This window comes from Rousettus aegyptiacus, unplaced genomic scaffold (genome assembly GCF_014176215.1).
Source record: "Rousettus aegyptiacus isolate mRouAeg1 unplaced genomic scaffold, mRouAeg1.p scaffold_m13_p_17, whole genome shotgun sequence".
Lineage (NCBI taxonomy): Eukaryota > Metazoa > Chordata > Mammalia > Chiroptera > Pteropodidae > Rousettus > Rousettus aegyptiacus.
This window is the reverse complement of record NW_023416292.1, coordinates 3204830-3274134: the sequence shown is the minus strand read 5'-3', so window position 1 is coordinate 3274134 and position 69305 is coordinate 3204830. Positions and strand designations below refer to the sequence as shown.

At 53.2% G+C, this 69305-nt stretch overlaps 2 protein-coding genes across 13 annotated transcripts in view; both read right to left on the bottom strand.

Moving 5' to 3' along the window:
* Nucleotides 1-21140, bottom strand: part of MFSD4A (major facilitator superfamily domain containing 4A) — a 29405-nt gene extending 8265 nt beyond the window's left edge. Inside the window, exons 1-7 of one of the 3 annotated variants that reach the window (XM_016140665.2) lie at nt 20856-21140; nt 10600-10798; nt 9705-9965; nt 6490-6658; nt 5936-6051; nt 4713-4886; nt 59-206 (exon numbers count right to left, since the gene is read on the bottom strand). In XM_016140665.2, the coding sequence (XP_015996151.2) occupies nt 59-206; nt 4713-4886; nt 5936-6051; nt 6490-6658; nt 9705-9965; nt 10600-10798; nt 20856-21085 (1297 nt within the window). In that variant the 5' untranslated portion in view covers nt 21086-21140. The remainder of the gene's footprint in view (nt 1-58; nt 207-4712; nt 4887-5935; nt 6052-6489; nt 6659-9704; nt 9966-10599; nt 10799-20855) is intronic. The other 2 variants (XM_016140669.2, XM_016140677.2) reach the window with 2 other exon arrangements.
* Nucleotides 21141-39411: 18271 nt separating this feature from the next.
* CDK18 (cyclin dependent kinase 18) lies at nt 39412-65525 on the bottom strand. Of its 10 annotated transcripts, none has more exons than XM_016140645.2 (17): nt 65266-65525; nt 56087-56146; nt 49388-49536; nt 49078-49217; nt 48352-48477; nt 47463-47580; nt 46524-46638; nt 46241-46335; nt 45945-46007; nt 45204-45327; nt 44986-45106; nt 44119-44216; nt 43787-43892; nt 43622-43664; nt 42880-42970; nt 42438-42515; nt 39412-41785 (listed from the first exon to the last, which is right to left on the bottom strand). In XM_016140645.2, exons 3-17 carry the CDS (start codon nt 49391-49393, stop codon nt 41751-41753), a joined length of 1359 nt encoding a protein of 452 aa, XP_015996131.2. In that variant the 5' UTR covers nt 49394-49536; nt 56087-56146; nt 65266-65525; the 3' UTR covers nt 39412-41750. The 10 variants fall into 10 exon arrangements, with proteins under 10 accessions (XP_015996131.2, XP_036090315.1, XP_036090313.1 ...); XM_036234422.1 differs by having other exon boundaries at nt 47463-47574; XM_036234420.1 differs by having other exon boundaries at nt 47463-47519; nt 54353-56146; nt 65266-65520.
* Nucleotides 65526-69305: the final 3780 nt, after the last annotated feature.

The following is a 69305-nucleotide window of genomic DNA, read 5'->3' as shown; positions in this document are numbered from 1 at the left end:
ACATCCCGGGAAGATGGGGCCTGGGGAAGGAAGCGGCGCCCAGCCCCTGCGCACTCACCTTTGTACTGCAGAATGTCCTCTGTGTAGGCGAGCATGCTGGGGAAGGTGCTACTGAGGAACAGGCCCAGACTGGCTGTCCCCACGAACAGGAAGATGACATTGTAGGAGAAAGCAAGAAGCACCAGGTATGTCACCACCACACCGACCTGTCACAGCAGTGATGGAGGTGATCAGAAGCTGGGAAAAGCCAGGTGTCCATTGAGAAAGCAAAAACCAGGAGGCAGCCTCCCGACGGACGGACGTGGACAGTAGGCCCCAGGAGCAGCCCTGTGGCCACTGTGCCACCCTGTGGAGTATGTGGGGACTGCATCTTCCCTAGTCTGCTGCTGGCCAACGAGGCTCTGAGAATGTAAAATGGCTGGGTGAGCCCACCCAGCCCACTACGCCAATGGCCTACCATACCCGGTTAAGAGGCGCATGGTGAGGGAACATTTCCTGTCCCCAAGGTCTTCTGTATAAGCACAGAGTTCCGTCATCACCAGCTCTCTGCCCCGCCGGCTCAGAGGTCAGCGTCCTTCACTGTTGTGAAGTGGAGCTGCTTTTCTTTCCCTAACAGCCTGAGTTCACAGAGGACGCCCCGGGGAGCAGAGAGAAGGGGTGGGCGCTGCAGGGTCCCAGGCTCTGGGGATCCAGGCAGACCTCCCAGGAGAGGGTCAGTGGCTGTGGCAGGCCAGCGTGACATTCCCTCCTCCCCCCCATTCCACTCAGGTTCCACAGGCAGATTGTAACCCGTGGCTAAGACCCCTGTGATGGGTAAAGGGACCAGAAATCTTTCTAGTTCAGTATTTTCTTAAAATAACCCTTTTTCTAAATGCTTTAAAATATATTTTTGTTGATATTGAATAATTTCTGTGCGAAAAGCTTCTGGGAAGAAACCACGCAGTGGAGGCGGAAGACCGGGGTGTAAGTACCAGCTCCGCCTTTGACCATTTCTGGGGCCACGAAGCAGCTGATCTCTCTGATTCTTAGCTTCCTAATCTGCGAAGCGGTCACCAAAGATACCCCGAAGAGTGGTGGGGAGGCGACAGCAACGAAGGGGCTTTTCACGCATGAAGCTATATGAAAACGTCAGCCCTGGCCTCTGTGTGTGGGCTCTTCTAAATGTCTCAGGAGATAAGGGTCTTCTACGGAAACCCATAGCTTTCAGGTAAAAAGCTCCTGGGTGAGTACATCTGTTTCTAGAAAAAACAAGATAAAGTTACAGAGAGCCGGAAAGTATGGAAGAAACCCGGTAACCAAATCCCAGTCCTGCCTGCTTGGCAGACGAGGAACGGAGCGTGAAGGAGCAGGGGCTCCCACACTCACAGGCACACCTGGAGGGTCCGCTCCAATTGGAAAAACAAAGCCAGTGGTTGCAGCCCTTGGGTCCCTCGCCCTTTACTCTCTTGTCACCAGCCCCTGGGCCTGAGGTGCCAGAATCCCACATGGAGGCTCAGAGTCCTTACTGAGAAACACTTGCCGCCATGGAGAGGGATTTGCCACCGACAATGGCGGAAGGAAACACATTCTCTTCACAATGGCGAGGTGACACGAAAGGCTTCTTTCATGCAGTAAAAGCACCAAAGCAATGGACCTATCTATGGTTGCAAATAAAACACATTTCTTGGTGTAGAAAACGGTCCCACAGCTCCATCTGCTCTTTCTTCCTCCTCAGCTCCATTTCTAAACGTCGGCATGTCCTGGTGCTTCTTCGTCTGCATTTCCCATTAGTCCAGCTCCACGATTTCAAATATCTCTATGCCGGGACTCTTAAATCTGTCCCTCCAGCCATCACCTGTGTTCAGAACGCCAGACTTGCCCTTTGATATGTCACTGGACAACTAACCACGTGGCCCAAAGGGAACTTCTCCGTTCCTCCCCCCACATCAGTTAGCAATGTCCCATCCCCTCCTGGCTCGGGCCTGTGGCTACGGCAGAGTCTTTGATTCCTTGTTCCCTCACCTCCCACATTGTGGCCAAAGGCAAGTCCTGTCAACTCTACCTCAAGAACTGTCTTTAGAATCTTTGTATCTCCAAGTCCGTCCCGACCACCCTCATCTAGCCGCCACCTCCATGCCTGGACTGCAGCAGTGGCATCTCGCTGTCTCCCTGCAGGACCGGCCTCCTTACAACCCATTCTTCCACAGAACAGCTGGGGTGTGCTTTTAGAATGCAGAGCAGATCACATCCTTTCCTGCTTAAAACCTTCCAAAGGGCTTCCTCCTCCTTTGAATGAAATCCTCTGCTCCCCACCCCAGCCCTGCCCACCGTGCCCCCTGGCCAAGTTCACTCCCACCTCCTCAGGACCTTTCAGCCAACAGTGCCTTCTGCCAGATCACTCACCCCTCTGCTCTTAAGGGGCTGGTGCCTCCTTGAGAGTCAACTCTCAACTTAGGCCTGGGGCGGAACCAGTACCCTAAGGCAGAGTCTCCCCTCCTGCCATCTGCTGCCCCACTTGCAAACCACACATATTTCCAGACAAGCCTTAAAGACGCACTCTGAAAATCTCCAGACTTGGGTAAGTTTTAAAACACCTAACTCTCTTATTTTAGCCTGGGTGACAGAGACTGATTATGCCCAACTGCCAATCAGCTCTCCTCCCACTCAGTGGGTGTGGCCCCTCCTCACCCAGTGGCGGTGGTGTAGACAGACGGTGCACACCGTGTAGACACACCCTGATTCCCAGCCTGCCTCCCACCTGCTCACGCCTCCCATCACCCTGCCCTTCCCGGCAGCACACGCTCCTCCCCCCAAGCTTACTGTAAGCTCCCTGAAGGCAGAGAGAGACCTCTTTCTAAGAAACTTGGCACTTCTGCAGTTCCCTGCAGGAGAGCTCATTAGTGGTTGCTGATGCGCAGGAGAAGCCTAAGAGCTGGGTGACAGTTCATTTAAAAATGAGAAGAATACTGGGAGGTGACTACGTGGCAGCTGCAGCATTGTGAACTTGCTCAGCTGCAGGCCCAACAGGGTGCCCACCAAAAGCACCCGAACTGCTTTAAAAACAACCCAGACGCCCAGATTCCTCTCCACAAGCGAGTCCGAATCTCTGGGGCAGGGGCCTGGAACCTATATTTTCCAAGAGCACCTCCAGTGGGTCTAATGTATTTGGGAATCCCTTACCCCAGGAAAGTGTTTTCTCAAACCTGTTTGATGACATGAACCCCCTGAGGTGTTTGTTAAATATGGAGATTGCTAGGCCCCTCCTCCGACATTCAGATTCATGAAGTCTGGGCCCTGGGAATCTCATTTTGCTTTTTAGAAACCATCACTCCAGGGGGGTTGTTACCATTAGTGCCTAACTCCTGTGGATGCTTCAGACTTTCTTCTCTCCAATCCAATTTCCCACCCCACTCTCCTCTCTCTGAGCAGCTGGCCTCTGTCCTATAGGAGCTGGCCACCAGTAGTGCCTGTACCCCCACTGTTCCCCACTTTCTCCTTCCCTGCTCCAAGCTCCACGGAACTGGGACCTCCCTCCTCCCTGAGCCTCACATCTCCTTCCTGGCTGTTCTTCATCCCTTCACCCGTCTCCCAGGGCCTTCTTCACTCAGCTCCTCTCAGACAGTGGTATCTTCACAGACCCCTCCTTACAGGCATGATCCCTTTCTCCTCTGCCTGCAAACAGGCTCATGCCACCCGACTCCTGACAAACAAAACTCTCTTTAACCCAGAAATATTTACAGTACTCCTGCCTCCACTTCCCACCTCCTGCTCACCCTCGGCCTCTTGAGGCTGGCTTCTACCCACCTGCCCTTGCATTGACCTTGAATAGATATTTCTTTTTTGAAGGTCATAAATGAATACAAGGCCAAATCCAAGGGCCTTTCTTGGGGCTCATGATCTTTGGTCTGTGTAGCCTTGATATTATTTACCAACCCCTTCTTTGCTAAAACTCAACCCAAAGAAGGACTTTCTGACAACATATCGGGCTACTTGGAAAGGCAGTGAGTTTCCAGTCACCGGAGGTTTTTAAACAGATCGCGTACCCCTCCTCTATAAAGGGATGTTATAGAGGTGATTGAAGCCCTGGTGGGAGGTTGGGCTAGATAACCTTTCTGGTATCTAATCTGGACCCCTTTGCCACAGGTGGTAATGTGGACACACCTCAAGTCTCAACCCATCTCTCAGCCCCAGACCTCCTGCCTCCTGGGCAGATCAGTTCCTTGAAGGCAGCCCACATGGTACTTGAGAATCACCTAGGATAGTTTCAAAATGCAAATTCCTAGGCTCCAGCCCAGACAGGGTGATTCTGAAGGCCAGGAATCCCTGGCCTCCACTGGCCACGAGGCTCTGACCAGCTGGCACCAAGGTGAACACAGGGGGCCACGGCCAGCACCTGCTTCGCTGGTACTCTTGGAAGGTTATCAGCTGGGATCTGCTCCACACCCAGCAGGAATCACCTTCTACAGCCCTTTCCTTTTATAGGTACAAAATCAGAGACCCAAAGAGAGAAAGGGACTTTTCCAAGATCACAAGGGGAGGCTCCACTTCCTGGATTGCCATCCCTTCCCCACCAGCATCTCTCTCCTGTCCACTCCTTTCCTCCCTCTTCTCCTACAGTCCCACCCCACTGGCAGAGTCCCGAGCAAGAGACGTGAGCAAAAGTCCTGGGCAGTGGTAGGGCCAGTGGTGAATGGTTCTCCTGGGTCTCCAAGGAGTAAAAGGAGGCCACTTACCACATTGATGAAAACCATGGTCGCTGGCTTCACTTTGGAGGAGATGGGAATGGAGACCAGCTGACCCAAGGTGATGAAGCCCCAGAAGAGGCTAGGGAGATAACCGGCCACCTTGTGTCCCATAGACAATGGCTTTTCCACTGCATAGCTGTACACAAAGGTGGAATATGCCCCCTGTGGAGAGACAGGCCCCACTGAGCACACCTGAAACACAGCCAGACCACAACCCTGGGAAAGGAAGCCCCAGCTAGGCAGGCATGGTGTAAGCGAGGGAGGATTGGTCCTGCTCCCAGAGGCTTGACGAAGGGCGGGCTTGGGGCCAAGATCACACACACACACAAGCCCAAGCTGAGAACGGAACCTCGGGTGCCACAGTTCCCTGACTGCACCTGTGGACGCCTAGAGGCCCCAGGGGGCCGTCTCTCTGCAGGGCACCCACGGGTCTAGGTACGCAAGTACTGCGGCCCCCTTCACCAGAGCAGGGTTCCACTACATGTCTTTTTTGTGAGGATTCCACAGAAAATTTTTTGTTGAAGGAAGTTTGCAGCTAAAAAATTAAAACACAAAAAAGGTATGCACAAGCATTTCATTTTACAGATGAGAGGGTAGAGAGAAGTGACTTGCTCAAGGTCACATTGAGAGCTGGAAGTCAACCAGTATTGTCACGAGTACTTTCCACTAGGTCATCAAAGTTTTTAGGGCCTCCTCTTTGGAGAGTTCCTCATATGGCAATCAGTTAATCAGCTATTCAAAACTGTCCTAATCTAATCCTGGAAAAAGGCATTAAATAGTGTAACAGAGGTCACCACTGGACTGAATAGCTGGGCCCAGATCCTGCCTGTAGCTTGTTTATGACATGGCTTGAGAAGCCCACGTGTGGAATGTATTCCAGGAAGCAGAGTGCCCTAGAGAACAGGTCCTCGGCATGACCTCTACTTGGGGGAATAGGGCTCTGCCCCTTTAAAAAAAATGTGGGTAGCCTGCACTCAGTAACAAACCTATAGGCCTCTATCCGCAGAGTTAACAAAAATATAAACAACTGGGGCTGTGAATGATTCTGGAGACAGTCTCTCCCTGGACTTTAGTTTAAATCTGGGGATCGACTGTACTATAGGTGAGGTCTCCAGGAAACCTTGATGCCCCTCTCTTTCTCTTGCCATTCTCAGACTTGAGTCTTGGAGTGGAGGGTCCCCCAAGAAGGTGCACTTTGAGGGCAAGCTCACCGTCATCCCATCGGTCATGAATAGGACCAGGGCAGCTGTGATGTGGATGGCGAAGAAGGAATAAGGGGCTCCCCTGAAGTTCTTTCTCTGGCAGCAGCTGAACAGGTCCTCGTGTGCTGGATGAGGTACAAGACCAAGGGTGAGTCTCAGTTTCTGCTCCCCGCCTCTGTGTGCCCAGGGAGAGTGGCTGGCAGTCAGAGGAACCCTGGCAGAATGGGGGACCACTCACTGCCTCTTACTTTCTCTAGCCTCAGCCATCTGTTGGGACCAGACCCTGTCCATCTCACAGTCCTGATGGAAGCAAGGCTCAGGGAGGTAAGTAACTTGCCCAAGGTCACACAGCCAGAGTTAGGCAGAATGGAGATCCGAGCCCGAAGTCTGCCTTCCTCATTCTCTTGGCCAAGTTACTTCATCTCCTGCCTCACGAGGCCATCAGTGCCGAGGTTCTTTTCCAATTATTATCACCTGTGATCAATGGTCACCCTCTGGGGGAGGGGTTACCAGGGGAGCCTCAGTGTGGGGCTGTGAGCATGAAAGTTCATTAGAGCCCCCACCTGGGTACGGCTGGCTCTTTGGGGGCAGCGAGGAAGCGTCTTCCTTTTCAGGAGGCTGTGTCTCCAGGGCGAGCTCATCTGCAGACAGGAGCAGGGGCCGCCTTTGAGGGCAGCAGGTCAGCAGCCGCTCTTTGGACAGCAGATACAGCACAGCCATGGGCACTGGGAGCTGGGGGTGGACAGAGGGTCAGGAGAGCCCAGTTCCCGTCGGGCTCCCCCTTCCCATGCTTGCCCTACTCCATATGCCTACAAGGTTGAACAACACGTCTGCACAGTCCTGGGAAAAGACAGCTCTCTTCCAGGGGTGCCCACCTAAGAGGCGTCCCTAGCTATGGCAGCCTTGACCCAGGGCAGGCTGCATGTAATTACTGCCCACCCTAAACCACATCCGTTTTCCTAAAAAGACAGGTCCTTGTCGCATGCAAAGCTTGACTCACACTGGGCTTCTGCTGGCACAGAAGTGCCAGAGATACACTCATTCCCAACATCTTTCCCCTGAACTGTGCTGGAGCAGCCCCTACACGCTCCGTTATGCTGGTAGATCACGTGTTGCTTTACGAAGAAGTTTTGATTTCGTTCATCACAGCTCTATAAAACTTGCTGGGGGTAATTATTATCCCCATTTTCAAGATGGGGCAAATGAGGTTTAAAGTTATCACATAGTCAGAACCTGTTACAAGAGACCTAAGTGGTAGGCTAGAGACCCAGTGAGAGTTATTGCTGCCACAGCTAACTTGGGGCAGAGGCACCCTGCCCCCACACCCGGGAATCCTGATTCTGCCCAGTGCCGTCTCCACCTCAGGGGTTGTCTGGGCGATGTTACACCTAGGAGGGTAGAGGCTATCCTCAGGGACTTAGTGTCTAATTGGGAAAACAGAGCTGTGGGCTCCTTTTGAATAAAAACTGCATGCTGAGCGCAACACACACGCACAGGCCCAAAGTTAAGTTCACTGCTATTTACATTAAGCCTCTTAGGTTTTATGAACTCCCCAGAGCAATGAGAAGTGTGTCTCCTGCTTCTGAGGTTGCCTAGAGAAGCCTCCACAGCCTCTCTCGGGTTCCCTGCCTCTGTCACCGCCAGGAGCTCCTCATGCAGCCTAGCCCTTGCTGCTGCAACTTCATCCAGTTCCTTCTGCTCAGGAAAGAGAGGAAGCTCTGGGAGCCGAGCAAGTTTCCCAGAGGCCGATGGGCTCCTCTGGGCTGGCAGGCGCAGCAGAAGCAGGCAGGTGGAGGTGGAAGTTAGCTGACTGCCAGTCCTTGTCTGGGGGGCTCCCTCAGCCTGGAGCCAGGCTGCCTCACCTGAGTACCACTCCTGTGCTGACAGCCCCCTGTGGGCACCTTGGGAGCCTCCCTCCACACTCAAAAAATAAGTCAAAGTCAGACTCTGCCTGGTAGAGTTAGAGGCACAAATTGGGCCCAAATTGGGGGAGACATAGCCCCTGCCCTCAGGAGTCCCTGGTCTGGAGAGGGAGATGAAGCCCTCTCTCCAGGCTGTTGGGGGAAACAGGAAACCCACACACAGAGGCCCATGGTGGCAGAATGCCTGAGTGAAGGCCAAGGGGAAACAGCTGTAATAGGGGCGAGATCACTCAGGTGGGGCTTTCCAGGGAGGTGGGCATGGGGAAGGACTTCACAGAGGATTGGCTGGCATTGCCGCAGGAACACACTCCATCTTTAGAAGCCCATCAGAGAAGGCGGGCTCCACCCTCAAAGTCAGGGAGTGCCAGGTGGGCCGTTGTGCACACAGGCATGTGCCCATAAGCTTGCATAACGTTATTCTCTTCTGTGATGGACTGTTTATCTTCTGACACAATCCAGTGGGAAAGGTCCGGAAATCCTGCAGCAAACAAAGTGCCTCCAGTCTGCACCTCGTGGGGCAAAAGAAAACAGACCTCGGGCTTATGCTGGACCATCCGGCTTCCTGGTCCTGGAGTCCCAGCCTCGATATTGTACTGACAATGCTCCTTCCCTTCGCAGGTGCCCCGTGGAGAGCAAAGCTGCGTTGTTTCCAAAATAATAATGGGCATGGCAGAAAAGAGAAGGAGCGGAGGGAAATGGGGAGTTCCTGAAACCCCCAGGGAAGATCTTGGTACAGGGAAAGGAGAGTTACAAAGAAGAAAGGAAAATGATTGGTGACCAGGGCAGCAAGTAGGGAGTTTGTGCTGGAAGTTGGGGATCCAGCCCGGCCAGCCTCTTGCTAACTCCTACCAGGGCCTTGAGCTAGTGACAGTATGACACCCTCTGCCCTGCTGCTCAGTGGGACTGGGTGCTACACGCACAACATCACTCTGGGTAGCTGTTGTCAGCCCAAACCCAGCCTGCCTGCTTCCAGAGGGGTGACAAGTGTGCTTAGTACAAGAGAAGCTCTAAGTCAGGGTGGCAAGCTACACAGTACACCATGCCACAGCCAACAAGCTAATGGCCCCCTGAAATACTCTCCCTCTCCAGCCCATTCTGGGCCCAAGCCGGGAGGCCAGGGCTGCTGGCAGTCCTTCCCAAGAAGGGGTGGGGGCTGGCGTGGGGTGAGTCTCCCCACCTCTCCCTCTGGCCTGAGCGCGGGCTAACGTGGAAAAATTCATCTTTGGGTTCCAGAGCACCAGAGGAAGTTTCCAGCCAGAGACCAAAGTCAGTGCTGACGTGGCAGGGGAGGATATGAGCTAGGGGTTCAGAGAGGCCTCAGTGTCTAGCCCTGTCTCTCTGCTCTACTCCCACCCAGGTAGCCTTGGCCTGCAGGGTCCCTCAGAGGTCTTCTCTATCTTTCGGCTTCCACGGGAGCCCCACTCACAGCAGGGCACAGGTGAATCCCACCAGCGATTAAATATCCCAGAGAGGAGCCTGGCCTGGCCTGGCCTGGCCTGGCGCAGGGTCGGCTTCATCTGACTGCAGAGGAAAAGGGCAGGCTTCCCTCGGAGCCTCAGATGACTTGAATGTTGACCCTGATTTTACCGTGCTGAACATGTTCACTGCTTTACCTCCCTTGAGAATTGCAATTACAGGATGTCACAACCGAAGGACCATAGAGATGATCTTTTGCAACCCTCTTTGTGTTCAGATGAATCCCGAGGGGTCAGTTCCCCCATTCTCTTGCCTTCCAGAGGGAATGCCTCAGCCTCAGCCCATTTCTCAGAATCAGAACCTGCACTAGGAGCTGGTATGGACTGGTATGTGCGACTGTCTACTAGTCCCTTACCCAGCCCTGCCCCAGTGGCACTCACGTTGATCAGGGCCATGATCCAGAAGGCGTAAGACACGTGGGTCCCTGCCCCATCTTGAGGGGACAGCCCAGGGAGCGTCTGGTTGGACCGAGGCCGGGCCTCAGCCTGGTGCTGACCAAGGACCCTGGAGGCATGGAAGAAGTGGCTGCCGGAAGTAATGTTGGCTGTGCTATTGGCAGGCAAGCAGCTGGCCTCAGACAGGAAGGGGTCCGCGATAAGGGGACTCAGCAGAGCCCCAAAGCCCACAAAGAAATGTAGAACCTGGGGAAGGAGGAGAAGTGGGATGGGTAGGGGGATGGTTCAGGCTTCATACCCCATCCCCCACTTCGTGTCCCACCTGGGGAACAAGGGGAGGGAGGCAGGAGAGGGGAGGAGTGAGCTGCTCTCAGCCACCTGCTTGTCCTGGGATTACTCGGTGACAGTGGTCAATCTCCTTCCTCACTCTCCTTCCTTTCCCAAATCTTAACCCCCAATGGGAGGCTGTTCCCACGTTAGCATCCACCAAAGGGATGGGGGCTTAATACAGGGAAGGGCTGGACCGGAGTCCTGGGTGACTTGGGAGGACAAGGAAAGAAGAAATACGGAGAGACGAGAGGAAAGCAGCAAGCCCTCCTGTCACATCACTTCCCAGTTTACACAAGCTTGCTGGTTATCCCTAAGATTCCCATGACAACCCCGCAGGCAGGAATCATCGCGCCATGAGACGATCTTAGAGATGAGAAGACCCGAGTCCAGAGCTGCTGGCCTAGCTGAACTGAGACGCTAGTGCTCTTTCTGCATCACCCCCCTGGCCTAGGGGCCAAGACAGTGAGCCCCGGGGAGTGTGGGACGGCAGCGGGGGGCAGATGCACAGGGCCCTCCCCGCCACGCAGCCCCATGCCCGCTGTGGGGTCACCTGGAGGAAGACGGCTGAGTCCTTCTGGTAGATCCTCACCAGCTGCATGTTGGCCACGGTGTCGATGCAGCCCATGGCCAGGCCCGCCAGCGCCATGACGGAGGCCAGCACCTTCACGTTGCTGCAGAAGGGGATGATGGCGAACACCAGGGAGATGGCCAGAGAAGAGGTGAAGAGGGCCCACAGTGACTGGGCCAGGCTGCGGTAATGGAGGGGCGAGGTCGGTGGAGGGGCCCGGAGCCCTTCGGATGTAGAGCTCCCTCCTGTCCTCCACTCGCACCACACCGGGGCGGCCCCTAGGGACGGCACCCCCACCCTCTGGTAGAAGTGGGGAGGGAGCTGGGGAAAAAGCTCTGTCACTTATTAGCTACCAGGTGTGGGCAAGATGCCTAAAGAGCCTCAGTCTCCTCTGAGAACAATCGCTACCTCACAGGGCGGTTGTGAAGACACAAAAGACTGTGGAACGGGGAACACAATGAACCTCGACAAGGCGTAACTGCTATTATCTCACTTAGAAGCAATCTTATATTGTTTACTTATAAACGACAGAGGGTGAAATCTGCTTTGAGCATTTCAAGGGAACTGTGCCACATGCCTGAAAATGGAAGTGGGAGGATGGACCCGGAATTCGAAATCCCCAGGCTGGGCTGCCGTGCACCTTGCGCATGCGGCGACGGAAAAAGGCCCTTTGCAGGCTCAGTTCAGGCCCGAAACGCCTGAACCCAAGCCACAGCTGAGGTGTTGGGGGTGATCTGGTGACCCCTCTATGAGCAGAGGTGTCGGGCTCTGTGCTTGACAAGTGCCTGGAAATGAGGCCCCATGGTCATCCCTAATGAGAGGTCTCCCCCAGAAGAGCCCACAGCAAGCAGGCTGAGGGCCTGTCTCCCAGGAGTGAATGAATGGATGAGTGAATGAACGAATGGACTGTCTAAGCCTCTGTCAAGGTCTTTTGAGAGAGGAAGGAAGCCTCCTATTTTCTGGGGTCAGTCTGAAAGGCTATTGAGGGCTGAAGGAGATCGGGTAGCAAAAAGGTTCTCATAGGGAGAGGTTACGGAGGATCCTCCTCAGATTATGAAAAGTTAGGGAGCCCCCAGTCAGCCTCTGTGGCTGCTGGCGCTGGAGTGGGGTGGGTATGTGGCAAGAAGACGTGTCTGAGTTTCCAGCACATCGAGGAAAAGAGAGATGCCCCCGAGAGACCCTCCAGGCTGTCTTTCCCCAGAGGTTCGTGCCTCTGCCCCCCTTGGCTCTCAGCTTCTCATCTTGCCATCTTTGATTAAAGCCTTTATCAGAAGGGCTCTGCTGACAGCAGCAGTTCCTTATTTTCTCTTTTCTTGTTTCTGGGCCGCTCTGCCGGGGAGATTGCAGACCACAACCCCTGCCTGCTCCCAGCTCAGAGCCACACGAGGGGAGTGGGAGAGCTCAATTCGCTGGGGCCACTGTGAGGAAAACGGGGAGGTTGTGTTGTGAGGCCTGTTCTGTTCCTGGCCGCCCCTCATGACCCCTGTTCCCCCTGACGTCCCTGCTCTGCCAGCCCAGCACTGACAGCCTGGGCCGCTCACTGAGCTTCAGGCGTCTCTGCTTCCTGCAGCCTGGTGCCTGCGTCTTACTCTACTCTGCATGTGGCCCAGAGGTGATGCCCACACCTCTGTGGGCTGCTAAAAATGGCAGGCCTCTCATAATAGCTCTCTCCTCTTTCCCCTTCCTTCCCTGCACAAGATACACTAGACAGGCTCCTGGGTGGCCTGACTTTATGGGTAACAAGAGGGCACCCTCTCTCCCTGTCAACTGTTCCCTGCACTGACCCGGCACTGGGGCGCGGGGCGGGGCACGTCACTTCTACCACCTCACTCACCGCTCTGCAGTACACACGGAGGCCCCAGTTACAATCACTCTTGCAGAATTAACGCATTATCACACTGCCCTGAAAGACCTGAATAAAAGCAGTTAGTGATCCCTTCCAGTGAGCACTCCCGCAGCCAAGTCCTGAGGGAATGGGTGCCAGGATCAGTCACTGACATGGGAAGGAGCTGTGGGGAAGTGAGGGAAGACAAAATAAGTTTATATGACAACGACTGACATTCGTTTACAGTGTCCAAGACAATGGTGCACATGACAATGCCGTGAGGCAGACTTTGTAGCTGTTGACCCACAAGTAAACTGAGGCTGAGAAAGGCTGAGAAAGTAGCTGTCAGATGCTGGACTCAAACCCAGGTTTTCTGACTTGATATTCCCTAAGCCATGCCGATTTTCCATAGAGGAGAGGGAGAGAGAGTGAGAGAGAGAGACAGAGAGAAAGAAAAACCGTGTGTGTGCATGTGCGTGTGTGTGTGTGTGTGTAAAAGCTGGTTCTGGGCCACGGATCCAGCTAGGCAACAGGGAGCATGAGGCCAAATTCTGCAGAGCCTGGTCTCAGGAAGTAATAGTGAGCAGCTATAGTTGCTAGAACATGAGCCCCCAGCGGTTCCTCTGCCGGTGTTAAGGGAGCTCCAAATGCTTCATATAACTGCTGGCTCCACCACAGGCCTCCCAAGGCATCTGCCGCAGACTGTTCACTGTGGTCCCCGTGCCTGGCACTCTGCTTGGCCCTGAGGAGGTACTCGATCCGCGATACTGGATGTTGCTAGTGAAATGGGAGTCGTGCTTGAGGAAATGGGAGTAGTGCTTGCTTGTCTTGTCACCATCTCCAGGATGGTCTGGAGAAAGGGTCACAGCCCGTTAGCAGGCTGATGTAGGATTGTATGGGGGTGGGTGGTGGCAGAGTCATGGACGGGGAGATACCAGGGAGGTGCCGAGAGGAACAAGGAGGCCCAGGAGATGGCGAAGGGCCGCTGGCCAGTGGGCTGCCCTGTCCAGGCCTCTCCTCTCTCCCATTCATACTCTCACTCAATGCCCAGAGGGAGCTTCCTCCTTCTCAGGTCCAGTGACAGGCAGGAGAGAGAGAGAAAGAGAAAACAGGTAGAAAGGAGAGGCTGGAGGGAGACGGGCCTGGGAAATCCCCTCGCTGCATCTCCTGCCACCCCCAGGGCTGTGGTTTGAGCTCGCCGCCCAATGGCTGGGGCTGAGCCCGTAGTGCCATCCCAACAGCTGGGGTTCCTGGGCACGAGGGGGATGGAGCCCTATTCCCAGTAACTGAGGATAGCTGTACCTCAGGAAACCTTGCGTTTGGATTCCAGGCTGCCCGCCCTCCCCAGCGGCTTCAGCAGAGCTGTGCCCGGGCATTCCAAACATCAGCCTGGACAAATTTCTTTAGAATGACATGTTATTGCCAAGAAAAAGGGAGTCCCAGATACATCCCAGATCCAGACCGAATTATACTAATTGGCTTGTCACTTACTTACTTGTCTCCTTCCAGGAACATGGGTAATTGAAAAGTATGAAATAACAATGTCAAAACACCTTCGGCAGCAGGGATGCAGTGGGATCCGTAATCAGAAGATTGGTCCCAAGCCCACCTCTGCCACTTCCCAGTGGGCAGCTTAGGGCAAGCCACTTACACGCAGCCCTCTGGGCCTCAGTTTCCTTCACTATAAAATGGGTATAGCAGGCTCTGCCTCTTGAGGCTTCTATGTGGAGTGTGATGTTCCAGCCAAACCTCCTAGGCTCACTTACAGAGATCTTTCCCTGGCCACCTGCCGCCCTCCTCCCCGCTGGCCCCAGGCCACCCCAGAGAGCCTGCCAGGCCCAGAGAAGAAGGCCCTACAAGAGGGGTGCAGAGGCTAGTGCTAGCTCTGGATGCCCCCCAGGCCCTGGCTTTGTTCCTGCTGCTGTGCCATCCGGGGTGACTTGGGAGGCTGGTCCAGGAACTGCTAGAGTGACAAGGGCCTTAGAGTCCTACCCCTCATATTACAGATCAGGAACCAGACCCAGACAGGGAAAGAGAGCCGAGTATTGCCAAGCCGGGATCCAGTTTCTTGACTTCTGACCCAGGCAAAGGCCAGTGCAGTGTCATTGATCTGCCCTCCCCTGGCCCTGGGTTCAGAAGGTAATTCAGGCCAGTTAGAGGAAGGGCCCTCCGCCCAGGAATAGCCTGGAGAGTCCAGGGAACACCTTCTTTGAAAGCCTGAGAAATGCCCAAGTTACTCATTAATAGTTCCACAAAGAAGGTGCAAACAGGGAGGGCAGGCAGGGAGCCTGGTCCTCCCCAAGCCTAGCGGGGGGGGGGGGCTCTGCTGGAGGTGCTGGGCCCACAGTTTGCAGTGTGACCTTGAGCACATGGCTGACCCTGTCAGCCATGTGCTCTGCCTTACCCAGTGGGCACATATTATCATCACCTTGACCAGGCCTTGCTGTAGGCATCTGCTCTGGCCCCCTCCTGGTTCCATTAAGACTCGGGGCTGCTTGGCTTCGAAATAAGAATGGCTCAAGCAGTAAGGTGTCAGCTGGCCTGTCCCGCCCTCCACTCCCCAGGGGTGGGGCAAATTGCTGCTGAGGCCCAGCGCCTTGCCACCACAGACTGAGTAACCCCAGGTGGAATGAGTGATGGGCATTGACATTCTCCTCACATTTTTACCTCAGGGCATCCTCCTGTCTATCCTGGATGATCTCCTTCCTTGAAGGACCAGGGGAGAGGGGCAGAGCACAGAACCCAGGAGGAGTCAGAGGCATCCCCAGCACCTCTCTGACCGCAAAAGGCAGGCAACCCCTGAAAAAGGAGTAGGGAGCATGGAACGAGAAACCAGGAGACACCCCCTGGGAGCTAGGGCAGGCTGGAGACAGCAGCTCAAGCCAGGGCACTAGGGAAGAGGCAGCTTAGACTGAGGAAGGGGCCAGGGGAGAAGAGGCCCCCCTTTAGCTGACTACACTGACTCCCCAGCTCGTTCAGGGCCCTGTGTTAAGGCTGGAGCTACCCAGAGGAAGCAACAGCCAAGCTTGTCTTGGAGACGTCCCAGTCTAAGGCAGGACTGCCCTGGTAGATTCAGGTTGAGCCTCCGCCCTTGTGTGATGCTGTGCCCCAGCCCAATGGGTGCAGGGCTCACAGCGAGTGGCAGAGAGTGCTCCTGACACATTGGCTGGACTTGCAGGGCTGTCAGCCTGTAACACCTCTCCCCAAGTTCTTTGCATCCATGTCTGTCCTGTCATTCTGGTGTCAGCTCAAATGTCACCTCCTCAGAGAGGCCCTCCCTGACCACCTCTGTTACTCTCCCCCGTCTCTGCTGCTCTCCCTTACCCTGCTTTATTTCCTTTCTTTCACTAAAATGGTCCTTCAGAATGTAAGCTGCAAGAAAACAGGGAGCTTGTCTGTGGTGTTCACACCCGACATAGGGTCTGGCTCAAGAGATATTTGTCGAATGAGTGAATAAAGGGGTGGGATGAGTTTTGAGATATTTTTTAATAAAAAAATCGAGGTCTAAGTGACATACCATAAAATTCATCTATTCCAAGTGTACAACTCAATAGTTTTTAGTATGTTTAGAGTTGTAAACCCATGACCACAGTCTAAATCTAGAGCATTTCCGTCGCCCCAAAAAGAAACCCATACCTGTTTGCAGTCACTCCCCATTCCTCTCCACACCCAGCCCTAGGCAACAACTAATCTACTTTCTGTATCTACAGATTTTCCTGTTCTGGACTTTTATTAAAACGAAATCCTGCAGCGTGTCTCCTTTCGTGTCCAGTTTCCCTCAGCGTACTGTTGCTTTCGAGCTTCCTCCGCGCTGTAGCACGTGTCACTACTGCACTCCTGTTTGTGGTCGAACAACCTTCCATTGCATGGACGTGCCCCGTTTCGTTGCTGGACGTTTGGCTCGTTTCTACTTTTTGGCCATTGTGAATAATGCTGCTATGAACGTGCACGTACGTGTGTCCGTGTGGACATATGTTTTCAGCTCTCTGCGGTGTGTATCGAGGAGTGGAATTGCTGGGTCATGTGGGAACTCCATGCCAAGATAGGTTTTTAAAGCAAGAAGCATGGCTGGTGGCAGACCCCTGGTAGGCTTTCGGCCCAGGTCTGCTGCATGCTGAAGGCGGAGAAGCTGCTGGAGGGGGAGGCACAGGCTTTCTAGGGAAACCAACCAAGGGCCCAGCTCAGAGGAGGAAACAGGCTTTTATGCTGTGTTCCAGGGGCCGCAGGCGCCAGCATCCTGGGGAAGCAGGTCTGAGAGTGGCTTGAAGAACTTTGCACAGAAGACTGGGTTTCGGGCAAGGGGCAGGAGGGGGTCGGAGCTCGGTCGCAATTGGGTAGGGCAGGACTTGCAGGAATTTGAGAAGAAAGGTAGAGAAGGAGATAGTGAATAGGGCAAAGGGGGGAAGAACTCAACAGCCTTAGGTTAAGAGGGCACATGCCAGGGAGAGGCTGAGGTGAGGCTGGGAGAAGGCTGGGAAACTGTGAAGGCCAGGAGGCATCTGCCCTGATGCCTTTGAGATAAAGGGGTCTCCCAAACTGCCCAGGGTGGTCAGACAGGTCCCCAAGAAACCAGGAAAGAAACCTTAACCTTCTGTCTAAATACCCCCTCCTCTTTCCTGTCTGACAAAACACGTACCTGTACACCCTGCCAGCCAGGTGGCTTTGTGTTCTTTGACCGATTTCCTGCTCTCCTAAAGGTCAAGTCCTGATTATTCTGGCCCTAATTACACCCTTCTCCTTATTGGTCTGCATGTAATGGCCTCCTTCAAGATCTCTGTCTATGCTAGGAGCCAGAAAAGAGAAAGAGGGAGAAGGAAGGGAAAAAGAGGGGGTGGGGAGAGAGGTGGGGCGCGGGCGAGAGAGAGAAGACTCCTGTTCTCCCCTGAACCCATTTTAACCTCTAAGGCTTTCCACACCCAGTCCCTCCAATGCACATCCCTATGGAGGCATCCAGGCACCCTATTCAGCCCTGGCCCTCAGTCTAGGCCAAGCAGTAGGCAAGACTGAGCAGGAATCCTAGAGAAAGAAGCACTGCCTGACTCTCCTCTCCTCCCACTCCCCCGCAACAGCTGGCCCTTTCCCTGTTCAGCCAATCCCCAAATGACAAGCACTAGCCTGGCGCACAAGCCAGTAATCACTTAAGCTGAAAAGCACTTGCAGAAGTATTAGCATTTTAACTGAGACGTGGGGAGGCCCCAAGGAATCAAGCTTTAGAGACTGGGTTCAGGGCTGGTGAAGGTTCTGTTTGTTTGGGGGATGGGGAATCATCATGATGGGCTGTACAGGCCACCCTTGTGATATCCATCCATTTCCACTGAAGACTGCTTTGCTCTTAAACAAAGGAATGTCTTTGGACATTTTAACTCGGGGATGGGAGGACTGAGGTTCAGAATTTAAACCTGAAATACTGATAAGACCTACTTTCCCCACCCTACTCTACTCCCACCCCTCAGATCCCAGCAGGAAGCCCCAAAGGCCCAGTTTCCTTTCCAGGTGTGTCAGCTCAGGGACAGTCAGCCCATGCCTGTGCCTGGAGAAAATGGGGCATAATTTGAACCCTGCTGAGTTGAAGCTGACTATTCATAAAGCGAGAAGCATCTCAAAGTATCTGGTTCTAGAGACAGATGTCTGAGTTCAAATCCTGGCTAGGCTTCTTAATAGTTGTGTGACCCTGGCACGTCTCTTAACTCTCTGTGCCTTAGCGTCCTTCTGCATAAAAGGTAAATACTACTACTACTCTTCGGAGTTGTTGTGAAAATGACTTTGATACGAATGAGATCCTAAGAACGGTCCCTGGCATCTGATAAGTGCTCAACAAAGTTGGTTATTATTGCTACCATTACCACTTTTTTTTTTCTGTGAGCTGGTTTCCTGCTGCAAGACCCTTTCCACTACCTGTCAGAGCCCCCCGTTTAGTGAGGAACTCTGAGGATAGGCAAGTGAGGAAGAGCTGGCCCAGTTGGATGCGTATCTCTGCCCTTTTCACAAAATCTGGCACACCAACGTCCATTTAGAATTATCCTCATTCCCTTTCCTGTTCTTTGCACTACACATATTCCTAAAAAGTTCTAGGTAAGGGAGCTTCTGTAAGTCAAAATACTTAAAAAACAAGGACAAAAACAGAAAAACACTTTGATAGATTCCTAATTAAACCTCTAGGCATATCACCTCACACCTGTCAGAATGGTTATCATCAGTAAATTGATAAATAATGAGTGTTGGGGAGAAAGGGGAACCCTCGTGCACTCTTAGTGGGACTGTCAACTGGTGTAGCCACTATGAAAAAAGAAGTATGGAGATTCCTCAAAAAATTGAAAAATAAAACTACATATGACCCAGCAATTCCACTCATGGATATTTATCTGAAGAAATCCAAAACATTAATTCTAAAAAATATATGCACTCCTATGTTCACTGTAGCATTATTGACAATAGCCAAGACATGGAAGCAACCTGAGTGTCCATCAATAGACAAATGGATACAGAACAGGTGGTACATATATACAATGGAATATTACTCAGCCATAAAAAAGAACAAACTCTTGCTATTTGCAGCAACGTGGATGGACCTAGAAGGTATTATGTCAAGTGAAATAAATCAGACAGAGAATGACAAATACCATGTGATTTCACTTCTATGTGAAATCTAAAAAAGCAAAATAAACAAACAAAAACAGAAACGAATGCATAGATACAGAGAACAAACTGATGGTCGCCAGAAGGGAGGGGGATTGGAGGGAAAGATGAAAAAGTGAAAGGGATTAAGAAGTACAAATTGCCAGTTATAAAAATAGTCACAGGGATGTAACATGCGGCACAATAATATAGTCAATAAGACTGAAATAACTATGTATGGTGCCAGAGGGGTACTAGACTTACTGGGGTGATCACTTCGCAAAGTATATAAATGTCTAATCACTATGTTGTATACCTGGAACTAACATGAAATTGTATGTCAACTGTAATTGAAAAATAAATTACAAAAAAACCTCTTGGCAGGAGCAGCATGGATCTTGAGCTTTTTAAGATTTTCTGAATCTCACATACATCCAATCCTGTACAAAACCCACAGAAACACTAGGGTACGCAAGGAGACTTACTTCTTAAGAGAATTCTTCGGTTTACAAGAGGATTTGGTAATGGGGATAATCACTCCCTAATTGATAATGATTTGTCAGTTGGGTGGCTTAAACTGGGTGGGGCCCATCTGAATGACACTTGTGCCCCCTCTTCCATCAGCTCTGGAAGCCAGGTGGACAGGAAAACCCACGCTCACGATTACCTCTAGGAGTGAGCCAAAGGGTGAGAGCCCTTGGCCCAGAACAGCCCCCAGAGGTTTCTCTGGGATAGCCCAGCTGTGGTTTGTTCCCAGGCTGCCTGCTGCTTGAGCCAATGCAATCCAGGAAACCACCCAACCCGGACCTCAGACCAGGGAAATCTCCAGCAGCCTCTGGCTTGCAAGTCATCTATCCCCTGCTTGGGGTCTGCTTCCCCAGCTGCTCTAGGAGAGTGATCCTGCTATCTTTCCAAAGGGCTCCTCAGAGGTGGCCCTGTCCAATCTGAGCAGGAGAATGAGGCTCTGCAATGGAATCCAAAAGAGGGGGCCATGCCAGGCGCTCCGGAGCCCTGCAGTGTGTAGAGGCCAGGGAGGAGTAATATGGGGCCAGGGAGTGGAGGGGACCCTGGCACAGGAGCAGGAGCAGAGGCTCACTTTACCAAGCAATGAGTAAGACACCCCGCATCTTTCTCTGAGGACTCCGGAGGGGAGGCGGTGTGCGTGTCTCAGAGGCAGAAGGTCTCTGCCTCCACGGTGCAATGAAGGAACCCTGGCCCCTCCAGAACCGGACCACACAGGACCCACAAGCCCCGGGCCACCTCGGGGAAGAGACTGCCTGTGTCAGCTGATCTGGAACTAATGGTGTGAGTGGAGCGCGCCCCAGGGCGACCTGGCAGCCTCGGCTTGCTTTGGCACCTCGCAGGGCCTCTGAGGTGACACTCCCACTCTCCTTCTGCTTCACGTCCCATTCTGCCTCAGGCAGCAGGGGCTCAGGACGAACCTCAGGCCCGCTGCGCAGGAGGGAGGTACTCCCATCTCTACAAACTCCATCGCCCCTCTCCCTGTGGGGTGTGGGTGGGGTTAGCAGGGTGAGGCCTAGGTTTACACCTTCACAGAGGTGAGTGAAGGCCAATAAATAATCCAGAAATCACCTTCAGTCTTGGGAGTTTTCCGGGTAGAGTTGAGGGAGGTAGGGGAGGGGGGGACCGGGGGGAAGGGAGGCTGCCTTTGCCTAAGCAGGGGAGACACAGCTAGTGGAGCTGGGAGGGGTGGTCGCAGCTCCAGCACCGCGGGGGCAGAGAAAAGGGAGGAGGGCAGGGGAGGGAAGGGTCTGCGCCGCGAGGGCCCGGCACTCACGTCCTCTTGAAGACGCCCCCGAGGGCGCTGCCCAGCAGGAGGCAGAGCTGCTGGGAGAAGAAGACCCAGGAGATCTGGGACAGAGAGCTGTGCGTCTGGCAGCGCAGGTCCAGCAGCGTGGGCCCCAGGAAGGCGATGCACAGGCCGAAGCTGAAGAAGACGCTCCAGTAGGTGAGCGTGGGCTGCAGGTTGCGGCGGAGCAGTCCCGACAAGCGGCCGTCGCAGCCCATGGCCCCGGCTGGCAGACGGAGTGGCGGCTGCTGGCCGGGAGCGCGACGGTGCCCGAGCGCCGCCTGCCCGCGGGAGGGCCGGCGGGGCCGGGGAGGCCGGCGCCGGGAGGGAGGGGCAGGGAGGGGCTGCCCGGCGAGGGGCCCCGCCCCCGGGCGCGGGGGTGGAGGGGGCGCCTCTGCGGCCCGCGGGCAGCGCGTCGGGGCGCGCGCCTCGCCTCCTTCCCACGCGTCAGCTCACCCTCCCCGGGCTGGAGCAGACCAACAGGGAGCCGCTCTCCACCCACCCGCCTCCTCCTACCCAGCTCCTGGTCCCTCCAGCCTCCTTATACAGCCCCCCCACCAGGGTCAGAGGGACCTGAGTGCCCATTTTAGAAGTGGACAAACAGAGCCCGAGCGGTCCTGTGTGTACAGAGAGAGGCTGGAGGGCAGGACGCTCCAGGCTCGGGAGAGCCCCAAACCCCTCCCCAGACACCAGCCTGGCCGGGGATTTGGCGGTGGAGGTGGCCCCCAGCCCGCCCTCTTAAACCTAGGGGCTTCACAGCCCGACTTCCAGGGTCTGACAGCGCCCCATCTTCCCCTGGAATAGAAGGCAAAATCTCCTACATGTATATATTTTTGGGAGGGTATTCATGGCTTTCATTGGAACCTCAAAAAGTTCATTGACCTTTAGACCGGAAAACCCTAGAAACTATCCATCTTCAAAGTCCCGCGGTGAGCCAGTCTTCACCTGCCGCATCCCATCTGCGCCTTGGACAGGTACTGGAAGGAGGATGTGAATGCTTGGTCCAGATTCCATCTCTTTCCTTCTTCCTATTTGGGGGAAGGGAGAGGGACAGGAAGGTGAGGGTGGTGACCTGGAGGAATCCCAGAAGAAATTTGGAAATAATCCTCTAGGAAGAAAAAAGAATTCTGGGGAAAAATTCCAATTTTGCTGGAAAAAACCTCAAAGAGGTGGGGTGGGAGGGTGTTATCCTCCAGGCTGAGAGTCATTGGAGGAGCCTGCAGCTGACACAGGATGTCCGACCCCAAGTGGTCATGGGGCTGGTGGGTCCTGTGTGCTCCTGCCTTGTTCCCTGGAGACAGAGGACTGAGGCCTACAGCGTCACCTCTATCCTGGTTGTCTGGTCATGGCAGATGCCATTATTTATGCCCGTTGCCCACTTATCCCCCTCAGGGGGACCAAGGCTGAAAGGGCTGAGAAGGTAAGTGGGTGGGTGCCCCTATGACAACGTGGGGTGAGATGGGGCAACCAACTTCTCTTGCAAGTGCTAGTCCCATCTCACAGTGCCACCCCCGCATCTGCTCCATCCGCCTAGACTATGAGCACCAGGGAGAAAAGCCCCATGGTCTCTGTGGCTCAGTTGGTCCGTAGGTGATGACAGTCACTTCATCAGTGGTGACAATGGTGGGCCTGCACAGTACTTGTGACTAAGTAAAAACTTTTCCTCTGAAAAAGCATTTGTTTGAGTCCCCTGTGCCACTGTTACAGAATTCCAGAACCATAGAAGCTCAGGGTTGGAAGGAGTCACCTCCAGCTGAGGCCCCTACCCTCACCCCATCATTGCTGATAAATGTTTTTGTCAGTCCTGTTGTTGACTAATACCTTTTATTGATGGAAACCTAACTTATCATTTCCTAGGGGCCCACTTCCAACGTGGGTCGTCTCTGGCTGTAGGAAGGCCTTTGTGCTGAACCGAAATGCCCCTCCCTGTGGCTCCCCCTGCCATCCGCAGGACAAGTCTAACTGCTCTGTGTGCGTTTGTCCTCACAAGTAATCACTTCATCTCAGCATTTGGCTTCTTTAGCCCAAACACCTGAAATTCTTTCATAATTTCCTTAGATGGTGCCCCCAACAACATCACCCTACTGGTTTAGCTCCTCTGGCCACAGTGGCGCTGACCCTGGTACAGCGAGGCACCCTGCAGTGTCTGGGGTGCTGAAAGCATTCTATAGCTTGATCTGGGTGGTGGTGCACGGATGTAAACATGTGTAAAAGTTCTTTGGGCTGTGCGCTTATGATTTGTCCCTTTTATTGTATGTAAGTTATATTTCAATAAAATAGTAGAAATTAAAAATAAGTAAACAAAAATAAAGTGAGATACCCCACTGTTGATGCAATACCCAGCCTCTCTATAGTCAAAGGCCTTCCTCCCCTCCTCTCTTCTCCTCTCCCCTCCCCTCCCCTCCCCTCCCCTCCCCTCCCCTCCCCTCCTCTCCTCTCCTCTCGTCTCCTCTTTCCTCCCCTCCCCTCCCCTCCCCTTTGTGCAGGGCCCTTGAGCTGAAATCATAGGGAAACAAGTGTGGCAATGAGATCCATTCCGTCCCAGGGGAGCGTTGAGGGCCTGAAGCCGGAGAACCTCATTTTGCCTAGGAAGGCTTCATGAAAGAGGTGATTACTGAACCATTTCCCAGCATCATCACATCGTCCACCTCCTCTAGGAACTCTTTCCAGATAAATTCGATCCAACCCCCAAATTCCAACAAGCCCCAGATTTATTTCTGGCCCCCTACTATCTTCAGCCGTTATGCTCATGGACTGTCAGCTGCCTCTTCCTGCCACCAGTTACACCGTGAGTTTTTCAGGGCTGGGACTACATTTACCTGTACCTCTAATTCTCCCCACCCCTACCCAGGTGTCTTACCAAATGCCTTGCAGATAGAGTCCTGCGCAAATAGCTGGGGAAGTGAAATATTTGCATAATACCTTTGTAATTATTTTTACTATTTTATTTACACATTTTATCTCCTAATGACAGCAAGATCCCCGAGGGCAGAGGCTGTCCTACATTTCCTCTGTGCTTTGTACTCAAAGCTCTAGCCCTAACTGGCACTTTGTTGTCTTTCTTAAATTTGAAAGACAAAATCTCGGTCCCTTAGCCATTCTTTGATTTCCCTCCTTAAAAATTGGAAGGGAGTGACCCCTGTCCCTCAAGCTGTGGAAAGCAGATTGAGATCCCTGATCGAAAGACTGCGTAGATGGGCAGAAAGTATCTGTAGGAATGAAGGGTTCCCAAGCTCTTGCTGAATGAAATCTTTTCCTTTGCCTCAAAGGTCACCTACTCATACAGCTTTCTTTGACCTTCCTAGGGTCCCTTATTGGGACTGCCAAACTAAACCATTGCTAGTGATCTATTTACTACCTCTCTTCCAAGGCCAGGGCCTTGGGGTCTATTTTTCATTGGTTGCAGGAGTTGATTCATTGGTGAGAGATGTTTGCACTCCACTGACTCCCACTTACACCTGGAAGTTCATAAGCAATAAATCAATGGCACTTCTTGGACTGTGAATAGGTGATCTACATCCTGGAAGTACTCAAGGAGAAAGTAAACAAGATAACATAGAGTGAAATAAGAACCAGATACCCTATGATCCTTTACCATACCTCACAGCTGGCCAAATTCTTTAGTGTATAAACCCATCATATACATTTTATCTTTCTTACTGTTTCTGTTAGAATTGAAAACCTTACATATAAAAAGACTATACAAAGAGAAAAGATCTGATTATCGCAGCCTAGAGGGGAATCATGGAGACTTGGACCTGATTTTATGTTGGCAGGATCCTCCAGGTTACCATGGGCCTGCCCCCAGTCCCCAGGGCCCTCTAGTTTCTGCCTCCCAGACTCTCAGGAGGCCAGGTAGGAGCGGTGCAGTGACATCTCCAGTTCAAGGTGATTAAGCGCGTTCTGTTGTTCATCTGGCCGTTGGCGCATGAGGCCCCCCGCCCCCGACCTCTGGATTTTGTCTTCCCAGCCCCCACATCATGGCCTTGCTAACCAGGATGTGGAGAGTGGATTGGCATACTCTGGGGGTTGGCATGGGACAGGTGGCAGACAGCTTGGTGCCAAGGACTACACCTGAATGAAACAGCCACCCTACCCTACATGAATGCAAACAGCAGAGCTAGGTGTGTATACAAAGAGCCTCCTTTCCAAATATCCGGATGAAATGAGTTTTCAGCCTGTCTGGAATGTGAGGGGAGTGATCACTGCAGGTGCCAAGAGGAAAAGGAGGGACAGGAATGGTCCAGAGGCATCTTTAGAGTTAGACCAGTGGCCCCACACATCCCGGAGGTAATGTTGCATAATACCTGGCATTTAGTTAGTGCTGAATATGTGTTAGTTGAAGCCAGTCTAACTTTGAGTATTAGAAGGCCTCTAAAATTATCTAGTGTGACCTTCCACTCAGAATCGGAATTCCATTTACAGCGTCCATGCAGGTGGCCACTCAGCCTCGGCTTCAGCATGTCCAGCATGCATGAGACCTGAGAAAAACTGAGCCTAGGTTTCTTCCTCTATAAAATGGGGAGAATGAGGAAATGTAGACACAGTATGTAGCACAGGAGCTGGTACACTGCGTCCCCGTACCGGCAGCATCAGCGTGTCCTGGGGACTTGTTAGAAATGGAGCTTCTCGGTTCTGAATCAGAAACTCTGGGGGAGGGGGACGCGGCTCGGCAATCTGTTTTATAAACCCTCCAGGAGACTCAGATGCAACAGCAGTTTGAGAATCAGTGCTCTAGAGCCACAAAGGAAAAAATCGAATTCCCTTCCAAGAGAACCATTCACTGTCTGAAGACATTCTTCACGTTCTTCCTACGTCTTATCGTTCCCACCATTCTCTCCACTTCCTCAGCCATCCTTAATTTACCATGTATTCCAGACTCTTGCCATCCTTATTTGCCCATCATGTCATGTTCTCATTGTAACTGACCCTCCTCAAAAGGGGGTCCCCAGCACTACACCAGGGCCCCTGAGGAGTCCAAGCAACACCCAGGGCAATGGGTTTGCTGCCTCCTCTGTCCTAGACACATAGACAGCTCTTTGTTGCGTGCTCACTCTGTGTCAAGCACATGACATACAATAGCTTTTTGTTTACTTCTTTTTTTTTTTTATCGAGGTTAAAATTACATACTTTCAAGTCCTAAGTGAACGAATTGAATTTTTACATGTGTACACATCCAGGGGACCTCCACTCAGATCAAGATATACAACTTTCCAGCACGCACTTCAGACATGGTCATGTGCTTGCTCAGTATTGTGTCTATAAGAAAATAGTTCATTATTTTTCATTGCTATGTAGTATTCCACAAAGTGCACACACCACAATTTATTTATCCCGTCTACTATTGGTGAACATTCAGGTTGTTTCCAGTTTGGAAGTATTATAAATAAAGCTGCTGTGAACATTCTTTACTTGTCTTTCAGTGGACCTAGGTTCACATTCTACTTTGAATGAAGAAGTGAAATTGCTAGGTTGTAGGATTGCTCTAGCTATTAGCAGGTGCTGCTAAATAGTTATTCAGAGTGATTTTACCAGCGTACAGTCCTGCTAGAGTTCCAGTTCCTTCACATTCTACATTGCCAGTCAAGCTGATCTTAGTCACTGTGTTGGCACACTCTCAGTGGTTTTCATTTGTATTTCCCTCATAAACAAATACCGTTCGCTATCTTTTCATCTGCTTGTTGGGCACTTGCATATTCTCTTTTGTGAAATGTCCTTCAGGTCTTCCACCTCCTTTTAAAATTGGGTCGTCTCTTTAAGTTTTATTTAGGCGTTATTGATATATTCTGGATATGAGTCCTTTCTCAGTTACATGTATTATAAATATCTTCTCCTTATCTGTACCTGCATTATCTTTAATCGTCACAATATCCTGTGAGATAAGCTTCATTATCTCTATTTTATGGATAATGAAACTGAGGCTCAGGAAGGCAGAGCAACTTGCCCAAAGTCACACAGCTAGGAAGTATCGAAGCCGAAGTTTGGGCCCAGGTCTCCCAACTCCACAGTCTAGATCCTTCCCTCATGGATCACGAGGGAATCTTTTCAGTTGCCTCGTCTTGCTCTCGAGTCTCATTTAATTTTGGTTTGTGCTCCTCTTTCCCGCCAGCACTCTTGGGGTCCCGATTCAGCCATGCAGCAGAAGGGCTATTGCTCCAGCCGTTTCGGTATAAGGATGGTACCTCACATTCGTAAGGCGTGGTTACTAACAGTCATCCAAACACTGAGGAAAGATGTCGAGCACGGTGCGCCATCCTCCGCCCTGTTTCCTGACCGACCTTTCCTTGGGGGCTCAGTGAGCTATTCATTCTGCTGGGAGCTCCCCACCTGCCCAGGGCTGCCCGGTGCCTGCCTTGTGTTCCCTCCGCCTCCTCATTTGCCACCTTTCTTTGTGGTCACCAGCTGGAGTGTCCATAACTCGGACCGACCGTCAGCTCCTTGAGGACGGAGATTGAGTCCCATGTTAATGCTTGTATCTCAGTAGCACAGAGCAGGCATTCAGAAAATATTAGCTACCCAAACACGGGTTTAGTTACTATAACCTTGAACTAATGAAAAACTCTAAGGCAAAAATAATATTCATAGAGGATTTCATGAAGGATGTACAATTTATCTATTTAATCAGTAGTTCTCAGACTTGGTTATATATTAGAATTGTCTCGAAGTTCGAAAAAGTCAGACTTTCCGGTCGAGCGGTCCTGCGTGGGTGTTTTACGAAAGCTCCCCAGGACTCTAATGTGCAGCCAAGGTTGGAAGCCACTGTTGCTGAGGGCCTGCATTTTACCACCAGACACTTGCCTGTACGTCCTGCACCGTTTAGGTCCCTCAGTAAAGTGCCTCTATTGAATTATGCTTGGGCTTTATGCCTCGCTTGCATGACTCCAGGATATGTGACTAAAATTATGGTGGAGAAGTTGGGGCCAGTGGACCCCACTTCATGAAAACACACAGGAGTGATTTCTATTGGGCATCAGTATCAGGAAAAACTGTGATTTTCCTGAGCAACCAGCTCCTGTTTGTCTTAAGGATGCTGGGAATCATATCGTAAGACTGTTTTCCAAGCTCGTAGTAGCTACTGGAAAGCTCACGGCCAAAGTCATGGCCAATCTTCATCACCTGTGTAGAATTTTATGGTTTATGAGTTGGGTATTGACTTGGCTCCTCTTTATTTTGTCCTTTTCGCCTTTCTTCTTATTGTTGTTGTTTTTCATAATAATGCTTGTTTAAAAATAACTTTTTAATGACAGGCGATATGCATTATATTGGTTTCAAGTGTATAACATAACAATCAGACATTTATATAACTTATGAAATGATTGCCCTGATAAGCCTGATACTCATCTGACACCATACAGAGTTTTTACAATATTATTGACTATATGCCCTACACTGTACTTTACATCCCTGCAACTGTTTTTATAACTGGCAATTTGCATATCCTAATCTTTTCCCCCCTTCCACCTATTCCCCCAAACCCCCTTCCGTCTGGCAATCATCAAAATGTATTCTAGCTATGTGTTTGTTTCTGTTTTGTTTGTTTGCTTTTTGTTTTTGTTTTTTAGATTCCGCATTGGAGTGAAATCACATATTTGTCTTTCTCTGTGTGACTTATTTCGCTTAGTATAATACCCTCTAAGTCCATCCATGTTTTTGCAGATGGCAAGATTTCATTCTTTTTTATAGACATTGTAATACTCCATTGTATATATGTACCACCTCTTCTTTATCCATTTGTCTATCAGTGGACACTTAGGTTGCTTCTACATCTTGGCTGCTGTAAATAATGCTGCGGTAATATGCTTTTTAATTGATATATATAATTTGCATACCATAAAATTCACTCTTTTAAAGAATATGATTCCGTGGATTTCAGTAGGGTCACAAGGTTGTGTGACCATCATCACTCCCTAATTCCAGAACATTTTCATCACCCCAGGAAGAAACTCTATACCCATTTGCAATCTCTCCCCATTCTCCTCTCCCCTCAGCCTTTGGCAACCAATGATCTAATTCCTGTCTCTATGGATTTGCCTATTCTAGACATTTTATATATATTGAGTCATATAATATGTGGCCTTTTGTATCTTTTACTTAGTGTAACATTTTCAAGCTTCCTACATGTTGTAGCATGTGTCAGTACTTCTTTTGTGGCTAAAGAATATTCCATTGTATCAATGAATCACATTTTGTTTAATCCCTTCGTCAGCCGATGGACTTTTGGGTTCCTGCTTTTTGGCTGTCATGATCCATGCTGCTGTGAACACACTCATGTACGAGTTTCCTTGTGAACTTGTTCCAGTTCTCTTGGATATTGTACCTACTGAGTGAATTTTCTGGGTCATATAGTAACGCTGTTTAACTATTTTGAGAATCTTTTCTCCTAAAATATTTTTAATCCTCTTGTATTGCATATATCTCTGTGAGCCACTGCAAATCCTTCTTTTTGGAATGAGGCAGAGTATAAATAAATAAATAAATAAATCACAAAGCACTCCCAAGCCATCTGTTTAATAATCTGTGCTAGAATTTGCCAGGATTCTATATTGGGCCACTTGGTCTATAGTTTCCAGAAATACCTTCTGTCTCTTTGTGAAAATCAGAACGTTTTCTCATCTCCAATGACCTCATCGTTTATCTGGGTTGTTTTTCAGTCCTGCCTGCAGGGCAGTTCATGGCTCCAGTGTCTCAGTCATGTGAACCTGACCCCAAGCACTCACTGGCAGTCACATAAGCTCTCACCATCTACCTTCTCCTCCATCAGGTGATGTACTTAAATTTTTATATCCGAGTAATTCATGCACATGGTTAAAAATAAAGGAGAACAGAAGCGCCTACAGTGAACAGTCCCGCCTCGTCCCTCCCCCCTCTAGTCCTGCTCCTGGGAGGCAACTGCCTCCATCTTCTTTAGCTTCTCGTTCCGTTCCGGGAGGGGCTACATGTCTCTAAATAAGATGCTTACGCTGCAGTTCCTGGATTTCTCCATTTTAAACATCCTCTATTGATTCGTAACTATGAAAGATGAGGATTTAGTTTACATATATCATCCAAACAACCCTCCCCCCATCCCACTCCCAACATGGTTACTTGGTTGTTTTCATTTAGTTTCCTCTAAATAAAGTAAATACGTCGACTACCTTTGTTGCTTTAAGTGACATACGTGTATCTTTATTCTCATCCCACCAGCTGCTGATGTTAGTTTGAGTCAGTGTTTCGTAGGACAGGGATGTCATTACTCACACCTTTTCTGTTTGGCTTCCCTTCCCAGCTTCTGTCTTCTGAACATTTATTTTAAATGTTCAGTGTTAACAACATTTATATTCTAATTTTCTAACCATAAGTAAGTCTTCTGTGCTTTGCCTAAAGGTAGGTTTCTAGACGTTTAAATCCAATAAATAATATTTACATTCGTGACAATAAATATTGTTTATTGCAGAGCCAGCAATGTGCTGAAATGAGACTTCTTCCCTTTCTTTGTTTTAATTTTTATAGTTTAAATTGCCTTTCTTCTTCTTCTCTTTCCCCTTTCTCTTCTCTTTATTTGCCATGACCATTTCTTCAAGTTCATATCCAACTTTTCAGCATATTGGGTATTCTATTTATGAGGCCCCACCCCTTTTTTCCCCAGGGACCTCTCACACAAGCCACTCTCTTATGCTCTAATTGGGGCGCGTTGCTTTTCCGTCACAGAGCTGTCAGTCAGAGGGCTTCTTCCTTTCACTGATGCCCTGGGCTGGTCCTATTGTTTTCTCCTTCTTTCCTCTCTTCCTCCCTCTTTGCTTCCCTCCTTTTCTCCCTCCTTCCCTTCTCCCCTCCCTCCCTTCTGGTCTCCCTTTTGTTTATACTGTTATTTTGCTGATGACATCTTCAAGCAATTTTCTAGGCAGGAGTGTAGTGTGTAGTATGTAGATTTTCTGGGTCCTTTCTGAAAATGTCATAACTTTACCCTCATACTTGGATGGGTATAGACCCCTTGGTTGAAAATTGCTTTTCTCACAGACTGTTGAAGGCGTCATGAGAATCCTGAGGTGGTCTGATTCTTGTATTTTTAGAGGTAAACGTTTTTCCCTATAGGGAAATTTTTAGGATCTTGTCTTTATCATTGCTATTTGAAAGTTTTACCACGATGGCGCTTCTATGTGGGTCTCTTATTCACTCCTTTTGTTGGATTTTTGGTGTCCCCTTTACATTTAAAAATTCTGTCCTTTAGCTTTGGGACATTATTTTGTTATCTTATTTGAGAATATCTTCCCTTCCATGGTCTCTGTACTTCCCCCCACCCCACTCCACTCCTGGAGGTACTATTATCCAGATATCAGACTAATTCGCTAATTCTTTTACCTTCTAACAGCTTTTATTGACCTTCCCCCACCCCCCATAATCCTATCGTTAATTCCCAGTCTCTCACACTTATTTTCTGGTTGTCCCTTTCGTAGTACCCTGTCCTTGTTTAGGGATGCAACACCTCAACTATCCCTGAGACCACGTATTACTTATTTAAAGTTTTCTTTTGTCTTCTGTTTCCTAAATTATATCTCTCTTCTGTGGAGCATCTTCCCCACCCCTATTTATGTATCTTTGTCTGCATTTCATTTTAGAGGCTTTTTTCAAATGTCTGGTCTTCGTCTTTTCATATTTAAGAGTGAGGCTGGGCTGATCAGGTGGCACATTTAGTTTTGTTTCATCTTATTTGGGCAAGGAGCCTGTGTCACATGGAGGGCTCCAAGGAATAGCAGTGGAAGCCCCTCCTTTGGGGTCACTGACCCTCTGATTGGGGATGGATCCCTGACTGCCCTGGGTGTAGCTTAGGAATTGACTGTTCCATGTACGTTGGCCTCTTTTTTTCCTCGTTTCCCCTCTTTTCAGCCATGGTTGTGTCTCCTGTCTCCTCCTCTACACCGTCCAACCCCACGGACTCTCGGAGGCCTGAGCTCCCCCTGCCCTGCTCCCACCTGCCCCCTCTCTCTGTTCCTGGGATAACACGCAGCCTTCCCGGCTGCCTCCCACTGGGCTCACTGCCCTCCATGCCCTTCATCAGTGACCAATTTTTTCCCCATTTCCCAGTTCCCATATATTTGCCAAAAATGTTGATCTGTGATGGCCTCCTCCTGTTCTCCTCTTCATGAGAATGTACTTTTCTTCACTGCTTTCTCATCATTTTAGTAGGGTCACAGAAGGAGAAATGACAAACACATGTGGCCAATAGTCTGTCTTTAAAGAAAAGTCTCCAGTTCTCTCTCGATGTGTTTTACCTTTTTTCGGAATGAAGGTCATTCTCCTCAGCGTAGGGGAATGAACCAAATTAAGAGCTTCATCGTTATCACAAATATCTGCATGTGGGGAGATGGAGGCTCCTGAAGTCCAAGGGGCTCCTTTTTACTCTGGCTGCTATTGTTTTGCCCACGTCTTCGCTTCAGATGCAGCTCCTTGTCCACGCAGTCACCCCGTCAGAGTCCTTTTGCACTCTTGCATCCAAGTCTCAATTTCTGTCTCTGTTCTGTCAATTCTAAGTCCAGCATTTTTCTTGAATTTACTGCTCCAGCGCTGTCCACTGCCTTCGTCCAATGGTCCTAATCCATTGCTTAGTTCCAAGCGGGTTTCTCCTTATTCTTGCAGCAGCCTCCTAACTCCCTACCTGCCTTCCTCTCTCCTGGCCTCCTTACGCTCTAAATTCAGACCCGAATTCATCCCTCATTTACATCAAGAGAGGGACAATCTAAAGCAATGAGTATCACCTCTCCAGAAGGCTGTTTGGCAGTAGCCATCAAAATTATAACTGCATCTGCCCTTTGACCTGTGTTTGCACTTCTAGGAAGTTATCTTGCATATAGAGTTATACTTGTACAAAGTGACATAAGTACAAAGTTATTTATTGTGGCATTTTTATAAAAGCAAAAGTATGTAGACAACTGAAATGACTATTGGAGACTTGCTAAGTAAATTATAATATATCCACATAGTGAAATATTGTGTAGCTCTAAAAATGAGGAAACTCTTTATATATTGATAGGAAATAGTATCTAAGATATATTATATAAAAACTGAAGGACACAGAATAAATGGCTAACACTTGAGTAACACTTCTGTAAAGGGGTAAAAATATTATGTGTTTACTCCTTGTCTTTGCATAAAATTCCTGGAAGGTTACAACAATATTCACTGAGTCCAAGGAGGGGAACGAGAGGTAGGGGACGGGGTGAAAGGGACATTTTCCCTATCAACGCTCTTGTACTTTTGAATTATGGAGCACACGAATGTGTTGTCCATTAAAAATAAATAAATAAATAAAATGTAAAACTTTTTCTTTGTATCATCTCAGTTTAGATGTTTTAAAAAACACACATATATTAAATTTATTATAAATAACCTGTATGTTCATCTGTATATTCTCTGAATCTATATGTTCTAATATAACCTCTTACTAGAGGGTGCATTTTGCTGTATTAATATGCCTGTATATACATATTGTGTTTACCACACATACTTTTTTAAAGGTCTCTTTTAAAAAAAGAATCTGAAAGGAAAACATCAAAATGTTGACAGTGGTTATTTCTGGGTAGTTGGCGTAAGAATGATTTTTATTATTTTTATCCTTTTTCTGTTTCTCCCCCAATTTTTTATGATAAGGACATATTCTTCTAATAATCACTGCCCACAGGATAAAGCTTAGCCCCTTCGGCGTGGCTGTCAAGGCCCCTGCTTGGACTTCCATCTTCTTCTATCACCCGCCCTGCCCGCCACAGAGGAATTTTTGACCCCTGAACAAGGCCTCTTAGCTGTTCTCCCTTCCTGCAGAAATGGGACCCAGCCTTCACTGTCCAGCTCAAATGTCCCCTCCCAGATAGAATCAGTGGCTCCCTCCTTGGTGCTCAAGTAACCACTGTCTCCTCTGGACTGGATCCCTCGTGCACGTGGCCCTTGTCTTAGAAATCACTGAGCTCCTGCTATAGCCCAGGCCCTGAGTCCAGGTGAGTGCCAGGAGTGTGTAGGCCCGATGGTTGGTTCCCTTGTTGCTTCATCCACCTGTGAGATGGAGCTGCTGAGAGTTACTGTTGGCTGCAGTCCTCACCTTACTTTGGTGCCTCCTTTCTATTTGTCAGTTTCTGGGGTGTTCTTGGCATTCTGCCCCACCTGGCTGCAGGCCTTGTTCCCCTCCTGGAAGGGCCTTCTACCTAGTGGCATTTTTCAGACAGCTGCATCTTCCAAACCAGTGATGGTCCTGGACCAACCTCAGAAGTCCATTTTGAGAGGAAAGGGCTCTCCCAGGATGGCTGGTCTAGCTGAGGGAGGGGGGCAGGAGAGGAGGTCCTTCCCTCTTGTCTATTGGAATGAGCAGAGCTGGGAGATGAGGTGACATTTGCCCATAGAGACTCCACGTTCCTCCCCAACTCCCCTTTCCAGGAGGCTTCCTAGTCTTCCTGCCTGCCCCATCCAGAGGGAAATTGGCCGGAAAGGGAGGAGATAGAACAGGAGGAGTGACTAAAGCAGACCCCACCATCTCCCTTTCCCGGAGGACTTGAGTTTATTCCTTGCCCTTTTGCAGACTCCTGCAGAAGAATGGAGCTGTCAGAGAATCCCACTTCTTCCCAGTTTCTCAGAGTGCGAGGCCCAGTGATTCGAACTGCCGCCACCCTCGTCTCTTGCCGAGCCCCGCCCCCACCCAGTTTGTGTGGAAGCTGCACATAAAGGGAATGGCAGAGAGGAGCCAGCATCACATTGCTTTCAATTCCATCTAGGTCCTAGCTTAAGAGGTGCGTGTGCTCACTCTCCCCTAATCCAGCCGCCGTTGCTCTCATCTGTATCCTTATTCTCAAGGAGACTTACCAAGAGATAAATACCAGCCTGATCATTTGGACCCTTAGTTCCATTTGCAGCATCACCTCCAGGTGAGGGCAGCCAGAGCTACCCTTGGACGTGGTGGGCACCCGGCTCCGGATGGAGAAGGGCAGTTAGTCACCTATGAAGTCCAGACTATTAAAAATCTCCCCATCTTCAAAATCTTTCCATATGGCTAATATATTCTGAGGATCTACTACGTGTCAGACATGTCCTCAGTACTTTCCCTGTGTTAAGGAAATAGATGTGTTTATTATATCTTTGTTTTATACATAAGGAAACGGAGGCACACAGAGGTGAAGCATGTAATTAAGGTTGTTTACCTAGTGACTAGCCAAGCCAGGATTTGAACCTTCTGGCCCCAGAGACTGTGTTCTTTAACTTGAGGCTACACTGCTGGGGTGAGACTCTCTTCCAGCCCTACTGTACCTCTTTCATGCATCTCCTTGCAAAGTGCACATATTCCTGGGGAGGGTCCCAGTGAGCCTAGTCCACATGCTGGGTATGAATTGGTTTATCCCCATGAAGGGTGTGTTGATTGGCCTGAAGATGGCCCCTGGGCTACTTGAGGTGTGGAGGGGAAGAAGGGGCCTCTAACGAGGGCACGAGAGTCAGGGGAGGATAGAGGCCCTTGGAGCCACCCCAGGGTGGTGGGAGGAGAAATAGTTATGTCCCCAGTGCATCAGAGACAACTCCAGGAAAACAAGATTAATAGTGAGGGTAGAATGGGGACGGGCCTCTGAGCTGACCCCTCAAAGCCCATGGTTGTGGTGTGACCCACCTCGGTGAAATTGAGGGGTTTGGCTATGGATGGACAGGGGAGCGGAATGGTTGAAATGGCCCTCTATACCTGACCTTCGGGCCTCAGCCTGACCCCTGACCCTGAGGGTGCCCCAGGCCACTGCATCAAGTCGAGAGTTATGATTCTGAATTCTAACCCCCATGCGCAGCGTGCCCTTGACTGTCCAGCAGAGTGAAGTGGAATAGGGGGCTGCTGGGAGCCCTCTGCTCACATTGCCTTGAAACGATGAATAAGCTTCTCCCACCACATAGTAGGTGCTACTGTGTGCTCACTAGGTCTTCACAGCCATGTGGAGACGTGAACCAGGCCATCTCCAGTGGGCCTGTGAAGGAGTGAGTGCCGGGAGGTGGTCACGTGCCCAGGATCGCAGAGCAGCCAAGCCGGGATTCAAACCCAGACTCAAGCGCCATGCTCCCTTCCGCTAATCCACAGCTACTCCCAGGGGTTCCTGCCAACCCTGTAGCTTTGGTCCTTCAGCCTCAGGCCTTCCTTTCCTTCCAGACCCTTCAGGCACTACCTCTCAAACTTCTATGTGCTTCAGAATTGCCTGGGGGGGGAGTGTATTTAAAATGCAGATTCCCAGAGTTCACCCCTAAAGATTCTGACTATAGAGAGATCGGGGGTGGGGCCCAGGACTCTGTATTCTTAGCAAACCCTGAATTATTCTGAAATAGGTTTCTGATGTACGCAGCTTGAAAAAGCCTGATCTACTCAGCATCTCAGGATCTCAGAGGTGTCTATCCCAAGCCCTTTCCCACGGCAGAGGTCCATAAACATCTGAGACGTAAACGAGGGCCCTTTTATTCCTGATTTTGTTGCTTGGGTTCCTCTCTTGTGGGCTTAAAATATTAAAAGGGTGATGGGAGACTTTTACGGGCTGCCGATCAGTTCTTTGCCTCCAGAGGCCCCAGGCTGCTTCTCCTGGGTTCGACTCCACAGGGAAGGGAAGAGTAAGGGGACAGGGTGACCGCCTGAGGTCTTAGCAGGGGCCTGGGGCTCTCCGGGTCTTCAGACTAGGATGCTGCTCTCTTGGCACAAGTCGTAAAACAGAGCATGGCCCCCAAGGCAGTGTCTCTCAGCCTGTGGCCCACCACTTCAGAATCGTGTTATTTGATGAGAATGAAGATTCCCGGCCCCAACCCTGATCGATTGAATTAGAATGAGGAGAGGGGACAAGGCCTAGAAATCTGCCTTTTTAGCCAGCACCCCATCAATTCTAATGCACGTGAATATCTGAGAAATCCTGTTGTATGACATGGACTTTACAGTGTCACAGACCTGGGTTCAAGTCCCAGCTCTGCCACCAAGTAGCTGTGCGGTCTGGAACCTCTATGAGACTCAGTTTCCTTATCTATAAGAAGTGGGGTAGTGTACCCGCCTGTTGGTCTTGTGTGAGGATTAAATCAGGCCATGAGAAAATCGACGCCACTAGCACCGAGGAACTGCCCTGGAGGCCCTCCCTCTGGCTGTGGTAAAAAGAGGAACTCACAGAGAAGTGCCTCCCCTGGGCGGGAAGACTGTGAGTTGGAGACATCATTACTCACCCCGTGGCAAACACGGAACTGCTTCAAAACAATTCCGACCTTGCGTTTCCTCTGGGGAGAGCTCAGTGACGCTTTTCAAGATGACAAGTCCATTCCTATCCTCAGGTGTGAACCATTTCAAGTTGGGGTCAGATGATGTAAACAAAATACCATTCAATTTTGGCTCAATGCCCCCTAGCTAAGCCCTCCATTCACTAGCCCTTTCCCACCCCCGCCCCAATTTCTCTTTACGTTCCCAAACCCCTCGCACTGAAGGGCGAGTCCCTTTTGGCAAACCACAGGTCTGCCAAGGTCCCTGGGACCCTTAGCTTCATGGCTGCTGCCAGGAGTGGGGAGTCTCCAAGTCCTTCCTTTCCTCCACTCCCCTAGTCTGGCCAATCCAAGGAAATGCCAAAGCTTTTGAAAAGCTTCAGCCATTTATAACGGGTCAGTTCCCTCCGGAAATGTTCCCCAGCTTCGCTGAAAGCCTGCCAGGTGACTTGGTGATGTCCAGCTCCCAGCCCACACAATGGGCAGGGCAGAACAATGCTGAGTAGGAAAAACATCCCGCTTGTCCATAGGCTCATATCCTCTTGGGACCCCACCCCACAGCTCCCAGAGCTGGGGGGAGGAGCAGCTGTGGACAAGGGGAAGGGGAGGCGTGGGAGCACGACCAAATTTCCCCAGTTTGGCTGCATTCTGAACCAGCTGGGTGAGTCAGATTAGAAGTCAGATCTGCTTATTCTGGCTCCCGTCAGCACCGGAGCCACCGCTCAACAACCCTGATACTGGAAAGGATTAAAATCTGAGCTGGCAAACAAAGCAGTTCAGAGGGCAGGGAGGCACGTAGGTGTGTGTGGTGGGAGGACTGGCTTTGTCACCTCCCTGACCAAGCGCAAGGTGTTCGGCCTCAGTTTCCACATCCGCGAGCAGTGCCATGGTACCTGCCCCGTCGGTCTCACAGGATGTTTTCAGAGCAAAATGCACCGATGTGCTGGAAAGTGCAACAATCTAAAGGGATTACTTGGTCAACAACTGGTGTCATCATCCTAACAAAGCAGTTGGGGGCTGGGGTGGCCCACATGGATGGATCACACTCCAGACGGCAGGACACTCTTCAATCTGGGGAGCTTGCAACCTGAACCCAAGGAAGACACCTAATAGATGCTTCAAAACCTGAGTGTAGACTACAGGCTGTAAGAATTCCTACACTGTCAGGCTTGGGGGTGGGAGTCAGTGTTGGAGTTCCTACCTAGAATTCACATTTCCATACTAAGCCCATTGTTTTCACTTAGGCCTTTGGGAGATGGAGGTTATAAGGGGCTAAGGCCCCCATGAACCCCGTGTATCAGCACTGGTGTAGGCTTACTTGGTGCCTACAGAACTGAGCCCATAGTGTTCATGTACTTGATCAAGGGAGACTTCCTGGAGGAGGAGAGTTTGAAGCATACTTGAAAGGAGAGGGCAATGGCTCATACAAAACACTAAAGTGGGAGCACATAGGCTGATGTAAATCGGGAGCAGGGAAGACACTCTGAGGGCATGTGGGGTCCCCCTTCATTGTAGGGGCAGGATCACTGAGTCCCAGCAAGGAGAAGGCACCTGCTCGAAGCAGAGGGAGATGGATGGGGAAGTCCAGGTAGAGGGGACGTGGACAGATGGAGGCGCGAACGCTTGAGGGAGGAGGTGCTTTCAGAGAAAGACGGGCCTGTGGTCCAGGGGAAGAGTACGGCGGTGGTCAGATGCCGGGCTGGAGGGAGAGGGGGCAGGGCAGGGCACGAAGGCATCTTCTGGGATGGGGCACAGTCCCTTACAGATGACAGTGGGACAGTCGGCGAGATGTCCTGAAGCCCCTTGCAGCCCGGACCACGCATCTTCTGAGTATCTTGGGGATGGACGTGGGAAGAGGAAGGAGGGTAAGTAGAGTTTGGAAACACCTGGAAATAAGGCCCTGTGACTGTAAGTGGGTACTCACATCTAAAGAGGTCTGCGCCCCAGGCAGAGCTGAGGGGCTGGGGAAGGCCAGGTTCCAGCTTCCTAACTATCAGATGTTTCATTTTGATGTTAATTCACTTCCTTCCCAACTGTGAACTGAGCCTAGAGGGTGGGGGTCCAACTCACTTTCTGAGGCTTGCAAGACAGATGGTAACAGAGGCTGAGGATGGGGAGGACAGGTGGGCACAAAGGAGCCCACCCTTGGGCGGGCTGCTCGCACTGTCTGGAATTCTCTGCATCTGTGAAATGCAGATAACAGACAGACCCCACTTCGAAGCCGTTGTTGCTATTATTTCTGCAATCGGCTTATCTATCCCTCACCGAACTGTGAATTCCTTGAGGAGAGAGCACCGTTTACTCATTTCTGAATCTTTAGTGTTTCACAGAGTCGTTTGGGCCAAGGAGATTTTTAATAAATGTCTGTTAAATTAGAAAAAAAAAGTTAAATTTAGATGCTTGTTCGGTTCACAGTACTTTGCCTAGCACATATATCTGTCAGGATGAGGGGCATCAGAATTCTGAAACTCTAGTGGCGGTTTGGGAGGCTGGGTGGCTCTCACAGACAGGAGGGGCTTCATTCACTCCTGCGCCCACACACAGCCCTCCCCGCCCCTCTATGGGTGGCGCTTTCTTCCACCCTGGACAGGCGACGTAACAGCCAACACTTACGTGGTGCCTTCGATTTGGCCAATAAATTCTGAGAGCTTTCCATGTGTTAACTCACTTCATCTCCACACTAATCCTATGATCACCTCATTTTACAGAAGGGGAAACTGAGGCACGGGCCATGGCGGAGCCAGGATTTCCGCCTATGCACTATAGCTTGGCTCTTCACCTCGGCACTGTGCTGCCTCTATTGCCTGCGGATCCCAACCATCTCCCCTCCCCTGGTACTGTGCAGAGGGCAGGCAATTTCATTGCCAAGTATAGCACTTGGCTGGAGGTAAAGCTCACAGGTGGCTGAGAGTAACTTTGCATCTGCCCAACGCAAGAAACAATACTGAGACCTGACCCCTGGGCCCTCCCCTTCTGCACAAACCTGGGCCCAGGCCTGAGGCAGAGCTTGGAGCCCTAGGTCTCCTCCACTCCCACCCCTCACACCCAGAGTTGACGTCTAGCCCTAAGCACAGCAGCAACGGAATACAACAGGGAGGGTACAGAGCACCCTCCTACAGCCCAGGTAGGTTCAGACACACATGCAAACCAGACTCTCCACTTTACACACACACACACACACACACACACACACACACAGCCCACTCACACTCCTGAGGCCCAGAAAAGGCCTCTGTCTTTGGCATCAATCTGTCAAATTCAGTTTTTCTGCGTGAGACTGCCTGCTCCTTTCTGTACATGAATTAAATATATCATCTGCCTTTGTGCTGAGTCACAGGACAGTCACAGTACAGAGTACAGTGGGGGAGGAGTGGAAGGACTCCTGGGGGGTGCGGCCCCAGACCCTCCAGGGCTGCTCCTCTGGCTGAGGGGGTTGGGTGGGTCGGGGGCTGGTATAGGAAGGCTGGGCCTGGCCTCCCCTTGGCCTTGCCATTCAAGATTCAGCCAAGTGTTGAGGCTCCCTTGAGGATACCACAGGCACGCTCCATACTCTGGGGCGGGGCTCTCAGGATCAAAGCTTGCCCTGTCTCATCCCACAGTCCTCTACCTCAGACTGTGGCATTTACAGCCTCCCTCCAGCAACCACCCTTTGAGGAGGCTGGTACCAGGGCTGGGTAGGGCAACGACAGGGCCACAGGGGCTAGGAGGGAGGGGTGGGGTGGGGTGGAGGGAGGCCGTGCCAGCTCCCAGGAGCTGAGGCCAGCCTGGCGCCAGTGTCAGGGTGACCCTGCATATCTGGGTGCCTTCCTCGGGGCCCTGGCCCAGGGCTAGCTTATCAGCACTCAGGTGTGATAAGCAGGAGCCACTCTCAGGAAAGGGCGGACAGGTAGGAGCTTGGGTCAGCGCTCCAAGGGCAGTGAGTTCTCTACCATCTGCCAACTTAAGGCAATCCCATTCAGACTGGGGAGATGGGCGGGGCCAGCAGAGGCGGCGGGAGCAGAGCTGGCACTACCAGGCCACCTCTAGACTCAGCCGGTCATCCAGCAGCACATGGGGTCTCTGGCAAGGAGTGGGGAAATGGGAACAGGTGCAATGATGAGAAGAGGGGTTGCGCTACTATTCCCCCTATTGCTCCAGGGACACCTGCCCCTCAGGTGAGACTGGGCTTTGGCACACATGTTGGCACATAGGATTCTAGGGTCCCGGAAAGATGCCATGTCACTTCCTGTTCTTGGAGGGGAAGGTGAGGAATGTGGGCTCCAAGGCGCCCATAAGGGGCTCTACCAAACTAGTCAAGGGGCCCCTGGGGGGCGCATAGTGGTGCCCATATCCAGGGCATGGTGCTCAACCTGGCAGTTGGGTTCTCCTGTCCTTTTGGTCACGCACTGGTGTCCAAGGACTTCGGGGTGGAAAAGGGTCTGAAGTCCCTCCCTGCCCCCTCACCTCCGCCCAGGGTGAGTGTTGGAGGGGTTGGTGTCTGGGCCAAGGCCACCGGGGAGGCACGTGGGAAGCAGGGTCAGGACACAGCTGTGGCCAGCAGGGCTGCAAGAAGTCTTCCGAGCTAGCCTTAGCCCTCGCTCCTCAGTCCTCCGAGGGCCACGCAGGCCCCAACCCGCCCGCAGCTGTGCTCGGTGTGACCTCCTGTCTCTTGGGCTGCAGCAGGGTGGGCGTGGCTCAGAAGATGCTTTGTCGCCGGCTCTTCCCACGTCCTGGAGCAGAGGGGAAGAGGAGGACTGTAGGGAGAAGGCTGGGCCAGAGGGTGCCCGAGATCAGAAGGGACGGGTACACTCCAGAACTGCCGATGCAGCGAGCGAGAGCATGTGCTCAGGAGCCAGTCAGTCCTGGGTTCAAATCCCATCTCTGCCACTTAGGAGCTGCATGAAATTGTGACTTAACCTCTCAGAGCCTTAGTTTCAATGGCTGCGAAATGGGGAGCGTTAATAGCACCAACTTCAAGGTCTGTTTTAAAGATTAAATGAGATAAGGATTAGATGCAAGGAGAGTGCCTGTCACTTCCAAGGCCATCGACTGTTCTAGAGACAAAATACAGTTCTGCCGTTTTCTAGTTAGACAGCTCAGAGTTTGCAGGGAGCATGCACCTTCATCAGGGCTGTGTCAGATGGAGCCCGGTTCTGTCTGGGGTGGGGGTTGAGGAGGGAGACGCTGGGGGAGAAAGCCTGGGCAGGAGACAGGAAACCCTGCGCCCCGCGGGCTGCCCAGAGGGTGGCTGGCATCAGGGAGTCCATGCTGATTTCCCATCGCAGGAGAGGCTATCGGGCCCACACTCTGTTCCTCAAGAAGGAGGAGCACCTGTCCTGGTCTCCTCTGACAAGAGGAGGTCGGGGAGGCATAAGCCCCTACCTGGCTGCTGAAAGGCCAGGCCCCGGCGGCCTGGGTCCTTCTGGAGCTGGATCTCCTTCAGGGAGAAGATGGAAGCAGCTGGAACGAGAGAGGAGAGAGGCAGGGAGAGAGCTGGGTGCAGCCAGCCCTGCTCCTAGAGCCTGCGGCACCCCATTACTGCTGAGCGCGTGGAGCCGGGAGCACCCGCTGCTTGGGGAAGCCCTCCAGTTAGGACCGGCCCAGGAGCACCTAACTGGGCCTTTCAGGCAGAGCCTCAGATCCACAGTGTTTGGCCCCTTGGTCACAAATGGGAACCCAAAGAGAGGAAGTCATGCGCCCAAGGCCACTCAGCTGGACAGAGGGCCTCTGGCCTCTCTGTTCTAGCTCTCTGGCCCACACCTGCTGCCGCTTTCCGTGTTCTAAGGCGGCCCTTCCCCCTCCCCCAGCCTCCCCCAGCACTCACTGTCCTCGAGCTGGTGCACATGCTCTCCCAGAGACCGGAAGTATGGGTGGCTCAGGGCTGCCTCTGCTGACATGCGGCTCTTCGATTCATACTGAAAAGCACAGGGAGGCTATTGGGCCCTGACTGGGGAACTGTGGGGACCCCTGTGGGCAGTGCTGCTCTTAAGTTAAATGGCCAAGATGAGAGAGACATGAGTCAAAGCAAAGGAGCTGCTGGAGTCAGGTGCCAGCTCCCACCAGGAGAAAACCGGAAACGGGCCTTCGGGAGAGTGACCTCTTCTCAGGATGGAAATGCAGACGCTAAAGCAACCACGATCACAGCAGCGGAGACATGTAATCTAGCGAATGCTTACTTCAAGACAGACACCATATTACGTGTGTTCCACAATCTCAATTTACCCTCATGGCCATTTTATAAAATAGGAACAATTAGTTCCACTTTGTGGTTGGGGAAATTGAGGCCAAAGTCCTGCAACTTGCCCAAAGCCACGCAGCTAGTAAGTGGGTTTGAACTGTGGTTTGAGTTCCGAGTGCGCCCTCTCGGAGTCAGTGGGGGAGTCAGTTGCGGAGTCAGTGGTCTTCCTGGGCCTGGGAGGTGGGGGGCGGGGTAGAGTGGCATGGGCCTTGACAGGTCAGACTACAGAGCACATGAGCACTGAGGTGGGCAGAGGGCAGGCGTGGGGCCTGGGGGCTGCCGCCGTCCTTGGCTGCCTGTCCCGGGGCCCAGGTGGGGGCGCACTCACCAGAAGGAGGCTGGTCAGGAGGTTGATGCCATCAGTGTCCAGCCTGCAGAAGGAAGGAGCTGACACAGGCCTGGCCTTGGTGGGGTGGCAGGGCGGGGCGTGTGGCCACTTTCAGGCGTGACAGCCAGGACCACAAGCAGGGGAGGACGTAGGAGGCAGGGCTACCTGGGAGCGTGGCTGATGAGCGGCTGGGGGAGGTACCGCGGGAAGCTGTAGGAGTGGAACTCCGGCAGGGCCGTCACTCCCGGCCACGTCTCTTCTGTAGGGGTCCCTGGGGAGACACGAGGGGGTGGGGAGAACATGGTGAGGGGCTATGGCCAAGGGCGCCTCGGAGGGGTGCAGTGTAGGGGTTGAAGGCACAGAATGGCCAAGGCCACAGGGATCCTCGCCCTGCTGTGAGCAGGAGCAGCAGCTCTTCCCAGCCCCTTTAAACGCCCAGGCTGGGTGGAGTTCTTGCGCCCCCTGGTGGCCATATTGGGGGAGCGCAGGAGACTGACCGAGGAGTCGGAAGATGAGGTGTAGCTCCTCCTTGACCGTGGAGCCGGGAAAGAGGGGCCTCCCTGTGGCCATCTCGTAGTGGATGCAGCCCACGCCCCTGCGGGGAGCAATGGGCAGGGGAGCGTCAGGCTGGGCCTCCTCGTGCCCGCGCTTTCGAGGGCTGCTCCACCACAGTGCCTAACAGTAGCTCAGATAGGCCCTGGAGCTGGGGCGGTTGACCGTGGGCAGTGGAGGCTCCCAGCACTGCCCTGCCCTCCACTACACCTTCTCTCTGAGGGCTCCTCTGGGACATCCTGACCTCTCCCCTTTCACTCTGTAGGGTTTGGGCCTGAACAGCCAGTACCCATGTGACAGTTCTTTAAGCAGTGTTGTCTCAAACTTTTTCCATGTTGTGTGCCCTGACTGGAAGAAAGAAGTCACAAATCCGTTCTCCTAAAGAACCCTGGGGCACCAGGCACAGAGGCCATTCATTAAAAACCCGTAATTTAGCTTTAAAATTGAACTGATTTTTCATTCTACAACAGATCAAATGCATGTTAATTTTAACTTTAAAATAACATCCTTTCTGAAATTCTCAGTAGAACTAATGCTTAAGGAAGAGTCATATTTTCTGTGGGGGCCTCCTGTACCCTCTTAAATCCTTGAGGGCCCCTGGGGGTGTATTTCAGGAGCACAGCTTGGAGGGTCGGTTTTGAGCCAGGGAAACCCAAAGTGGTTCAGACTTCGTCCTTTAACATCCAGCTCAACAGGACGCCACCGGCTTCTAGTTAGTCAAAGGAGGCTAGGTGGTTCTTCAGCGAGGCCCCTGGGGCAGCAAGAGGGAGTCTGAAGTGTGGAAGGCCCCCTCAGCCCCCCAGCTCACTCACCACATATCGATGGGGGTGGAGTACTCTGTGGATCCCAGCAGCACATCAGGGGGCCTGTACCATAGGGTCACCACCTCATTGGAGTAGGTCTTTGTGGGCACTGACTTGGCCCTGGCCAGTCCTAGGGACAGACACATTAGTGCACCTCTCCTCCCGCGGCACCCATATTCCTGGGAGACTGCTGGACCCCCGTCCGGTCCTGGGAGCTCAGCCCTCACCAAAGTCGGCGAGCTTCAGCTCCCCCCTCTCATTGATGAGCAGGTTCTGGGGTTTCAGGTCCCGGTGCAGGATCTTGCGGCGGTGGCAGTAGGCAAGGCCCCGGAGCAGCTGGAACATGAAAATCTGGGGCAGGAGGGAGCAGAGGAAGGTGGGAACGTGTCCCCACCTGGAAGACCCTGCACCTCTGCCCCATGGCTGGGACAGGGATGGTAACAGGGACTGGGCAGGGCTGAGGTTCCCTGGTTCTCCTGCCTGCACCATAGCCCTACCCACCCCAGGGAACGCCATCCAAGGGGAGGGCACCAAGTATGTGGAGGGGGCAGGAGGGGGCAGGAGGCCAGAGAGCTCTGCAGTCCGGAAGCTGAGGGCGCCACCATGTGGAGAGGTACGCGCTTGGTTCTCTGACAAACATCAGAAGAGGCCATTCATCCCTCTGACCTTCCCTGGAAGCCTCCCTTCACCCTGGCTGGTACCCTGCATCCATCTGACACATGGGAAACTGATGCTCAGAGTTAGAGAGCGGGGTTTTACATCCACTGCTGGACAGTGGCAAGGCGTGTGTGTCTGTAGGGCAGGGCGGGGCGGGGCGGGGCGCTCCACGGTTCCGGTCCTCCCTGAATGGCGCTGCCCCTTCCCTCCCTCCTGCATTTGAAGGTCTGAACAACCTCAGCAGCCAGGACCTTGGGTTCCCGTCCTGGGCTTGAGAACAGGTGGGCGCCAAGATGGGTGGAGGCCCTCACCTTGACATTATGCATGCTCATGAGGTTTCCACAGTGGTCCAGGTACTGCTTCAAGTCGCTGTCCTGGAACACAGGTCATGGCTCAGCCCCACCCTGTCCTGACCCCTGGTGGGAAGCCCCTCCTTGGGTAGGGCCCAAGCCCAGGCAAGGGACAGGTTCCTGATTCCAGGCTGCCCCTGGGCCTGGGCCCTTGGCCCACTCCTGCCTGCGAGCATCTGAGAACCTGATTGTAAAACCAGGCCTGAGCCGTCCCTGCCCTCCCACCACAAGGGAGAAGGCAGCAGGGCCCAACTCACCAAGTACTCAAACACCAGGGTGAGGGACCGCTCCGTATGGATGAGGTCGTGCAGGGTGACAATGTTGGCGTGCTTCAGGTTCTTCAGGAGAGACACTGTGGGGAGACAGGCCCGCCTGGGTCCCTGGTGCCCCATGTGCCCCTCGCGCTCTCTCTTCCTGGGGTCAGCCTCAGGGGTCCCCACTCCAGCAATGACCCTCTGCCCCCAGGCTCCCACCTGCGCTCAGGTCAATGAACCCTTCCTACTAGAAGCTCTCAGGATACAGGACCCTAGGGCGCTGTACCCTCTCGGATGGCGGTGCAGGGAGCCCCCTCCTCATGCTCCAGCCGGATCTCCTTCAGGGCCACGAGGTTCTCCGTCAGCTTGCTGCGCCCTTTGAAGACTGTGGCATAGGTGCCCTGGGGACAAAACCCCAGTAGCCTCAGCCACACTCAGGTCCTGCTCGCCTCTGCCCAATGCCTCCCTCTTTGCGCCTCTGCTGGGGCTGTGACTTTGGCTGGAGTGCCCTTCCCCCTTCTGTTCCCTTCAAGCTGTTCAGAACTCCTCCCTATCAGAGTATACTGCCCTTCTCCTCAGCCCCCAGCAGGCTAGGTGCTCCTCTCTTATAATGCCAATTTGTTCTTTCTGATGTCGATGTTCACGTGTAGGTCTCTGAGTTTCTGCAAGGAAAAGGCCAGCTTCCTCCTCTCTGCAAACTTTTGCCCACCCCAGCCTCAAATGCAGGCCTGGTGCAGTGAAGGAGAAGCGGCTAACAGTCACATGGCATTTACTGAGTCCAGGCACCGTCCGAGTGCTGTGCAAAAGCTTATCACGGTAACCTACTCGGTCCTCACAACAACCCTGTGAGGTAGAACAGTTACGTTCTCCATTCGATGGAGGAAGAAACTGAGGCACAGAGAGGTCACATAACACGCCCAAGGCCACGGAGCTAGTGAATACTATAGCTGAGATTCGAACTCAGACAAGAAATACTTGCAGGAAAATAAAAAAATACTGGATCCTGCCCAGAGCCCACCGGCTGCTCTATCCTCATGCCCTCCTCCAGGACTTGGGCCCACCTCAGCACCTGCCAGAGGCTGAGCCCAGCCGCCAGGCCAAGGTCGCGTGCCCCTGTGTGGCAGGGGCAAGGAGAGGGCAGAGCAGGGAGCGCTGGGGAAGACCCCATCCTTCCCCCTAACCGTCCTGCCTGGCTGCCCCGAGAAGACCAAACGCAGCCTCTTACCTCCCCCAGTTTGTCCAGTTTCACATATGTTTCCAGTTTCCCAAAGCCGATATCTGACTGAGGAGAGGAGACACAGGGCTCTGTGAGCTTGAAGGCCCCAGCGGTCCTGACACTACGGCTCCAGGAGGAAAGGTAATGAGACCCCCTTCAGCGAGCAGGTGGCGGGGGTGAGGGCAGCCACAAATCCTTCCTCCTCTCTCCCCGTTTTCCCCATGATAAAGGAAGACGCCCTGGAAGGGCGAGCCCCTTCCTTCCCGGCAGCGGAGGGCGGGCAGCCGGGCTGCGGATCGCCTCGCCACACCTTCCTCCCGTGTCTTCATCACGCGTCTCTCCTGCCTGTCTCCGTCTCGCTCAGACTTCCAGCTCCTCGAGGGAAGGAGCAGAGCAGAGGGACTGGGCCTTTTTCCCCACTGCACCTTGACTGTCTAGTTCAGGACTTACCTCCCAACAGCCTCTCTCATCAGCTGTAGCTCAGCCCTTAACAATACAGATTCTTGGGCCTCACAATCCAGAGAGTTCTGATTCTATAGGTGTCTGGAGTCGGGACCAGAGTTTTGGAAGATGCTCCCAAGGAAATATGACAGGCAGCTAGGACTGGGAAGCACATGGCAGGTGGTCTACTGATCTTACATGGGTGGAGACCCTGGAACCCAGAGGGGACTTGGGACTCAGCCCCAGCCCTGGTGGAACCTATCTAGGGAATGAACGTTGACCAAAGACATTGGGCTATGTTAATCCACTTTGGCCAGCAGGTGGCGCCAGAGGCCCGGGGAAACTTTCTGGAAACTGCCACAGGCCTCAAGGCGGGACAGGCCAAACCAGGACTGATGTGTTCATGCTGGGGAGAGGGAGTTCCACCCTGGTGACCTCTCACCCTTTATGGACTCACCAGGGATGCTCTGCGGGACATGCGGCTGAGTGGTTTGGGCAGGTCCGGACTCTCCAACTGTAGCTTCTGCAGGAATTCCTGGGGCAGGCGGATGTCCATAGGCAGAGACAGCCTCTTACTGATGTCCTGCAGTGACCGGGATGAGATGGGGACACCAGTGTTTGCTCCAGTAGCTAGTGTCATAGGACCCTCGTCTCTCAACCTGGACCTGGCTTTCCCGTAAGTAACCTCAGCGAGGTCAAACCACAGGCTGTGACCCCGGGCTTCAAAGATGTGCTTGGAGACACGTGAACAGCAGGGGTTGCTGTGTGACCTTTGGAGGTCCCTCGCCCTCTCTGGGCCAGTAGCGCCATCTATAGAACGAGATTCCTATAGACCACACGGTTCTGTAAGCCTATTTTTCATATACTTGGATGCATGTATATAGGTATGAGAACAACGGTCAAACTGTCTAGCCCTTGCTATACACCAGGAATGTTCTAAGCCCTTGGCATATATTGACTCATCTTATCTTCACGATGACTATTTTAACACTACTTTAACACTGTGGCACATAGAGGTTGAGAAACTTGAGGGGGGGGGGGAGGGGGGTGGGTCACAGAGCTAACCAACGGCAGAGCCGGGATTTGAACCCATGAAGTCTGGCTCCAAGGCAACCGCTCTCCTGGGTACACACTGGTGGACGCGAACTGCCACATCCAAAGGGTGGAGCCTGGAGCCCCTCACCTCCATGGAGAAGCGGCGCTGGCTCTGCCGCCGGTACTGCATGCCAGGGGCCGGCTGCCCGGGCTCCTCCCCGCTGTCCGTGGGGGAGAAGGCGCTGGGCTCCATCCGGGGGTCTCCGCCAAGAGGACCAAGCTGCAGGTCTGAGAGCGAGAGGCATCAGCCCCACTCCCTGTCTCTCCCCTCGGGGAGGGGAGGCAGCGTACTCCCCCACCTCTATCCCGCCCCTCAGGGCAGGCAGTGAAGGTGTGGTCAGGGAGAGCGAGGAGGGGCTCCTGGGGAACGCGAGGTTGGGGGACCCCAGACCCCTCACCCTCATTGCGCCGGTTGTGGAGCTGGTTGAACTGCTCTGTGAACTCAGCCAAGGACTCCTCAATGGTCTCAGTGCGGGGCACCGACAGGGAGAAGCGGCGCTTAAAGTTCTTCATCATGTTCATGTCCGCAGGGACCAGGCGGAGGGTCCTGAAATGGGAGAAGTGAGAGGGGCGGCGACAACAGGCAACGAAGCCGGTCGGCACCAAAGGTGAGTTCCGGGTCTTGGTGTCCGTCTTCCCAACAAGCTCTGCGGCCAGGGTCGAGTCTTCCCCATGAAAGTCCGAGCTCCCAGAGGGGAGGTCCCAAGCCTTCCCCTCTCCTCCCTGTGAATCTCACCCCCAGGACCCTGCCCCAGGGACATAGTCACAGTGTGGATCAAACAGAACAGCAAAGGATAGCTCATAATAGCAGCATGATGTGCCAAGAGGACTCTGGAGGCCTCCCCAGGGCCAGACAGTTACCTTTTAGCTGCTGGACGTCTAGAGAGTTCTGGAAGGACTGCATGGCAGCAGGGGACCAGAGCCGGTTGGCCCAACTGGTGTGTAAGAGCTTGAACACAGCAGCAGCCAATAAGCCTCACTGATTGATGTTCGTAGCTGAACATCAACTTGACCTAAACCCTGTGACAGTCTGGTCCAAACCCCATTTCATCCTGATACCAGCATCTGGAGGTCCCTCTTTGGCTTTGGCCCGGGTTCCCAGGAGACAGGAGAGGAAAGACACGAGGGAGGGGACGTGTGCATCTAAGCTGGCTCAGCCCCGTCTCTCCAGCTGAAACGTAGGAGGCCAGGAGCAGCTGAACGTCTCAGGGGACACACAGAAGCTGGCCGGAAACAGGGAGGGCCCCCGGGGAGTCCCAGGCAGGCAGGGCGTCCACCGCAGAGAACACAATGGGGCAGGGGCAGGCTGCTGCTCACCCCCAGGGCCGTTTCCCCAGCCAGAAGGGGTTCTCTCCCTGCAGCTCCTCAGCCCTCTTGTTCTCTGAGGGGACATCCTGCTGGCCTCCCGAGACTTGTGCAACTGCTTCCTCCCCAAGACCCTTCCTTCTCTGTCCTGAAAACACAGAATGGGGCTGTCCTACCTCCCACCTTTCCCTCCATGGTTTCATAAGCGCTCGGTGTGGCTGCCCCCTCATCCTACTCTGCCCACATCTCCCCCAGCGGCAGTAGGGCTGGGACCAAGAGGTCCACAGGAGTCCCCACCGACACCTGCCGAGAAGGCATCAGGGGCCAGCGCCGTGATGGGAGAGGGCTACCCTGCACCCTCTCCCAACTTCCTCACACACCCAGCACAGCCATTCCTGGAGGATGCTCTCAGCCCTGTCACTGGCCAGTACCCAGTTGCCAAGGCAACTAGGCCCCTCCTGAATCCTCCTGGTTTAAGGAATTATGGGTCAGTAACATGTTGCTTTGCTTAATGATCACACCCTTCTGTCCTCAACCAGCCTAGAAAGGGTCCTCTCCCTGAACCTGAAGGCTCCTGGCTGCCCCCAAATGCAGCCACGTTGTGGCCCCGAGGTCTCCAGAGCCCTAAGACTGGGCGTGGCCAGGTCTTCATTCCTCAGGCCTCGGGTCTGCACTGCCAGCTAAGCTTACCTGTCAGTGGGCCCTGAAGTCTCATTCAGTTCAGCTCAAGAAACAAGAACTGAGTACCTACTACGTGCCAGGCATTGTGCTAGGCACTGGGGTTCCAGTGGTGAGTAAAGGGTGGTCTCTCTTCTAAAGGAATTCGGGGGCTGGCAAGGCCTCCTCTGATGAAAAGGTAGCTGAGAGCTCTTCTTTTCCAGCTGCCTTGGCAAAGCCCCTTGGTTGTAGACTTTCCCAGTCCTCCATCCCAAAGCTCATTCCTGCCAGCCAACCTCAGCCTCTCCTCCGTGGCCCTGTATGATATCTCAGGCCAGCCATCTGCAGGATTGTCGCAGACAAGAAGATCCAAAGAGGGCCCCAGCCACCTGCCTCACAGTCAGTCTGTGCTCCCAGCCCAGGGAGGCAGTGTATGGGTTCCAGAGACAAGAGAACCCAGGTACGCCCTACCCGTTGACTCACATTTCCAAGCATGACAAAGGAGTGGAGATGTCTCCATCGTACCAATCAGTCATTTGCAATATTGGGGGAACGTCAGCATCACCAGGGAGTTTTGTAAAAAATTCAGACTCCTGGGTCTCACAGTCTGATTCTGAGGATGGCAACTAGGAAAACGCAATTCTAAAAAAGCATCCCCAGTGGAGCAAGGAGCCGCCGGCTTGGCTCTGGGGACATGGTGGGGAAGTACCTGAGGTCCACGTGAAGGATGGTATTCTGTCTGGGTTTCTGCATGGCCCAGCTGGCTGAGATGGGGCTTGTCAGAGCTGCGGACGTGCAGGAGGGTTGAGGGCATATGCCGAGTGGAGGAGATGCACCCAGAAGGGGAGGAAGTGTTTGCCCAGCACTGACTGAAGCCCCAGACTCAGTCACAGTGATCCATGTGGGGTCGGAGGAGTCGGGCACTTGGCTCCCTGAGGTCTGAGCTCTGCCAAGAAGGGCCAGCCACGCGCCCTTCTAAAACCAGGGCTCCCGCTTAAAGCCCTCCTGCAGTCTGGGATCCATGAAATGGGGTGGTGGCTTTGTGGCTCTGGAATCCACAGTAGCCACCATAAATCTCACGCCCTTGCTCTTGACTGTGGGGAGTGCAGGGGACCTCATGAAAAGCTTTCTGGGAGAGAAGCCCCCAATTTCTACAAGACAAAGGAGATCTGTCCTGAATCTCATCTGCTCTCTTCATGTTCAGTTAGGTGCAAGGAGCCACCAGCTTGGGTCTGGGGCAGGTGGGGTGGGGAGCCAGAGGGAGGGTGAAACGGGCAGCTGACTCGAGCAGGAATGTGGGGCCAAGTGATGCGGAGGGATGGGGACCAGCTGTCCTCCGCTGGCCTGAGAAGAGACCAAGAGGAAGTGGCTGTCACTGTAGCAGGAGCGATGAAGGTCAGATGTAGGGATGGACTTCCTGAGGGTGACAGGGGAGCAGGTGGCAGGGGTGGTGACCACAGCAGCGTGGATGCCTCCCTCTGCTGGGGACAATCAGGGCATTGAACCCGGCAGGGTCTTGGATGTGACAGGGCAGACTGGGCAGTGAATGGTCTGTTGTTCCCCAGCTCAAGACACAAGATGCCTCTGTCACTTTTCCCTTGGGAGAGTCAGCTCCTCAGATTGGGGGTCGAGGGGGAAGAGAGGCAGGAAAACGGCCTGTCACCTTGTGCCGTCTGCCCTCGCCCCAATATGGGGACAGAAGGGCTCAGTGTGACCCAGCCTGAGGCTAGCCCAGGGATGGGCACAGTGTGGCCTTTGTCCCCAGGCCAGGGAGCCATGTGGGGCTGTCTCCGTGCAACTGGTGCCAGGGGAAGAGAGAGATGGGCACCCAGGGATGCTGGCCTGGCTGGTGTAGGTGGGGGGATGGTGAAGGAGCAGAGCCCTCCTGGGAGCTGTGAGGGTGGGCAGGCAGACTTCCCAGAAGGCCTTGCCTCCTGCCCCCCTGTCCAGGTAAGTCCGTAAAGTTCTCAGCCTACCTCCTGTCATTTCCTCCTAGGCACACACCCGCTGGCCCAGAACTTCCTGCTGGTGCCAGAGAAGAGGGTGGCACAGGAGGAAGGAGGAGCCAGGCCAGGAAGAAACCGACACTTGCGCAGAGGCCACTGTGCACCCAGCAAGAATGGACCGGAGTCCTGGAATGTCAGCAGAAGGCACTTGCAGACCCACCATTCCAATCCCTTGCCGACTCGTGGAAGACTCAGAGGCTCCGAGAGGGAAAGTGACTTGCTCAAAATCGTGCAGCAGTTTCCTGGTTATTGCCAAGTGCGCACTCTGCGACCATATCACTCCCTTCTCCTAACTGGATCTCTCCCCACCCCGCCCCCTGCCTGCAGCCTAGGCCATAAGTGCTCTTTTCTGCTCCGAGGCTCCTCCACCCCCACCCTGAATTAAAAGCCAGACAGAGCCAGATTCAGTGCTGGTGCTGACAGGAGCGACCTGTATGATGGCCATTAAGTTATATAATACTCTCTTTTCATTTTGGCTCTGGTCATTCATTCGACCATTATTTATTGAACGGCTACTACATGCCAGGAACTGGTATTGACCCTGAGAATTTTGTGAACAAAACAGACATGCATTCCTGCCCTCGTGGTACCTACGTTCTAAGGAAAGGGCAATATGTTAATAAAATGCACGGCGTGTTAGATGTGGCGACAAGTGATTTGGAGGAAACAAAGTGGGCGGGGTGTGAAAGGCGAGGGGTGATGAGGACGGCCTCCCTGAGAAGGTATCATCTTCTTGGAAAGATGTCATGCAGGCGTGGGGAGGAGGCCGGGGGAAGCGGGTCAGCAAGGGAAGGGCAGGAGCAAAGGTCCTGAGGCAGAAGTGAGTTTGGTCTAGAAATAGCAGTGTGGCTGGAGAGGAGGCCAGAGAGGAGCCCGGGCAGGGCAGAGGGTGGTGGGTCCCTTGGGCCTTGGGAGGGTTCGAGGAGATGAGCGACGCGATCCCACTTAGGTTTTAATAGGCTCCCTCTGGCTTCGGTGTTGGCGACAGACTGTGTGGGCAGGAGAGAAAACAGGGAGCTGGGGCGGAGGCTAATCAGAGGTCCAGGAGAGAGCCGGGGCCAGTGTGGGAGCGGTGGGGGTCCGGAGGAGTGGGGGGATTCTGGAGGTATCCAGAAGGTGGAGCCACAGGGATTTGCAGAAGGGCTGTGTATGGGCTGTGAGAAAGGAGCCAAGCGGGACTCTGAGGGTTTGGGCCCGAGCGGCTGGAGGGGCGGAGATGGGGAGCGCTGGGGGTGGAGGCTGGGTAAGCAGCTTGGGCAGGAGTGGGGTTTGGGCCCAGTGTCTGATGTCCACTGGCTGCGCGAGTGGAGACGCCGAGTGAGCTAACCCAACACAGCACCAGCATAAGGAAGACACTCAATGATGTCAGCACGCTCTCCTTTCCGTCTCACGCACCTGCTTAGGTGTGAAGATGTGCCAGAAAAGATCTTCAGACATGCCCCTCACAGATCTCTCACAGCCCGTAAGGTGCCTGGGGACCCTGGCATGGAAGAGGAGTGGGAGGCAGGGTACATGGTGAGCTTTTGGCAGGTCTGAGTCACCAGACGGAAAGGCCAGGCAGGCAGGGGACCCAGCTTAGACTGAGGAACTAAGGAACTCGGTAGAGCCATGCAGGTTAGGGGACCCAGTGTTCTGGCTGACAGATCTCATCCTGTCCTCGGAGGGGAGAAAGCTCCACACAGCAGGCCAGGCTGGCCCCACGGCCCTGGTCCAGGTAGTGCAGACATGGCTTCATGCCTCCGCTGCCAGGCCCCAGACCTCACACCTGCCTGGGGCTGGGACACCTGGGGGGCCCTCATCAGGAAACCACGAGGCAGAGGAGGTTGGCAGAGAATCCAGGGAAGCTGGGTGGCAGCCTCCACCTCACAGGAGTTTGGCTGCAGACTGGTGCAGAGGGCAGGGGGTCAGCTTCACTTAACCTCCAGGGAGAGGATCTGGAGGTTCCCCAGCAAACCTTATGAAGAGCCCCTTTACCCTCCTCCTGAATAAAGGCCCAATCCCCAGCCTGCACCGAAGGTCCTTCGAGATCCGCAACCACCTTTCTTTCTGGCTTTGCTCTCCCCACTCCCCACCACTCTGGCTCTGCTTCAGGCCACACCTTCAGAAGACTCCCCGACCCCCCAGGACCACTGGGTGTCCCTCTGGTGGCTGTACTCCATCAGAGTGCACGATGTCACAGGACCACGGTGAGGACGTTTCACACGCCACCCTCGCCAGGGCGCTTCGATGCCTCTGCCTCGTGCTGGCGGCACACAGCGGGGATGGCCGTCTGTTCCACAGCCCACGGAGCACGGACTACGTTCCAGACACGCGCCAGATGCTTCGCAAACCCCTCTTTTTGTTTTGTTTTGTTTTGTTTTGTTTTGTTTTACTTTAGATCTCAGTCTCTGTGGGCCCAGGGGCAGGGGCTGAGGGATATAACTTCCAACTGCCCAGTTTTTGAAGCCCAGACGATCTGACCCTCAGTCTCAAAGGCTGAGACTGGCCAGGATCCTTATGATACCTTCTGCTGCCTGCTCCCGGCTCCCACTTCAGTCCCTCAGCCACGCTGGGCCTTTGGACAGGTTTCAAAAGCACCAGAGGCCATGGCTGATCAAGTCTGCAGACGTCATGAGCTAGGACTTCACAGACACTCCCTCCTCCCAGGGAGAACTGTGCATGCAGGGAGTCTGCAGATAACATCTCTTCCTTCATCCTCTAACTGACCCTGCCCTGCACAGCTTGAAGCTTTAGTTTCCCTAGCTCACGACAAACCTCAGGGAAAGCCAGTCACCCCATGGCTGCCTGGAGCTGGGAGGCAGGGGCAGAAACAGAAGCTCTGAGCCCTTATCACTGACCTCGCCCTGCCCTAGCTCAGCATGTAATGAGAGCTTGCCAGACTGGGGCCTTCTGGGTGGCCCGAATCAAGACCAACTAGGCCTGCAGTCACCCTGCCAATGAACAGATGCTCTGGACACAGTGATGGAGCTGAGAAGATTCCCACAGCCTCTGTTTGGAATGCAGGAAGCAGCCAGGGCGGGGCAGGGGGTGGTGGAAGAGGCCTTCGGGGAGCATGCAGGCCTAACCTGCAGAAAGCCTCATCAGGAGGCGGAGTGTCTGGGGTTCAGGGTAATCCATCCAGCGTCCTACCTGACAGAATGGTCCTACGGTGGGGGTCATATGCCATCCAGGTCTGTTCTCCAAAATTCTCTGCAATTTAGAGTGATGGAAAAAAATCCCAGCTCTCCCACTTCCTGGCACTGTGACCTGGAAAGACTCCCGCACCTCGGTTTCCTGGGCTGCTAAATGGGGATGATACCTAACGTCCCACCTAACTGCCACCAGGCTGCAGGCCTTCACTTTCTCAGTGGCTTTCTGATGACATCATACCTCTGTTCGAAATCCTTAAATATGACACTGCCCTCAGGAAAAAGTCTACACTTCCAGGGCCAGGCGGACCAGGCTTCTTGTGTTGTGACCCCTGTCTCCTTCCTGTCTCAGCTCTCACCCTTCCCTGGAGGGTCCGGTTTTATGGAACGTGCTTGGCGTTTGCGAGAAACCACGCTCACGGCCCACAGCTCTCCACGTGCCGTTCACTTGGCCCGGGAGCCCTTCCTCGTTTCTCCTTTGGTAAAACCGCTTCCAAACACTGCTCGAGTATCCTTCCCCTGAGAAGCTGCATGTGACGCCACCTCCTTCCCCTGGGTAAAACAAGATGCTTCCTCCTCATCACTTCCAGAGCAGCCAGTGCGGCTCGTCACTAGACTGTGATGTCCTTCAGGGCAAGAGCAGTCGGCTTCATTTCCCCAGTGCTCTACACAAAGCCAGGAACCTGCCAGGTGCTCAGGCAGGGTTAGTGGAACGAATGAACCAATGGATGAATTAGACCTAAGCCTCTATAACGTAACGACTTATTTAAGCCTCTTTTCTCTACAGATGTATAAACATTAGGCTCGTTAAGGACAAAGACATCCAGTCATCTGAATCTCCAGGACACTCTGCTGGTTTGTGTAATAAATGCTGGTGTCCTTCCCTCCCCTTTCAGCCAGGCCAGGGACCCATCCCTAGGTTTATCTTCTGCTTGTCAGGCCAACCCCACTTTGTACGTAAGACTTGAGCACCGATGGGGTGGGCCTGTCCCTGCCCTCTTTCTGAGCACACTAGATCAGGGGTTCCCAACCCTCTAGGCCATAGACTGGTACCGGTATGTGGCCTGTTAGGAAATGGGCCAAGCAAGGTGAGTGGTGGTCAAGCAAGTGAAGCTTCATCTGTATTTGCAGCCGCTCCCCAGCGCTAGCATCACCGCCTCAGCTCCACCTCAGGGCATCAGGCGTTAGATTCTCATAGGAGCACCGGTCCCTGGTGCCAAAAAAGGTTGGGGACCGCTGCACTGGAGCAAGCCTGGGTGGCACAGTCAACCAGCCCTAGACTCCCCAGGACGTGGTTCCTCCTCTGTTCTCCTGGCTCTCCGCGGGAACTGGCACAGCGGGGTGGCGTGCCAGGGACTCGGGGAAAGCCAGCAACGTGCTTGCATCTTCAAGGCCCAATCCAAGCAAGCCTTCTTCCCAGATGCCTTTTACGCTGCCCCTCGCGTCTTCTCTAGCCTGAAACCACACTTTCCTCAGCCAGTTCGGAACCCTCCTCTGTGCTCCCAGAGCATTTCAACGTCCCCAAGCAGAGCCCTGGACTCCCTGTCCTATAACTGTTCATTTATCCATTTCGCTAATTTACCTGTGAGCTTGTTAAGGGCAAGGACTGGGTCTGACTCATCATTACGCCCCAGAGCCTGACACGAGGCCCAGCACCGAGTGAACCCTCACATGATCAGTGCGTGAAGACATGAGAGCTGTGAATTCCTAGGTCCGGGAGCTGTTTGGAGGCAGGAGCACTGACAGAAGACCATCAGTCACCTGCTGGCCTCAGCCGTAACCTAACCCTCCTTCTCCAGCTAACCCTCCTTCTCCAGCCAGCTCCCGGCCCCTGACAGTAGGGAGATGGTGCGCGGGGGGGGGGGGGGGGGGGGGGGGGGGGCGGCGGGAGGCGGATTCTCTGGGCTGGCAGGTGCCACACCACAATGAGGGATGGATTAGGGAAGGGGACAATCCTAATGAGAGATTCCAACCAAATATGCACTGAGTTGGGGCCTCCAGGGCTGGTTGGGATGGGTTGGCAGGCTCCTGGGGACTTCCTCATGGGCTCCCATCCCTTAGGCACAGATTCCCAGAGACTCACAGGTTAGGCGCACTACCCAAGCTCAGACCTTGGCCTTGACCCCTACAGATGACCCCACCTGACCTACTGCCCCAAGTCTAGGCCCTCTGTGTGGGCCCCACATCAGCCCTGCTGATACTCGCTTTGCTGCTCTCTTTGACTACCTAAAGCTCAAGAAATGGAGGTACATATATCACCTTCTGGTATTTTCTTTTTGACCTTCCTCAGAGACCCAGCTAAAGCTGGCCTGCAATCTTTGGGGGAGGCTCTGGATTTCCAAGTGAAAAGATGGGACAAGGCGCCCTTCTGTCAGCTGTGGTCCTAGCCACACAGAACATCCCAGACCAGAGGCTAAAGCGAGACCTCCAGGCTCATATCTTCCTGTTTCCAGGCAAGGCCTGCCTCACCTCCCAGGCAAAGGAGACCCCTTCCCACTCCTTTTAGCAGCCCCCATTAAAGACCTTCAAGGAAGGTCCCTCACCTACCACCCAGTGCTTTCAAAATTCCCAAGTCCAGAACCTTTCCTTAGGTCTTCCTTAAACCCCAAAGGAAAGAGCTCCCATCTGTTTCCTTTCCATGTGCTTAAGCGCAGACGCTGATGCTCACCATCTTCTACAAGTCAGTAGGAAGAGAAATGAAGACCGTCAAGGTCACCCACTCTTGGCCTTCCCTTGTCCAGAGGTAAGACCCTGTCATGGGATCCTTGTTAACATCTCTCTGGCTTTCTCACCATGCCCAACTTTAGCAACAGAGCTGCAGGGGCCTTCGAGCACTGGCGTCCCTGGGGACCTTTCAGTCTCAGGAGCAGAGAGGGCAGGAGGGGAGGGTTTCCCAGAATCACTAGACCATATTCCTATTTATACTCCACTGCCAACCCCCACTCTGCCCCTTAGGCTGGCCCACACTACCCCATGCCACATTCCAAGAGAATCCCCTGGCCGACAGTCTCCAAGCTGCCTCCCCACCACCAGGCTGGGCCCAGGCAGCAGCCTCGGCCTGGACCATCTCCCCGCTCCTCCCTCTCTCCAAGGCCCCCTCTGGGCAACCCCTGGACATCTCTCAGTTGCTCAAGAATTCTCTAAATGTCCTCATCAGTGGCACCTGCTGCTCAGAGCTCGGGCTGCTTAATGAGAGGCTCTGGTTTCTCCTAGTCACTCTTTCATTTCACAAATCACTGCTTGGCACCAGGCACTGTCCTAGGCTCTATGCCTTGTCTTTTCTTCCCTTGGCCCCCTGGTTCTCCTCCTACTTCTTTACCCCTCTGTATCTGGTGGACTCACTTCCTCTACCTGTCCCTGAATGTCAGTACTCCCCAGAGTTCCCTCTTTGGCCCTTCGTTCCCCCCCTTCTAGATTTTCTTCCTGATGACCTCATGCTCTCCAGTGGTGGAAACCACCACCCCCGTGCTAATGACTCGGGCCCCACCAAGCCCCGAGCCTCCCACACGCAGGGCTGACTGCCTGCCAGGCACCTCTGTCTAGATGTCATCCAAGGATCTGAGATACTAGAATAACCCTACTAGACCTAGGACACTTGGAAACAGCAAATAATTTGAGATGTGTTTTTCAGTAAAAAAAGCAGATATGTACAACTTGTTAAAGCTGTATGTGTGCTAGATGTACATGTGTCATTCAAATACACATATATATACACTGTACATAATCCAGAAAGACAGACATTAAAATGTTAACAGTAGTTATCCCTGGGGGCAGTGGGGCAAAATTGTGGGTGACTTTAAGATCTTCTTTTTGCTTATTTGCATCATCTAATATTTCCATAATAAACATTCATTGCTTATGCTAAAAGAAGTAACACTTCTTTTTAAATGAAAAGAAAGTATTTTTAGATTGAGTTTCCAGAACTGTTTAGCACAAGCCTTGGAAGAACTATAATTATCTTGAGCAGGGGTCGGCAAACGTTTTCTATCAAAGGCCAGACAGTCAACATTTCAGGCTTTAAGGGTCATATGGTCTCTGTAGCAATCACACAATTCAACCCTTGTAGACGGTGCCCACAGACAGGATGGAAACGAATGAGGGTGGCTGCGTTCCAGTAAACCTTTACTCCTGGACACTAAAATTTGAATTTCATATAGTTTCCAAGTGTCACAAAATATTATCTTCTTCTGTGGAATTATTCCTAGCCACTTAAAACCATCCATAGCTCAGGGGTCAAACTACAACAAGCCAGAGCCGCAGTCCACCGGGCCCTGCCCTGGAGCATCCAGCGCCTATGTGGCATTTGAATCCTGTACTCACTCCTTCGGGAGCACTTTTCCTCCTTCCATCTGCCTGGGGGAGGCCTTCCAGGGTCTCCTGACCCATCTGAGCCATGCCAGGAATTGGCTACTCAGGCCTCGGCTGGCCAAGGCCCTGTGCTGTGGGGAGGAACAGAAGGCGGAGCCCCCCTGCTTCTCAGAGCTCACCTTGTCAGCAGGAGCGGCAGACCAGCAGTCATGGATGGGGCTTTAGAAATCTCCTGGTTTGGGCCCTCATTTTTTTAAGTGAGGAAGGCAAAACTCAGAAAGGGAAGTGACCCGCCCAATGCAACTCGGGTTGACAGGGCAGAGCTGAGGCTAGAACTAGGGGCTTGTGAGTTTCAGTTCAGTGCCCTTTCTGCTCCCTCAGGGCTAGAGGGGACTGCAAGGACCTCCCCAGAGATGGCATTCCCTCTACCAGGCATCATTAGCAGGGGAATCGGCAACCCACTCAAGAGCCACTTTGCACAGGGAAAGAGCCATGTCAAGTTTGGCTTCAGCCCAGAATGTGGCACCCAGCCCAGCCATGAACGGGAACAGGGAATGTCTCTGGGACCTGTTTCCTGGCTTCGTCCCCCGCTCTGCTGCCAATGTCGTGAGTGATACCCTTCAGCACAAGTCCTACCACCTACCTGCTTCCAGGTACTGGATCCTGCCAAGACCTGGGGAAGGACAGCCATGTGCCCTGCTAGGCCTGGTCATCCTGTAAGGGTCTGCTTTGCTGGATGGCTAGGGACAGAGGAGAGAAAAGCAGCCCTGGTTCCTGAGGAGATCCCCAAAGGCAAGTAAAGGAAGACTTTTTTAGGGAAGCAGTGGAGACAAATCATTCTGGCGCTTTGTCAGAATGTCCCACGAGAATGATAAAATCAGAGGGTGTTTGGGGTGAGGGAGGGTAGAAGTGGTTTAAAAACAATTTCCTTCCCAATTTGGGGCCTGGTTTCTACAGGGATTGAGCAGAGGCCAGAGCACTGAGAACTGTCAAATGTGGCCCACTAACTTCATTTGCTACCACCTCTTGATGACGACACCAAGTAAGACAAAAAGCTAGGAATTTGGGGACCTTATCCCATTGGAATCCTCACAACCACATGAAGTAACACTCTTACTCTCCCCATTTTCTAAATGAGGAAACTAAAACATGGGTGAGCAAGTTTCTTCACCTAGGCAACCACTTAACAAATAGAAGAGGCAAGATTTGAGCTGACCCCAAAGTCCTGACTCCACAGTGGCAAGAGACGCACGCTCGACATGTGAAGAAGAAAAGAACAGAGTCATCTTGTCTACCCCATCCCCTTCATTTTCAAGGAAGATTTTATTTAATGCCAGAGGGTAGGGCAGGACAGGCGAGACCATCATCCAGAGTTCCAAGAAAGGGGGTGTCACCACCGTCACTTCAAAATTTTGGCCAATGTCTCCAAGACCAGGATGCCCTGTCTCATCAGGGCCACTCATGTGGTCAAAAAGTGTCAAGGCCTTTTTTTGGTTCAAAGCCAAACCTCACACCTGCCTCTGCAGACGGAACCACGGAGATTTCAGGAGCAGACGGGCTCTCCTTCAGACGGGAGGTCCGGCTGAGACGCGCCACAGCTCTTCCCCTTCCCAACCTGCTGCTGTGCCACTGGCCAGCTCCCGCCAGGCCCAGCCCGGCTCCGCTGCGATCCTGGGTCCCGGACCCTCTGCCTGAGCTACCAAGCCTCAGGGCGGGTTCTGTGCGTGTGTCCATAGCGGTGGGGTCAAGGACAAGATTACCCTTGGTCTACTCCCACCCCCTGGAGATGGGAAAGTGCCCACTCAGCAGCTAATGCCAAGAGGGCGAAGGTGAAGGGTCCAGGGTTGGGGAAAGAAGGGGTTATGGAGGGACACAGCACTAGGGAAGAGAAATGTGACTCGTTCCTGAAGGGGTGAAGCTAATCAGGTGAGTCTGGATGCAGGCCAGCCACTCCCTCATGGACAACAGAGCAGAACAGGGACTATAATTAATTAAGTCCTGGGGGAGGGTCTCACCCCAGGGAACAGAGGCCCTGCCAAAGGCCCCTTGGAGCAGGAGGCTGCGGGTTTTCCAGCTCCTGTGCCTACCTCATTCATCCTGGAAACTAGAAGAGTCCCCACAGCAGAGATTCCTGGTCCCCTCCTCGCAGGTTTCCATCCAACCTGTACCCTGCCCTCTCATTCTCTCACACAGAGCCTTCCTCCCCAGTCCGAAAGTGCAGGAGAGATACTAAGGAGCCAGCCCGAAGGGATCAGGAAAGCCTGCCTCTGTCTCTACCCCCGAGCCAGGCACGGTGCCATAACTGGGAAACTACTTTCCAAATAACTACCAACAGTACAGCTACCAGTTATTTAGCATCTGTTACGTACCAGGCATTACGTGTTATTTTACGTAGTTCATAAAAACTGTCCCTATTATGATTCTCATTTCACAGATGAGGAAACTGAGGCTAGGAGAAGCTCAGGAGTTGGCTGGGGAGAGAGGAGTCACATAGCTAGTACGTGCTGGTGCCGGACTCCATCAAGGCCCTGGGTTTGCTCTCCCTTTTAGGCTTCAAACTCAGTTTGGGAAAGCGAGAAGGAATCAGGGAGAACATAAATAGAGATGCAATCCAAACCGAGGTGACCCCAGAAAGGAGAGGCACGGCTGGGGTAGCAGCTGGGGGGAGCCAAGCCAGGCTCTGCCCCCCAGCGTGGGGCCCGTGTGCCCGGGCACAGGAAGGCCCAAGCCGGCAGAGGCCAGAGTCTGGGTCTATACAGAAAGCAATCCAACCATTAAGGCAGCTCCATCTCCCCGAGGTCCCTGGGGGAGGCTTCTAAGGCAGGCAGCAGATCTCATGAGATCTCAGACCAGGAACATACTTGTTCCTCAGATCTGATGCCCTCTCTCCTGGGACCCACGGAGAAACTGGCTCTGCCTGGCACGGAACAAACGGGAGCCTCTTACTTGGAGCACCACCCCCAACCTTCCTTTTCCCAAGGAGGATGGAGTAGGCTGGGATCTGCTTCGATGGGGCAGGGACTGAGAGCAGGGGCCTGAGGATCAGATGGAAGTGTGCTGGATCCCACCCAGCTCTGCACCACTCCGGGAAAGTTGGTCTCTCAGAGTCTGTTTCCTCACCTGCAGTATAGGAAAATAACACCTACTTCGTAAAGCTGTGTGACACACTGCCTGGCACCCCATTGATACTCAGTAATCGGTAGCCACCAAGGCATTCCGAAATCACGGGTAACTTACTGAAGCCTACTCTGGCTCTGGAAACCCCAGTACGTTTGGGGAGAACGAAGGCTCCATTCTCGGGGTGGGGCGTGGGCAGACGGTGGGGAGACTCTCGGCAACTGAATGGGCATTGAGGTTGCCGGGGTGGGGTTGGGGGGCCAGGCTCACAGGCTCTTCAGCTATACAGGAGGTGGCTGGGGCAGGGCAACCGGGTAACCCCAAGAGAGTAGCTTTGCTGTGGCAAGGTGATCCTTTCTTCACACACCTTCAGGATACAGACTCAAACCCCAAGAGCGGCACCAGCGTTGCCTGGAGCCCCCCTCACCTTCCCCGACCCTACGCCATGTCGTCTCAGCTCCCTGCCGAGGCCAGGCCCAAGGCAGAGACTCTCTGAGGACTAGGACTAGGACGCCCTCTCAGCCAGACTTTCCAGGCGTCCTTGAGGATTCCGCTCCTTCAGGCCGGTGTCCAGGAACGTGCCGTGTGCCCAGCCCCAGTGGAAAACGCCGCAAGAACATGCCGAATCTCACAGGATGCTGACACAGGGGAGGCGAGCTGGTGGTGTTAGTGAGTCACAGGGCCCAGGCCATAGTTGGGGGAACTGCTGAGGGCTGGGCTAGGGGTGGGGATAAGGTCCTGGGGAGCTGACCTCTGACTCCTCACAGGCCCCACTCTCCCACCCCCCAAGCCAGGAAGGGGTTCAGAAAGAATTAGAGGCCACTGGTGCCTAGTGGGATGTCGACCTCACAGCACAGAAAATCAGTCACTGTCTGAGCCCCACGCCCACCACAAGGCCTGCACAGCCCCAACGGGGAGAGAACGGAGGCCTCCGGCCCCTACCTCATTTCCCATATCGTGTCCTGGATCGTTAGCCCCCCACCCCCGCACCCCACGCAGCGGGATTCTCAAGCCACATCTTCTTAGCATACAGGCTGGCCCCTTCCCTTGACTGCATTAACCCTTTGCCAGTGGCTACCAGGGGGTGGGGGCCAGGGCCCCTCTGGGCTCCAGGGCGGGCAGAGAGAGAGGAGGCAGCAGTCTCCAGGGGCCCGAACTGCCCCCCCCCCTTTCTCCCAGCGCTGGAACCTGCAGGGCTTCATGTGTCCTTCCACCCTCACTCCAGGACTCTGGCCTTCCATCTCCCCGAGCTGCCGCTCTGGAAAGTTCACCAGAGCTCGGAAAGCCCTTTGAGACGACGATCTGGCCCCTCACTCACGGGTTCCCTCCTCACGGGAGACTCTTGACCCTTGCCCTTCTCAGAAGGAAGAGGGCTTGGAAAGCACCAGGTTCGCCGCTGAGCGGAAAACTTTGCTTCCCAGGGTTCAGACCGGCGCCCGGGGCCCCCAGGGAGTACCGATGGAGACTCCCTGGGGGCGGGGGTCTGAGAATGCAAAACAGCTCTCCCTCCTAAGCACCTGGGGCCGGGGAGTGGCCTCTGCCGGACATCACCCATCGCCCAACACGCAGCTCTGCGATCCGCGACCTCGCACACAGCTCTGCCAGTCGCCTCCAACCGCTCGGCCCCGGGCGAAAGCAGCGGCGCCTTTAAGAGTCGCCCAGCTTACCTTTGCTCCGTTTCGCCGGCGCCACGGTGCCCGGGGCTCCGGCTCCGACCTCCCATCCTCCCCCGGCGCCCCCGCCAGCCGGACTCACCGCACGCGTGCTGAGGCCACCGGGCTGGGCGCAGCGCCCTGCGCCCTACGCCTTGCGCCCTGTTGGGGTCCCTGACCGGGATCTGGGCTGCTTCCCCTGCTTTGGAAAGGTGAGCAGCTCCCCAGAGAAGCTGCAACCTGAGCAGGAGGGGTAGGAGGTGGAGGAGGAGGGAGAGGGGAGGGGAGGAGTGGAGGAAGGTGGGGAAGAGGAGGGAGGAGGAGGAGGGGGAGGAGGACGACGAAGGGGAAAGCCCAGCCCCACCAGAGCTTTTCACGTGTACAGCTGACTCCTCCCCGCCCCTCCCGCCCTGCCCAGAGCCGCTTCCAATCCCCAGGGCTCCCTCTGCCCCGGTGCCCACCCCTTTCCCTGACTCGGGGAACCCGGGTTCCAGCACCGTTTCCGGTTTGGGTCCAGGGTCCGGCCTCAGCCGCTCCCCCGGGGCTGGTCCTGCGAGCACTGACGAAGGGGTGAGCCCTTCCGGACTGGAGTACCCCAGCGCTGGGGCCCGGGCGCGAGGTGATTCGCTGAGAGGGCGGTTCTGATAGTGTAGTGCTCCACCTTCTGAGTCTGATCCTGACCCCAGGAGCCAGTGTGCACAAGCAGGTCCTGTTGGTCATTTTCACTTTCAGAGTTCTTGACAACTGTAGCCCTGGGGCTCTTCCTCTACTCTGTTGAGTGGAACTTGTCACTTACCTTTAGGGTCAGAGCTCCCACCTGGTTGGCCCCACATCTCCAGGGCCTGAATGAAGCCTCCCCGCCCCCTCCAACCCCCTAGTTCCTACCCTGAAGGTTAATTCAGTTTGTCTTTCTGGAAATTCAACCCTGCAGGCCAACTGAGAATCACGGGAAAAGACTTAGACTAGCTAGGGGTAACTGAGGACCAGAAAGGAGATTGAATTGGCCTTAAGTCCCACAAGGAGTTAACAAAAAGTCACAATTAGGACCCAGGCTAATGACCACTCTACGCGCACCATCAGACCTCGGGGATCAAAGGAAAACTGGGGTGAGATGAAGAGCACAGCGGCCCCCCCTCCCAGCCCTGCTGCCTCCTGAGGGCTGCGGAGAGAAGGGTTGGGACCTCAGATCCCATGAGCACCAAATCAGGGTCCGTGTCATCCGCCCTGCCTGTAGGCACGGCCTCTTTAATTTGTGGGTCCTGGCAAGGGGGCGAGTCTCTTAAGGGGTGGTCCACAGTCTAGATGTATTTTTGCCTGAACCCTTTCCTAGGATTGATCTGAAGTGACTGTCACACTTTAGGCTTTGAGCCTGAGGCCTTTCCCTGGGGAGAAGGAGTTCTTGAGAGTAGAACAACTTCCTTTCTGAAGACTTGAGCTCAAGGTCTCACCCTTAGGCCAGCCATCTGCCCTCCAACAACAGCCTGCATCACAAGATCTCTCTAGACTCAGCAGGGGTTGGGCATGGAAGAAAGAAGACACTGGACCATGCAGGAGAGTGGGCCACAGGGGTACCCCGCATAAGACTACGAGGGGACAAGGAGGCTATGCAGAAGCAAGGAAGGGGTGGGGAAGGCAGGGAGAGGGGCTATGGCTAAGGAACTGTGTTTTAGAGGATTAGAGAGAATGAGGCCAAGGGTAGAGTTTCAAGGAACCAGAGGATAGAAGAGGTCAAGAGGTTTCAACAAGACTTTTCTGAACATCTCTTATATGCTGAATTATAGACAAGTCTCTGGGCACAAAAGATGAATGAAATGCAGTACCTACCCTCAAAGAGCTCACTGTCTATTGGGGCAGGTAAGTAAACAGTTACGATGCTATAGGACTGAGATTAGAGCTGTGGCTACCTGGAGGGATCGTTCTGCTGCTTGAGCTGAGGGTTATGGAATGAGAGGATGGTGAAGGGGAGGAAGGGTTTTTCTGTTTTCCCAGGCAGGCTAACACCACATACAAAGTGCAGGGGCAAGAGAATACGGCCACATAGTTCTGTGCGGCCAGAGCTTGGAGTCATTGGGGCTGGAGGTGATGCTGTAACAGGAGGCAGGTGCTGGGTTCTGAAGACCCTTCTACTATGCCGTGGTGAGAGCCAGGACCTTACTCCAAAACACATGGCAACATGGGGCTTTTCAGAGGAAAGAGCTGTCACCAGGTCTGTGATGTAGGATGAGCTCTCTGGCAGCCAAGTGAAGGATTGATGATGGGGCCAAATCTGGAGATAGGAATCCCAATTGGGTGGCAGATCCTGGGGAAAAATGATCCAGACTTAGACTAGGGCAGTGGTAGCAGGGAGAAGAGGAGGGAACTTACCTGAGGGATAGTTAGGAGACGGGGTCACAGAACTTTGTGCCTGTTTGAATCTAGAAAATAAAGGAGCAGAGAGTGTCAAGGTTGAAACCACGGGTATGATAGGCAAAGCTGAGAGCTTCGTAAGGATGCCTTGATTCTCAGAACCTCCTTGTATTTGCTGCGTGGCCTTGGGCAAGTGACTTAACCTTCCAGAGCCTAGTTTTGCTATTTGTAAAACAAAGATACTAAAATCGATTTTGTGTGGTTGTTGTGCATATTATAGATAATATGTGCCAAAACGTAGGGCTTGGCTCATCATAGAAACTCAATAAATAATAGATGTAATTACCATTGCTTGCCCATTCAACAAACCTTTATTGAGTACCTGCTATGTGCTGGGGACTGTACTGGATCCTTGAGATACAGGGATGATTTTAAGTCTCAGTCCCTATTTTCAAGCCGGTCACCATCCGGTGGGAGAGGGACATAGAGAGGAAGTCACATGGCAAGGCCATATGTGCTAGAAGCAGAGGAGGAATCCCTTAACTGTGCCCAAGAGAATCAGGGACAATTTCATGAGAAGTGACAGCTTAAACAATGTAGGGCCAGCCACCTGCTCAGAGACTGTCACATCGCCCCCCCCCCCACCCGACATGGGATTGTGTTTCAGAATCTCTGAAATCTTCAGTTTTAAAGGCATTATCTTGCTCCTCGGGGTCGGGAAAAGATGACAAGCTGCAGATGGATGTCTGTATGGAGCCCAGAGAAGGGCAGGTGAAGCCTTGGCAGCCCCAGGGAAGGGCACGAACAATCGGGCAGGTGGAAAGGGGAAGCAGGCAAATGACAGTGAGCAAGTGGGCAGAACTTACTAGCTGGAGAGAGAGCCTATGTGTGTGTGCCATTCGAGCCATGCTGATTTATCTGCCCTCCATCTGTACTCTTCTAAAAATTCCCTCTGAACCCTTCAGTGTCCCTGCCCTCCTCCCATGCCAGTTTTCTTGCCCCACTTCTGTCAACGAGCCCAGCTCAGTAGATATAGAAGTACCTGGGTCCTCTACTAAGGAAGGCCTCCTATCCTGCTGCCCCACCAAGCAAGACCTTGGGCTTTAAAACCACTTAGACTGTGTGACCTTGGGCATTTATTCGTATCTCCAATTTCCCCACTGTAACATGAAGATGGTAGTAGTCCCGTTCTCATGAGGCTGCTGTGAGGTTTCGATGAGATGTGTACCTGGCACCCAATCCATGCTCGTTTTTCTTCTCTGCAGCCCAATAACTGCCCCCTATCAGGGTCAGACAAGAGACTCTCAGCTGGGGTTTCCCCTGGTACTCCTGCTCATGGCGCCCCTCCTCTATAGACCTACAGGCCCCTCCCCTCTGATAACTGAAAGGGTCTGTGGCATCCTGGGAGGCCTTGGCGCCTAGCAAGCAGGATGCTGGCGGGCCGGAGCAGCATGACATCAGGGGGTCCACAGCAGTTCAGCCTACTCTCTACTCTCATCCCGACTCTCCTCTGTTCTCCCAGTGACATGCCACTGCTCTGCAGATAGGACAGGCATCCCTGGGCGCCTGAGGGCTGACTGAGGAAGCTGGAAACAGCTCTGCCTCACAGACTGAGTGGGCAGTGTATTTGCATAAATCCTGAAAAAAACAAAGTTCAAGTCTGCCCCGCTTTCCCTTGGGAGGCACAGCATCCCCATAGAGACAGATAAGCCAACAGAGACCTTGCTGCACATTGCTGCGGCTCGCTCTCTGTCTGGCCCTACCCGCACCCGTGCGGGCATGCCAGGTAGGGACACT

Coding starts and splice junctions, on each gene's coding strand:
- CDK18 (XM_016140631.2), bottom strand. CDS start 49,993: ATGTTCAGCTACGAACATCAATCAGTGAGGCTTATTGGCTGCTGCTGT. Junction 47,520..48,351: donor TGTCCCGCAGAGCATCCCTG/GTGAGTCCATAA, acceptor TCCTCTCCTCAG/TCAGATATCGGCTTTGGGAA. Junction 46,008..46,240: donor CCCTGGTGTTTGAGTACTTG/GTGAGTTGGGCC, acceptor CCTGTGTTCCAG/GACAGCGACTTGAAGCAGTA.